General features: G+C 48.6%; 5 protein-coding genes across 6 annotated transcripts; 1 reads left to right on the forward strand and 4 right to left on the reverse strand.

Moving 5' to 3' along the window:
* Positions 1-7,052: 7,052 nt before the first annotated feature.
* Positions 7,053-24,118, reverse strand: HOXB13 (homeobox B13; the record flags this gene model as incomplete). Its single annotated transcript, XM_062508045.1, has 3 exons — positions 7,053-7,303; positions 15,621-16,013; positions 24,103-24,118. Coding segments are annotated over 3 exons (660 nt in total), but the record flags the coding sequence as incomplete, so codon positions are not given.
* A 9,007-nt stretch (positions 24,119-33,125) lies between these two features.
* SNF8 (SNF8 subunit of ESCRT-II) lies at positions 33,126-37,739 on the forward strand. 2 transcript variants are annotated; one of them, XM_062508356.1, is made up of 8 exons: positions 33,126-33,179; positions 33,434-33,484; positions 33,964-34,102; positions 34,591-34,695; positions 35,791-35,863; positions 36,509-36,650; positions 36,898-36,972; positions 37,599-37,739. In XM_062508356.1, exons 1-8 carry the CDS (start codon positions 33,126-33,128, stop codon positions 37,737-37,739), a joined length of 780 nt encoding a protein of 259 aa, XP_062364340.1. The 2 variants fall into 2 exon arrangements, with proteins under 2 accessions (XP_062364340.1, XP_062364341.1); XM_062508357.1 differs by lacking the exon at positions 33,434-33,484.
* Positions 37,740-40,230: 2,491 nt separating this feature from the next.
* UBE2Z (ubiquitin conjugating enzyme E2 Z) lies at positions 40,231-46,341 on the reverse strand. The gene is made up of 7 exons (XM_062508320.1): positions 46,007-46,341; positions 44,179-44,251; positions 43,299-43,486; positions 42,416-42,527; positions 41,735-41,847; positions 41,198-41,288; positions 40,231-40,419 (listed from the first exon to the last, which is right to left on the reverse strand). Exons 1-7 carry the CDS (start codon positions 46,339-46,341, stop codon positions 40,249-40,251), a joined length of 1,083 nt encoding a protein of 360 aa, XP_062364304.1. The 3' UTR covers positions 40,231-40,248.
* A 2,382-nt stretch (positions 46,342-48,723) lies between these two features.
* On the reverse strand, positions 48,724-51,953 carry ATP5MC1 (ATP synthase membrane subunit c locus 1). The gene is made up of 5 exons (XM_062508378.1): positions 51,871-51,953; positions 51,251-51,299; positions 50,581-50,658; positions 50,227-50,405; positions 48,724-48,907 (listed from the first exon to the last, which is right to left on the reverse strand). Exons 2-5 carry the CDS (start codon positions 51,287-51,289, stop codon positions 48,793-48,795), a joined length of 411 nt encoding a protein of 136 aa, XP_062364362.1. The 5' UTR covers positions 51,290-51,299; positions 51,871-51,953; the 3' UTR covers positions 48,724-48,792.
* Positions 51,954-52,974: 1,021 nt separating this feature from the next.
* GIP (gastric inhibitory polypeptide) lies at positions 52,975-60,274 on the reverse strand. The gene is made up of 4 exons (XM_062508046.1): positions 60,183-60,274; positions 57,716-57,862; positions 56,353-56,484; positions 52,975-53,833 (listed from the first exon to the last, which is right to left on the reverse strand). Exons 1-4 carry the CDS (start codon positions 60,269-60,271, stop codon positions 53,737-53,739), a joined length of 465 nt encoding a protein of 154 aa, XP_062364030.1. The 5' UTR covers positions 60,272-60,274; the 3' UTR covers positions 52,975-53,736.
* Between the last annotated feature and the right edge of the window lie 4,615 nt (positions 60,275-64,889).

Genomic DNA, 64,889 nt, shown 5'->3' on the forward strand with positions numbered 1-64,889 from the left:
ACAGCCAGGCCTTGGCCGAGGAGGAAGGATTTGTGTCCCAACCTCCTCTTCCTCCCAGAAATGGGGAAAACGGGGTTTGTCCCTTTTCACCGAAACCCCACAGAACCGGGATTTGTGGGTTTTATGGGATTGAGTTCTGTCCCATTTTCCGTTTCACCGAAACCCCACAGAGCTGGGATTTGTGGGTTTTATGGGATTGAGTTCTGTCCCCTTTTCCCATTTCCCAGAACCCCACAGGACCGGGATTTCTGGGTTTATAGGACTGAGTTTTGCCCCATTTCATGGAAACCCCACAGGACCAGGATTTCTGGGTTTATAGGACAGAGTTTTGCCCCTTTTCCCATTTCCCAGAACCCCACAGGACCGGGATTTGTGGGTTTTGTAAGATTGAGTTCTGTCCCCATTTCCCAGAACCCCACAGAACCGGGATTTGCAGATTTATGGGATTGAGTTTTGCCCCATTTCCCGGAAACCCCACAGGACCGGGATTTCTGGGTTTTATAGGATTGAGTTTTGCCCCATTTCCCGGAAACCCCACAGGACCGGGATTTCTGGGTTTATAGGATTGAGTTTTGCCCCATTTCCCGGAACCCCACAGAACCGGGATTTCTGGGTTTTATAGGATTGAGTTTTGCCCCATTTCACAGAAACCCCACAGGACCGGGATTTATGGATTTTATAAGATTGAGTTCTATCCACTTTTCCCATTTCCCAGAACCCCACAGAACCGGGATTTGCAGATTTATGGGATTGAGTTTTGCCCCATTTCCCAGAACCCCACAGAGCTGGGATTTGTGGGTTTTATGGGATTGAGTTTTGTCCCTTTTCCCGTTTCACCGAAACCCCACAGAGCTGGGATTTGTGGGTTTTATGGGATTGAGTTCTATCCCCTTTTCACATTTCCCAGAACCCCACAGAACCGGGATTTGCAGATTTATGGGATTGAGTTTTGCCCCATTTCCCGGAAACCCCACAGGACCGGGATTTCTGGGTTTTATAGGATTGAGTTTTGCCCCATTTCCCGGAAACCCCACAGGACCGGGATTTCTGGGTTTATAGGATTGAGTTTTGCCCCATTTCCCGGAACCCCACAGAACCGGGATTTCTGGGTTTTATAGGATTGAGTTTTGCCCCATTTCACAGAAACCCCACAGGACCGGGATTTATGGATTTTATAAGATTGAGTTCTATCCACTTTTCCCATTTCCCAGAACCCCACAGAACCGGGATTTGCAGATTTATGGGATTGAGTTTTGCCCCATTTCCCAGAACCCCACAGAGCTGGGATTTGTGGGTTTTATGGGATTGAGTTTTGTCCCTTTTCCCGTTTCACCGAAACCCCACAGAGCTGGGATTTGTGGGTTTTATGGGATTGAGTTCTATCCCCTTTTCACATTTCCCAGAACCCCACAGAACCGGGATTTGCAGATTTATGGGATTGAGTTTTGCCCCATTTCCCGGAAACCCCACAGGACCGGGATTTCTGGGTTTATAGGATTGAGTTTTGCCCCATTTCACGGAAACCCCACAGAACCGGGATTTCTGGGTTTTATAGGATTGAGTTTTGCCCCATTTCACGGAAACCCCACAGGACCGGGATTTCTGGGTTTATAGGGCTGATCTTTGCCCCATTTCCCAGAACCGGCCCTTCTCCGGTTTATGGGGCTGATCTTTGTCCCTTTTTCCATTTGCTCTGAGTCACAAATCCCATTTGTTAATGGGGACAAAGTGACAGGGCGGGGACAGACCCGCTCTGATCTCTCATTTCCCGGAGCTCGCTCAGCTGAAATTCCCCGATTTCCCAGAAATTCCAAACCGGGGGACGTTTGATTTTCCCTTTTTTTTTTTTTTTTTTTTTCCCACAGACAGGGAAGAGGAAAATCCTCTCCCCCTCCCCGCTCTGCTCCAACCATTTTGGGGCCAAAAAATCAGAATTTTTGGGGCTCCCCAAAAGCGAGCCCGCGATCGTAAAGATGAAGGTGTGGGATTGAAATGTAAATATTGATTTAAATGTCGGCTCTTGGCTTTGCGTGCGGACCTCAAGGGATTCCTTAAAACCGCTCCTAAGTTATGGGGTGAGGGAGTTCATGGAGAAGGGAGGAAAAAATTAAAAATAAAAAATAAATAATAAAAATAAAAATGAAAATAAATTGCTTTTTTTTGGTTTTGTTTTGTTTTTCTTGGGAGTTTTTTGTTTCTTTTTTTATTATTTTTTATTTATTTTTCTGTATTTGTGTGTGTGTGGTTTTTCCCCGTTTTTTTTTTTTATATATTTTTTTTTCCTCTCTTGTCGTTTAGTTTTGAGGTTTTTTCGGTTTGTTTTGGGTTTTCTTCTGTTTTTCTGTAATGTGAATGTTGGATCCATAATGCAGATTTTTTGGGTCCGGAATGTGAATTTTGGGTCCATAATGTGAATTTTGGATCCATAATGCAGATTTTTGGGTCCAGAATGTGAATTTTGAGTCCATAACGCTGATTTTTCCTGAATTAATATTCAACGCACACAGCCCTGCGGCAGGGAGCGAGTCGGGAATAAACCAAAGCCCACCAGAAAATCGAAATATTCCTCATTTGGGTGATTATTTCTGAGGAACAGGAGGGAAAAAAAACCCAAGGAAAAGGAGATTTGTGTTGTTTCGGGTTTTTTTTTTTTTTCCATCCTGCTGCCATCAGCGCTGCGAACAATAAAATAAATTTATTCTGTGTTTGGGGCTTTTCTAGGCCAGGCTTTGGGGCTGTTCTAGGCCTGGTTTGGGGCTGTTCTAGGCCAGGCTTTGGGGCTGTTCTAGGTCAGGTTTTGGGGCTGTTCTAGGCCAGGTTTGGGGCCTTTCTAGGCCACGTTTTTGGGGCTGTTCTAGGCCAGGTTTGGGGCTGTTCTAGGCCAGGTTTGGGGCTTTTTCAAGGTCGGGTTTTGGGGCTGTTCTGGGCCAGGCTTTGGGGCCTTTCTAGGCCAGGTTTTGGGGCTGTTCTAGGCCAGGTTTGGGGCCTTTCTAGGTCAGGTTTTGGGGCTGTTCTGGGCCAGGCTTTGGGGCCTTTCTAGGCCAGGTTTTGGGGCTGTTCTAGGCCAGGTTTGGGGCCTTTCTAGGCCAGGTTTTGGGGCTGTTCTAGGTCAGGCTTTGGGGCTGTTCTAGGCCAGGTTTTGGGGCTGTTCTGGGCCAGGTTTGGGGCCTTTCTAGGTCAGGTTTTGGGGCCTTTCTAGGCCAGGTTTGGGGCTGTTCTAGGCCAGGTTTGGGGCCTTTCTAGGCCAGGTTTGGGGCTGTTCTAAGCCAGGCTTTGGGGCCTTTCTAGGTCAGGTTTTGGGGCCTTTCTAGGTCAGGTTTTGGGGCCTTTCTAGGCCAGGTTTGGGGCTGTTCTAGGCCTGGTTTGGGGCTGTTCTAGGCCAGGTTTGGGGCTGTTCTAGGCCTGGTTTGGGGCTGTTCTAGGCCAGGTTTTGGGGCTTTTTTAGCCCAGTTTTTTCACTTTCCCCCCCCCCAGTTTTGTGGCTGCTCTGGCCCAGATTTTGGAGCTGTTTTGCCCCACTATTTATCCCTATTTCCCACTATTTATCCTTATTTTCCCCCGTATTTATCCCCATTTTTTCCCAGATTTTTGGAGCTATTCCCCCCCACGTTTTCCCCATTTTTTCCCCAGATTTTTGGAGCTATTTCCCCCCCCAATTTTTCCCCATTTTCCCCCCAGATTTTTGCAGCTATTCCCCCCCCCAATTTTCCCCCATTTATTTCCCATATTTTTGGAGCTCTTCCCCCCCACTTTTCCCCCATTTTTTTCCCAGTTTTCAGCCTTGCTCTGGCCCGGGTTTTACAAGTCTCAAGTTCAACGGCAAAGGGAGGGGGTTGAGCTTTTCCCTGGCTCCTTCCCCGCAGTTTTACGAGGATGTCGGCCCCGCTCCGGCTTTGCTGAGGTTTTACAGCTCCCCGCGAGACTTCCTCCTCCTCCTCCTCCTCCTCCACCTTCTCCTCCTCCTCCTTCTCCTGCTCTATTTTATAAAATAAAATAAAATAAAATAATAAAAAAGAAAAAAAGAAAATAGAAATAGAAATAGAAATAGAAATAGAAATAGAAATAGAAATAGAAATAGAAATAGAAATAGAAATTATAAAAGAAAATAAAATTTAAAAAATAAAATAACAATGAAAAATGAAAGATAAAATAAAATAAAAAATAAATTAAAATAAAATAAAATAAAAATTAAATTAAATAAAAATAAAAAATAAAAATAAAAATAAAAATAAAATAAAAATAAAAATAAAAATAAAAATAAAAATAAAAATAAAAATAAAAATAAAAATAAAAAACAAAATGAAATAAAAATAAAATAAAATAAAATAATATAATAATAAAAATAAAAATAAAAATAATAAAAGAAAATAAAATGAAAAATAAAATAAAATAAAAAATAAAATAAATAAAATAAAAATTAAATTAAAATAAAGTAAAAATAAGATAAAACTAAAAAAAATAAAACAAAATAAATAAAATTAAAATTAAATAATAAAATAAAATTAAAATACAATTTAAAAAATAAAATAAAATAAAACAAAAATTTAAAGATGAAAAATACAATAAAACAAAATAAAAATACCGCCTCTACCCAATTTCAATATTTAATTTCACCCCGTTTATCCCAACCCCAACCCAAACAATTTCGTGTTCCCGCCGCGATTTCTCTCACCACACGCGGCCAAAACTCTGCTGCTAAAAATAAAAACAACAAAGATTTTCCGGGTACAAACCCCGAGATTTCAGCACAACCCAAGGCGGGGTTTTTGGGGGGTGGATTTTAACCTTAAACACAAACGCAATTCTTGGGGGTTACAAAAGTTTCCACGCTTTTCTCCGAGTTTATTTCGATATATATTTCGATATTTTTTTTCTATTTCCACACTGGGCTACGACGCCTTTACTCGTGCATTCGTACGCCGCTGGATACAGAAAACAATACAGGATACAAAAACGCAGACAGCGCTAAATGGGGGATTGTTATGGAGACCCGCCAGCAAGAAAAAAGAAAAAAAAAACAATTAAAAATAAGAATAAGAATATTAATAATCAAAAGTAGCACGTGCCTTTATAAATGGGTGCCTACACAGCTCAGAGCGTGGCCTGTACGTTCAATTTCCGTGGTTAATTCGGGTGCGTTCTGCTGCAACACGCGCGGGGCTTTTATTCTTCCTTTATTCTCTCTATTTTTCCTTTATTCTTTCTTTATTTTTCCTTTGTTCTTTCTTTACTCCTTTTATTTTGTCTTTATTCTCCCTTTATTCTCTCTATTTTTCCTTTATTCTTTCTTTATTTTTCCTTTGTTCTTTCTTTATTCCTTTTATTTTGTCTTTATTCTTTCTTTATTCTCTCTATTTTTCCTTTATTCTTTCTTTATTTTTCCTTTGTTCTTTCTTTATTCCCTTTATTTTGTCTTTATTCTTTCTTTATTATCTTTATTTTTCCTTTATTCTTTCTTCATTTTGTCTTTGTTCTTTCTTTATTCCCATTATTTTTCCTTTATTTTTCTTTATTCCCTTTATTTTTCCTTTATTCTTCCTTTGTTCCCTTTATTTTTCCTTTATTTTTCTTTATTCCCTTTATTTTTTCTTTATTCCCTTAATTTTGTCTTTATTTTTTCTTTATTCCCTTTATTTTTCCTTTATTTTTCTTTATTCTCTTTATTTTTCCTTTATTTTTTCTTTATTCCCTTTATTTTTCCTTTATTTTTCTTTATTCTTTTTTTCCTCATTCTTTCTTTTTTTTTCTTTATTTATTTTCTTTATTCTTTCTTTACTTTCTTTATTCTTTCTTTTCTTTATTCTTTATCCTTTTATTTTTTATTCTCCCTTAAACGCTCGTTTCGATCGCTCTGCCTGAACTCGGGAGATTTTTTTTTATTATTATTAATTAATTCATTAATTAATTTGTTGTTGTCGTTATTTCAAAACCCCCAGATTGTCCCGCGGAGTTTTGGGGTTTAATTGGTTCATTTTGGGGAGGTTTTAATTAGGATTGGGAATCTTTGGAGCGCTCGGTGAGGGGGGCGGGGCTTGGGGGGGGGGGGGTCCCGGCCTTTTGGGGGGTCCCAGTCACAAACTGGGAGGATCCCGGTGACAAACTGGGGGTCCCGGTGATAAACTGGGAAGATCCAGGTGCCCCCCCACTGCTCAGGTGACAAACTGGGGGGGTCCCAGTGACAAACTGGGGGGTCCTGGAGACAAACTGGGGGGGTCCCGGGGACAAACTGGGGGGGTCCCGGTGATAGAGGGGGGATCCCGGTGTCACCCCCATTGCTCAGGTGACAAACTGGGAGTGTCCCGGTGACAAACTGGGGGGATCCCAGGGACAAACTGGGGGAGTCCCGGTGACAAACTGGGAGGATCCCGGTGACAAACTGGGGGGGTCCCAGGGACAAACTGGGGGAGTCCCGGTGACAAACTGGGGGGTCCCGGTGATAAACTGGGGGGGTCCCGGTGATAAAGGGGGGTCCCAGGGACAAACTGGGAAGATCCAGGTGCCCCCTCACTGCTCAGGTGACAAACTGGGGGGGTCCCGGTGACAAACTGGGGGGATCCCAGGGACAAACTGGGGGAGTCCCGGTGACAAACAGGGGGGATCCCGGTGACAAACTGGGGGGGTCCCAGGGACAAACTGGGGGGGTCCCGGTGATAAAGGGGGATCCCAGTGACAAACTGGGGGGGATCCTGGTGACAAACTGGGAAGATCCAGGTGCCCCCTCACTGCTCAGGTGACAAACTGGGAGGGGCCCGGTGACAAACTGGGGGGGTTCCGGTGACAAACTGGGGGGGTCCGGGTGACAAAGGGGGGTCCCGGTGACAAACTCCGGAGATCCGGGTGACAAACTGGGAGGATCCCGGTGACAAAGTGGGAGGATGCCAGTGACAAACTGGGGGAGTCCCGGTGACAAACAGGGGGGGTCCCGGTGACAAACAGGGGGGGTCCCGGTGACAAACCGGGAGGATCCCAGTAACAAACCGGGAGGATCCCAGTAACAAACCGGGAGGATCCCGGTTCCCCCCGCAGCTCCGGGGGTGACAAACTGGGACCCCTCAGGACTCGCCGCTGGCGCTGGTTTTGATTTTGGCCCCCACTTTTTTGTCCTTGACGCGGCGGTTCTGGAACCAGATCGTGATCTGCCGCTCGCTCAGCTCGGTGGCGGCCGCGATTTTCCTCCTCCTGTCGCGAGTGATGAATTTGCTGCTGGCGAATTCCTTCTCCAGCTCCTTCAGCTGCCCCTTGCTGTAGGGAACGCGCTTCTTGCGGCCCCTGCGCAGCGCCGAGCACTCCTGGGAACACGGATCTGGGGGGACACGGCGGGCAGGGTGTCCCCAAAAATCCCAAAAATCCCAAAAATTCCAAATATCCCCAATACCCAGCCCAGCGCTCCTGGGAACACGGATCTGGGGGGACACGGCGGGCAGGGTGTCCCCAAAAATCCCAAAAATCCCAAATATCCCCAAAACCCAGCTCAGCGCTCCTGGGAACACGGATCTGGGGGGACACGGCGGGCAGGGTGTCCCCAAAAATCCCAAAAATCCCAAATATCCCCAATACCCAGCCCAGCACTCCTGGGAACACGGATCTGGGGGGACACGGCGGGCAGGGTGTCCCCAAAAATCCCAAAAATCCCAAAAATTCCAAATATCCCCAATACCCAGCCCAGCACTCCTGGGAACACGGATCTGGGGGGACACGGCGGGCAGGGTGTCCCCAAAAATCCCAAATATCCCAAAAATTCCAAATATCCCCAATACCCAGCCCAGCACTCCTGGGAACACGGATCTGGGGGGACTCGGGGGGTCCTGGGTGTCCCCAAAAATCCCAAATATCCCAAAAATCCCAAATATCCCCAATACCCAGCCCAGCGCTCCTGGGAACACGGATCTGGGGGGACACGGCGGGCAGGGTGTCCCCAAAAATCCCAAAAATCCCAAATATCCCCAATACCCAGCCCAGCACTCCTGGGAACACGGATCTGGGGGGACACGGCGGGCAGGGTGTCCCCAAAAATCCCAAATATCCCAAAAATCCCAAATATCCCCAATACCCAGCCCAGCACTCCTGGGAACACGGATCTGGGGGGACACGGCGGGCAGGGTGTCCCCAAAAATCCCAAAAATCCCAAAAATTCCAAATATCCCCAATACCCAGCCCAGCACTCCTGGGAACACGGATCTGGGGGGACTCGGGGGGTCCTGGGTGTCCCCAAAAATCCCAAATATCCCAAAAATCCCAAATATCCCCAATACCCAGCCCAGCGCTCCTGGGGACACGGATCTGGGGGGACACGGCGGGCAGGGTGTCCCCAAAAATCCCAAAAATCCCAAATATCCCCAAAACCCAGCCCAGCGCTCCTGGGAACACGGATCTGGGGGGACACGGCGGGCAGGGTGTCCCCAAAAATCCCAAATATCCCAAAAATTCCAAATATCCCCAATACCCAGCCCAGCGCTCCTGGGAACACGGATCTGGGGGGACACGGCGGGCAGGGTGTCCCCAAAAATCCCAAAAATCCCAAAAAATTCCAAATATCCCCAATACCCAGCCCAGCGCTCCTGGGAACACGGATCTGGGGGGACACGGCGGGCAGGGTGTCTCCAAAAATCCCAAATATCCCAAATATCCCCAAAACCCAGCCCAGCGCTCCTGGGAACACGGATCTGGGGGGACACGGCGGGCAGGGTGTCCCCAAAAATCCCAAAAATCCCAAAAATCCCAAAAATCGCAAAAATCCCAAATATCCCCAAAACCCAGCCCAGCGCTCCTGGGAACACGGATCTGGGGGGACACGGCGGGCAGGGTGTCCCCAAAAATCCCAAAAATCCCAAATATCCCCAAAACCCAGCCCAGCGCTCCTGGGAACACGGATCTGGGGGGACACGGCGGGCAGGGTGTCCCCAAAAATCCCAAAAATCCCAAAAATCCCAAAAATCCCAAATATCCCCAAAACCCAGCCCAGCGCTCCTGGGAACACGGATCTGGGGGGACACGGCGGGCAGGGTGTCCCCAAAAATCCCAAAAATCCCAAATATCCCCAAAACCCAGCTCAGCGCTCCTGGGAACACGGATCTGGGGGGACACGGCGGGCAGGGTGTCCCCAAAAATCCCAAAAATCCCAAATATCCCCAATACCCAGCCCAGCACTCCTGGGAACACGGATCTGGGGGGACACGGCGGGCAGGGTGTCCCCAAAAATCCCAAATATCCCAAAAATCCCAAATATCCCCAATACCCAGCCCAGCACTCCTGGGAACACGGATCTGGGGGGACACGGCGGGCAGGGTGTCCCCAAAAATCCCAAAAATCCCAAAAATTCCAAATATCCCCAATACCCAGCCCAGCACTCCTGGGAACACGGATCTGGGGGGACTCGGGGGGTCCTGGGTGTCCCCAAAAATCCCAAATATCCCAAAAATCCCAAATATCCCCAATACCCAGCCCAGCGCTCCTGGGGACACGGATCTGGGGGGACACGGCGGGCAGGGTGTCCCCAAAAATCCCAAAAATCCCAAATATCCCCAAAACCCAGCCCAGCGCTCCTGGGAACACGGATCTGGGGGGACACGGCGGGCAGGGTGTCCCCAAAAATCCCAAATATCCCAAAAATTCCAAATATCCCCAATACCCAGCCCAGCGCTCCTGGGAACACGGATCTGGGGGGACACGGCGGGCAGGGTGTCTCCAAAAATCCCAAATATCCCAAATATCCCCAAAACCCAGCCCAGCGCTCCTGGGAACACGGATCTGGGGGGACACGGCGGGCAGGGTGTCCCCAAAAATCCCAAAAATCCCAAAAATCCCAAAAATCGCAAAAATCCCAAATATCCCCAAAACCCAGCCCAGCGCTCCTGGGAACACGGATCTGGGGGGACACGGCGGGCAGGGTGTCCCCAAAAATCCCAAAAATCCCAAAAATCCCAAAAATCCCAAATATCCCCAAAACCCAGCCCAGCGCTCCTGGGAACACGGATCTGGGGGGACACGGCGGGCAGGGTGTCCCCAAAAATCCCAAAAATCCCAAATATCCCCAAAACCCAGCTCAGCGCTCCTGGGAACACGGATCTGGGGGGACACGGCGGGCAGGGTGTCCCCAAAAATCCCAAAAATCCCAAAAAATCCCAAAAATTCCAAAAACCCCAAATATCCCAAAAAAATCCCAAATATCCCAAAAATCCCAAAAACCCCAAATATCCCAAAAAATCCCAAATATCCCAAAAAATCCCAAATATCCCAAACCCAGCCCAGCCGTCCTGAGGGGACACGGGGTGGTCCTGGATGTCCCCAAAAATCCCAAATATCCCAAAAAATCCCAAAGACCCCAAATATCCCAAAAAACCCCCAAAATCAAAAAAAAATCCCAAATATCCCAAATATCCCAAAACACCAAAAATCCCAAAAGAATCCCAAATATCCCAAATATCCCAAAAAATCCCAAATATCCCAAATATCCCCAAAAAATCCCAAAAGAATCCCAAATATCCCAAATATCCCAAAAAATCCCAAATATCCCAAATATCCCAAAAAAATCCCAAAAGAATCCCAAATATCCCAAATATCCCAAAAAATCCCAAATATCCCAAATATCCCCAAAAAATCCCAAAAAATCCCAAATATCCCAAAACCCCCAAATATCCCAAATATCCCAAAAATCCCAAATATCCCAAAAATCCCAAAAAACCCAAATATCCCCAAAAAAATCCCAAAAATCCCAAAAAAATCTCAAATATCCCCAAATATCCCCAAAATCCAAAAAAACCCCAAAAACCCCAAAAAAATCCCAAATATCCCCAAAAAATCCCCCCAAAAAAATCTCAAATATCCCAAAAACCCCAAATATCCCCAAAAATCCCCCCAAAAATCCCAAATATCCCCAAAAAATCCCCCCCAAAAAAATCCCAAATATCCCAAAAACCCCAAATATCCCCCAAAAAATCCCAAATATCCCAAATTGAGAAATTTCTGCTTTTCTTTCATTTTCCCTGGCGTTTTTCAGGTTCTGCGTTCCCAATATTTTATTTTTATTTAAAAAAAAAAAAAAGATGAAATTTTATATTTTTAATGTTTTAAAGTAAAATTTGTGTTCTGTATTTTCAGTATTCAAAACAAAAAGAAATTGAGTTTTATGTTCTCATTTTTTTAAAAATTTGAGTTCGGTATTGTCCGTATTTCAAAAAAATTGAATATTAAAAAATTATTTAAAAATTATATATAAAAAATTAAATTCGATATTGTCAATATTTTGAAAAATTTGAGTTCTGTATTGTCAATATTTTTTAAAAAATGAGTTTTATATTCTCAATATTTAAAAAATTATTCAGTTCTGTGTTGTCAATATTAAAAAAATTGAGTTCTATATTATCAATATTTTAAAAATTATTAAATTCTATATTGTCAATATTTTTAAAAATTGAGTTCTGTATTCTCAATATTTTAAGAAATAATTTCTATATTCTCAATATTTAAAAAAATAATAATTTCTGTATTCTCAATATTTTAAAAAATATTAAATTTTACATTGTCAATATTTTAAAAAATAAGTTCTGTATTCTCAATATATTAAGAAATAATTTCTATATTCTCAATATTTTTTAAAAATAATTTCTATATTATCAATATTTTTAAAAATAATAATTTCTGTATTATCAATATTTTAAAAAATATTAAATTCTATATTCTCAATATTTTAAAAAATTGAGTTCTGTATTCTCAATATTTTAAGAAATAATAATTTCTATATTCGCAATATTTTTAAAAATTGAGTTCTGTATTCTCAATATTTAAAAAAATAACTTTTATATTATCAATATTTTAAAAAATATTAAATTCTATATTCTCAATATTTAAAAAAATATTAAATTCTATATTGTCAATATTTAAAAAAATAAGTTCTATATTCTCAATATTTAAAAAATTGAGTTCTGTATTCTCAATACATTAAGAAATAATTTCTATATTCTCAATATTTTTAATAAATAAGTTCTATATTCTCAATATTTAAAAAAATAAGTTCTATATTATCAATATTTTTAAAAATATTAAATTCTATATTCTCAATATTTTTAAAAATAAGTTCGATATTCTCAATATTTAAAAAATAATAATTTCTGTATTATCAATATTTTTTAAAATATTAAATTCTATATTCTCAATATTTTAAAAAATTGAGTTCTGTATTCTCAATATATTAAGAAATAATTTCTATAGTCTCAATATTTTAAGAAATAATAATTTCTATATTCTCAATATTTTTAAAAAATAAGTTCTATATTCTCAATATTTAAAAAAATAATAATTTCTGTATTCTCAATATTTTAAAAAATAATAATTTCTTTATTATCGATATTTTAAAAAATATTAAATTCTATATTCTCAATATTTTAAAAAAATTAATTTTTATGTTCTTCCTCTTGGCGTTGAAACTTTTTAAATTTCTACGTCCTCCCTCTCGGCAATGAAATCGAATTTTAATTTCTGCATTTTCTCCCTCATTATTTCAAGATTTTTAATTTCTTTATTCCCCCTCTTGGCATTGAAAGATTTTTTGAAGTTTTGGATTCTCGATATTTTAATTTTTTATTTATTTTTTTTTTTTAACTCAATGTTCTCCCCGTAAACGTTGGGGGAAAAAGAAGAAAATTGAATTCTGCGTTCTTCCTCTCGATGTTTAAAGGTTCGGTTTTCACGCTCGGAGTTTTTGAACTTTTTGGGTTTTTTTTTAATTTTTTATTTTTGGGGGGGGGTTTGGTGAAATTCTCAACGTGTTCACCCCCCCCACCCCCTTTAAGTACATTAATTAGTTAATTAATTAATTTAATTAATTAATCTCCCGTGCCCTTCAGAGCTCCCCAAATCCCCAAATTCTGATCATTGATCACCTGAATTCCGATCAGTGATCACCTGAATTGTGGTCATTGATCACCTGAATTCTGATCATTGATCACCTGAATTGTGGTCATTGATCACCTGAATTCCGATCAGTGATCACCTGAATTGTGGTCATTGATCACCTGAATTCTGATCAGTGATCACCTGAATTCTGGTCATTGATCACCTGAATTCTGATCAGTGATCACCTGAATTCTGGTCATTGATCACCTGAATTGTGGTCATTGATCACCTGAATTCTGGTCATTGATCACCTGAATTGTGGTCATTGATCACCTGAATTCTGATCATTGATCATCTGAATTGTGGTCATTGATCACCTGAATTCTGATCATTGATCACCTGAATTCTGGTCATTGATCACCTGAATTCTGATCAGTGATCACCTGAATTCTGGTCATTGATCACCTGAATTGTGGTCATTGATCACCTGAATTCGGATCAATGATCACCTGAATTCTGGTCATTGATCACCTGAATTCTGATCAGTGATCACCTGAATTGTGGTCATTGATCACCTGAATTCTGATCAGTGATCACCTGAATTGTGGTCATTGATCACCTGAATTCTGATCAGTGATCACCTGAATTGTGGTCATTGATCACCTGAATTGTGGTCATTGATCACCTGAATTGTGATAATTGATCACCTGAATTCTGATCAGTGATCACCTGAATTCTGATCATTGATCACCTGAATTGTGGTCATTGATCACCTGAATTCTGATCATTGATCACCTGAATTCTGATCATTGATCACCTGAATTTGGATCATTGATCACCTGAATTCTGATCATTGATCACCTGAATTCTGGTCATTGATCACCTGAATTCTGATCAGTGATCACCTGAATTCTGGTCATTGATCACCTGAATTCTGATCATTGATCACCTGAATTGTGGTCATTGATCACCTGAATTCTGATCATTGATCACCTGAATTGTGGTCATTGATCACCTGAATTCTGATCAGTGATCACCTGAATTCTGGTCATTGATCACCTGAATTCTGGTCATTGATCACCTGAATTCTGATCAATGATCACCTGAATTCTGATCAGTGATCACCTGAATTCGGATCATTGATCACCTGAATTGTGGTCATTGATCACCTGAATTCGGATCATTGATCACCTGAATTCGGATCAGTGATCACCTGAATTTGGATCATTGATCACCTGAATTGTGGTCATTGATCACCTGAATTCTGATCATTGATCACCTGAATTCTGGTCATTGATCACCTGAATTCTGATCATTGATCACCTGAATTCTGGTCATTGATCACCTGAATTCTGATCAATGATCACCTGAATTCGGATCAATGATCACCTGAATTTGGATCATTGATCACCTGAATTCTGATCACTGATCACCTGAATTCTGATAATTACTCACCTGAATTCGGATCAGTGATCACCTGAATTCGGATCATTGATCACCTGAATTCTGGTCATTGATCACCTGAATTCTGATAATTACTCACCTGAATTCGGATCATTGATCACCTGAATTGTGGTCATTGATCACCTGAATTCGGATCAGTGATCACCTGAATTCTGGTCATTGATCACCTGAATTCCGATCAGTGATCACCTGAATTCAGATCAGTGATCACCTGAATTCTGATAAATGATCCTTTGAATTCTGATAATCGATCCCCAAACCCCGATAATCGATCCCCGAATCCCGATAATCGATCCCCGAATCCCGATAATCGATCCCCGAATCCCGATAATCGATCTCCACCCCCGATAATCGATCCCCGAATCCCGATAATCGATCCCTTGAGCCCCGATAATCGATCCCCGAACCCCGATAATCGATCCCCAAACCCCGATAATCGATCCCCAAACCCCGATAATCGATCTCCACCCCCGATAATCGATCCCCGAATCCCGATAATCGATCCCCGAATCCCGATAATCGATCCCTTGAGCCCCGATAATCGATCCCCTAACCCCGATAATCGATCCCCGAATCCCGATAATCGATCCCCTAACCCCGATAATCGATCCCCAAACCCCGATAATCGATCCCCGAACTCCGATAATCGATCCCCGAACCCCGATAATCGATCCCTTGAGCCTTGATAATCGATCCCCGAACCCCGATAATCGATCCCCGAATCCCGATAGTCGATCCCCGAACTCCGATAGTCGATCCCCAAACACCGATAATCGATCCCCGAATCCTGATAATCGATCCCCGAACTCCGATAATCGATCCCCGAATCCCGATAATCGATTCCCGAACCCCGATAATCGATCCCCGAACTCCGATAATCGATCCCCGAATCCCGATAATCGATCCCTTGAGCCCCGATAACCGATTCCCGAACCCCGATAATCGATCCCCGAACTCCGATAATCGATCCCCGAATCCCGATAATCGATCCCTTGAGCCCCGATAACCGATCCCCGAACCCCGATAATCGATCCCCGAATCCCGATAATCAATCCCCGAACCCTCATCCATCACCTTCATCCTCCCTGCTCGGAGTGACCGCCATCCACCCAATTAATTAATTCAATCAATTAATCCAACTCAATCAAACGAAATTAATATTTCATGAACCCCGACCCTCTCCACCTCACCAACACCCCGCACCTCACCGCGAACACAAAAACCCCCCCCCAAAAAAAACCCCCAAAAAAAGCTCAAACCCCCCCCGCCCCCAAAGCCTCTCTGCGTTTAACCCTTTGCGCTCCGCCCGGGCTCTGTTTCTTTACCTGCGAACGCGGATTTCAGGAGCAGCCCGGCCTGGCCCTGCTCCTTGGGGTAGCACATTTGGCCGCTCCAGCCCCCGGCCAGCGCCCAGGGCTGCTGGTAGCCACCCCCGTCCACGGGCAACAAAGGCTCGTGGCGCGGCTCGGCCAGGCCGGGCACCACGGACACGTCCAGGTAACCCGGCACGGGCTGGAACGGAGCTCCGTAACCCGGGTAGAAGGCGAACTCCGCGGGCCGGCTCTGGAAATCCTCTCCGCTTCCTCCGGTTCCTTCCAGGAATTTTTCAGGCTGGAAAGGTCCCTGAGTAGCCGGGTTGGGTTTGAGAGAACCGCGAGCCACGCGGCACGAGTAGAAACCAGCGCCGAAATAACCGCAGGGTAAAGGAGCGGAACCCGCAGGGCCTTTGGGGGGCTCGGGGGGAACCTCCGGGGGGAAGCCGGGGTTCATGGCGGGGGGAGGCGGAGGAGGAGGAGGAGGAGGATGAGGATGAGGATGAGGATGAGGATGAAGCAGCCCCCTGGGCTGGGAGCTGGAGAAGCCGCCCGGAGCCAGGAGCCCCTCGAGGGCCGGGGGCTGCATGGGGGGAGGGCATGGGGGAGAGGAGCGGCCCGAGGGGGTCCCCGGATCTTTGGGAAAAGGCTCCGAGCAGCCCCCGAGAGTTGGTTTTGCTTCGTCGGGGCCGGCCTGACGCGGAGGGTGGAGGTTTGTTCATTGGTTGGTGTTAGAGGGGAAGGGGGGTGGGGGGAAATAAAAAAAAAAAAATAAAATAAATAAATATAAAAGGAAGGGAAGGGAGGGTACGGGGGGGAGGAAGGGGAAAGGAAAAATCCAACCCCGCACGCTAAAAAAAAAAAATAATTAAAAAAATAAAAAATAAAAAATTCTTCAGGCGCAATAAAGCGCTGGAGAAATTGCGAAAATGGATTTATTGGGAGGGGAGAGGAGGAGGAGGAGGAGGAGGAGGAAGAGCAGGGGGAGCCCCCCAGCCCCGCACGTCACAGGAGCCGCATCTGGGAAATAAAAACTAAAAATTGAGGGGGGAAGGCAGAGATGGGAAAATGGGGAGAAAGAAGAGAGGGAGGGAGAGGAGAGCCGGGAATGGCAGCGCCAGGGTGGAAAAAAAAAAACCCGGGTTCCATTGGAAGCACTTTCATTTCTTTTTTTCTTTCTTTTTTCTTTTTTCTTTTTTAATTTTTATTCTATTTATATATTTTATTTTTTTAATTTTTAATTTTTTCATGGTTTGCTCTCGCGCAAATCCAGGGTTTGTTTTTTTTTTTTTTTTTGGGTTTTTTTTTTTTGCTGCCGAACTCCCCCCCCCCCCCCCCCTCCCAGACCCCTCTGGGGATTGACCCCTGGGGTCTCCCCTCCATTTCCAGCCTCATTCTCCCCTTCCTCAGGGATTTCATCCTCCTCAAAATTCCCAATTCCGTCACCTGCGGACAGCCCTGAAAAATCAGGAGAGAGCGGGAGGGGGGGGGGGGGGGGGGGGGGGAGAAAAAAATCCACCTCTGATATCCCAAAAATCAAAAAAAAAAAAAAAATCCTAAAAAAAATCCCTTCAGAGGTGCTGGAATAATCCAGAAGGACGCAGGGTTGGGGAAATATCCCGAAAGGAAAAGGTTTGGAAAAGGGAGGTGGGAAAAAGGAGGGGGGAAAAAAAAGAAATAAATAAATTTAAAAAGCAGAAAATTCCTTTGGGAGCAGCGGGCAGGTGGAGAGAAGGGAAAGGACGTGAGGATGAAGGATCGCTGAATATAATAATTATTTAATTTAATAACAGCAGCTCCCGCTGTTCAATCATCCGGGTATTTTTAATTTTCCCCGCAATGCTGAAAACAAATTTTTAATTTTCCTTTTTTTTTTGGTTTTTTGTTTTGTTTTGTTTTGTTTTGTTTTGTTTTGTTTTTTAACTTTTTCCCCTCTGTTTTCTTCCTGAAAGTCGCGCCTGGGATAAAACTTTGTGGAAATTCCCCCGAAGGAGATTTCAACTTTTCTTTGGTGCGGATGAACCCAGAGATTTCTGGGGGGTTTTTTTGGTTTGTTTTTTTTTTTTTTTTTTTTTTACCAAAAATCCTCAATAAAAATTCCGCTTTCTGCGGTTCCTTGGGTCACCAAACGCGGAGGAGCCGCAGGGGCAGAAATCCGGTGGAAATGGGGATTAGGAACGATGATGGAAAGAGGGGAAATTCCCAATTAAAATCCCAAAATCCACCCTTTAAAAAAAAACCCTCGGGATCGTCGCACCCGTGGGGGTGAAAAAAAAAAAAATAAAATCAGGCAGAAATTAAAAATTATTAAAAAAAAAATTAACTTCCGCAAGGGGAAAAAGAAAAAAAGTCAAGTATGGATCAACAATAATAATTAAAAAAAAATCAATTCCCGCAGGGGAAAAATAAAAAAAATCAAGAAAAATTAAAAATAAGTTTAAAAAAATTCAATTCCTGCAGGGGAAAAATAAAAAAATCAAGGAAAATCAAAAATAAGTAAAAAAAAATCGATTCCCGCAGGGGAAAAATAAAAAAAAAATCAAGAAAAATCAAAAATAAGTTTAAAAATTCAATTCCCGCAGGGGAAAAAGAAATCAAGAAAAATCAAAAATAAGTAAAATAATTTAATTCCCGCAGGGGAAAAAGAAATCAAGAAAGATCAAAAATAAGTTAAAAAATTCAATTCCCGCAGGGAAAAAAAGCAAGAAAAATAATTTAAAAAAAAAAAATAAAAATCAATTCGCCCAGGGGGAGGAAAAAAAAAAAATAAATTTTTTTTTAAAGGAGGAGAGAGAAAAAAAAAAAAACCAAAAAAATAAAAAATCCTCCCCTCAATCCCGACTTTCCAACGCTGTTTTTTTTTATTTTTTCTCTGTTCCCCAGCCCATTTCCAACTTTATTTATTTTTTTTTATTTTTTATTTTTTATTTTTTTTTTCCCTTTTTCCCCCCTCCCCAGCCCCCGGGCCGGTGTTTGCCGAGGGTCTCGCCCCTTTCCCGGCACGAAAAGGTCGCGCCGGAGCCGCGAGGTCAAGGCCAAGTTGAAAGTTAAAAGCTTTGAGAAGTTCCGAGTTCCCGGAGCCGGTTTTTTTTTTTTTTTGTTGTTGTTGATTTTGTTGGGGTTTTTTTGTTGTTTTGTTTTTTTTTTTTTTAGGGGGAAAAAAAAAAATTAAAAAATAAAAATTCCGGATTTGTCCCAATTTTTGCGGTCGGGTTTAGAATTTCTCTGCGATTTTCCAGCTTTTTAAATTTTAATTTGATTTTTTTGCTTTTGGAGGGGGGGTTTTAGGGGAAAAAAAAATAATTAAAAAAAATTCCGGATTTGTCCCAATTTTTGCGGTCGGGTTTAGAATTTCTCTGCGATTTTCCAGCTTTTTAAATTTTAATTTGATTTTTTTGTTTTTGGAGGGGGGGTTTTAGGGGAAAAAAAAATAATTAAAAAAAAATTCCGGATTTGTCTCAATTTTTGCGGTCGGGTTTAGAATTTCTCTGCGATTTTCCAGCTTTTTAAATTTTAATTTGATTTTTTTGTTTTTGGAGGGGGGGGTTTTAGGGGAAAAAAAAATAATTAAAAAAAATTCCGGATTTGTCCCAATTTTTGCGGTTGGGTTTGAATTTCCCTGCGATTTTCCAGCTTTTTAAATTTTAATTTGATTTGGGGTTTGGGTTTTTTTGGTTTTTTGGGGTTTGTTTTTTTTTTTTTGTTTTTTGTTGGGTTTTTTTTTAAGCGCTGAGGAATTTCCTGCGAGTTTTCAGCGTTTTATTTCCCTTTGATTTATTTGGTTTTAACGCGGAGAGGAAAAAAAGGTGAAGAAGGGATCGGCCCGAAAAAAAAAAAATAAAACAAACCCAAAAAAAAAACCAAAAAAACCCCCACAAAAACAACAAAAAACGGGGACGGAACCGAAATTCGATTTTTTTTCCGTCATCTGGATTTTTGTCATTTGGAATTTTGTTCATTGGAATTTTGTTCATTGGAATTTTGTTCATCGGATTTTTTTTTCCCTTTCCCGAGCGCGGCTTTGTCCCGGCCCCGCCGATGCCGCCCCGGGGAGATTTTCTCTTTTTTCACACCCCCCATCCCCCCAAAAATAAAATAAAATAAAAATAAAATAAAATAAATAAATTCCCCTTCGGTTCATTTATTCCAATTTTTTTTTTGCCCCCCCCCAAATTGCTTTTAAGACCGCGGCAAATTTCGAGCAGGTTTTGCCGCCGGGAGCTGTTTTAAAAGGAGATTTCCAAACCGATAATAAAATTTTCTTTCTCCTGGCGATTTTACGGAGAAAATTTCGGTGTTTAAAGCAAGAGCAAAGGGTTTATCTTAAAAAAGAAAAATAAAAACGGAATTTTTTACCAGTTCCCCTCTCAATGACCGACATGAAAATTATCAAACGTTCTTATCAGTTTGCAGACACTTTTTTTATTCTATTCTCCAAAGCATCCATTTAATATTTATCCCATCTGGAGGCTGGAAAATCGCTGGAACGGCTTTTTAAAAGTCTGTGATTTTAATTTGGGTTTTTTTTTTTTGTTGTTGTTGTTTTTTTTTAAAGCGATTGAATCCGAACCGCCGTTACAAAACACGGAAGGGAAAAAAAAAGAAAAAAAAAAAATAATAAAATCAAACCTAACCCAAACCCCAAAGCAGTTTGAAGAGGAGGAAAAAATATTTAAAAGAAAAAAAAAAAAAATTGGAAGTACTTAAAGACTTCACGTTTGGAAATAATCAATGGGTGGAAAATTGGATTTTGGGTCTGGAAGGGAGCCCGGCTCTTTGGTCGCCGATTCTGGCAATATTTCGGAGAGAAAAAAAAAAAGAAAAAGAAAAAAAGAAAAATCAAATAAATGCAAGGAGTTTTTAATCGTTTTGATCTTTTATTTCTTTTTTATTTTATTTATTTATTTATTTTTTTTTTAATCTCCTCTTCTCTTCTCCTTCCCCACCCCGCGGGCAGCTCGGGGGTTGTAGGTGCGGGTTTTCCTCTCCCGAATTTGGAGTTTACAGCGGATTTTTGGGGGATCCTTTGAAGGAATCGCTGGCAGGGGAACAGAGATCCGGGCCCGGCTGCTCCTGGCTCCGCTCGGAGCCGCTTTTGGGGAGAAATTTCGGGCTTTTGTTGCATCTGGGGTTTTTGGTTTTGGGTTTTTTTTTTTGGGGGGGGGGGGGGGCGGGAGAGATTTCAGGTCCTGGGGGTTTTGTGGGATCGGTTTTTGGAGAGAGATTTTTGGGGTGATTCCAGCCTCGGGGGATTTTGCTGGATCAGTTTTTTGGGGTGGGTGCGGGGGGATTTCAGACTCACGGAATTTGCTGGGACTTGCTCAGATTTTGGGGACATTCCAGATCCGGAGAGTTTTGTTGGATCCTTTTTCGAGGAGAGATTTTGGGGTGATTAAAAACCCGGGGAGAGGGGGGCTGAGATTTTGATGGATCAGTTTTTGGGGTGTTTCCAGATCCTGGGGATTATGTTGGATCTGTTTTTGGGGTGGATGTGGGGTGATTCCAGTCCTGAGGGGTTTTGTAGGATCAGTTTTTAGAGAGAGATTTTGGGGTGATTCCAGGCTCGGGGGTTTTGTAGGATCAGTTTTTGGGGTGATTCCAGGCTCGGGGGTTTTGTAGGATCAGTTTTTGGGGTGATTCCAGGCTCAGGGTTTTGTAGGATCAGTTTTTGGGGTGATTCCAGACTCGGGGTTTTGTAGGATCAGTTTTTGGGGTGATTCCAGGCTCGGGGGTTTTGTAGGATCAGTTTTTGGGGTGATTCCAGGCTCGGGGGTTTTGTAGGATCAGTTTTTGGGGTGATTCCAGGCTCAGGGTTTTGTTGGATCAGTTTTTGGGGTGATTCCAGGCTCGGGGGTTTTGTAGGATCAGTTTTTGGGGTGATTCCAGGCTCAGGGTTTTGTAGGATCAGTTTTTGGGGTGATTCCAGACTCGGGGTTTTGTAGGATCAGTTTTTGGGGTGATTCCAGACTCGGGGGTTTTGTAGGATCAGTTTTTGGGGTGATTCCAGGCTCAGGGTTTTGTAGGATCAGTTTTTGGGGTGATTCCAGGCTCAGGGTTTTGTTGGATCAGTTTTTGGGGTGATTCCAGACTCGGGGGTTTTGTAGGATCAGTTTTTGGGGTGATTCCAGGCTCAGGGTTTTGTAGGATCAGTTTTTGGGGTGATTCCAGGCTCAGGGTTTTGTTGGATCAGTTTTTGGGGTGATTCCAGACTCGGAGGTTTTGTAGGATCAGTTTTTGGGGTGATTCCAGGCTCGGGGGTTTTGTAGGATCAGTTTTTGCCATTCCTGCCCCTCCCAGGTTTTTCTCCACTCCCCATCCTTGTCTCCACTCCTTTTTCCCCTTTTTGGTTCCTTTTGAGCACTCCGGGGGGCTCTGGGGTTTTTGGATCTGTCCCTGTCCCCCAAACAGAGCCTGAGCCCCTCAGGGGTCCCCAAAGGGACCTTCCTGTCCCAAATCCAAGCCCCCAAAACCTGAGGGCCTTCCCGTCCCATCGGAGCCCCCTCCCCACCTCCCGCCTCCCCTCACAGGAGGCTGAAACCACAAAGAGAAACCCGGAGCCCTCATCCATCCAACGTCCATGGATCCAACATCCATGAATCCATAATCCATGGATCCAACACCCAACGTCCATGGATCCAACACCCATCATCCATGGATCCAACATCCATCGTCCATGGATCCAACACCCATCATCCATGGATCCAACACCCAACGTCCATGGATCCAACATCCATCATCCATGGATCCAACATCCATGAATCCATCATCCATGGATCCAACATCCATGAATCCATCATCCATGGATCCAACACCCAACGTCCATGGATCCAACATCCATCATCCATGGATCCATCATCCATGAATCCATCATCCATGGATCCAACACCCATCATCCATGGATCCAACATCCATGAATCCAACACCCATCATCCATGGATCCAACATCCATGAATCCATCATCCATGGATCCAACACCCAACGTCCATGGATCCAACACCCAACATCCATGGATCCAACATCCATGAATCCATCATCCATGGATCCAACACCCAACATCCATGGATCCAACATCCATGAATCCATCATCCATGGATCCAACACCCAACATCCATGGATCCAACACCCATCATCCATGGATCCAACATCCATGAATCCATCATCCATCCGTCCATCCATCCCTACCTCCATCCATCCATCCATCCATCCATCATCCATCCATCATCCATCCATCCATCATCCATCATCCATCATCCATCATCATCCACCCATCCGTCCATCCACCCATCCTCAGGGCAGCCCCACGAGGTGTCTGAAGTGCAGCTTTGCTGCTTTCCCAGCTGGAATTTTGTGGTTTTATCTTCAGGGACAGCTCTGTGCATCCAAAAAAAAAAAAAAAAAAAAAAAAAAAATTCCAAGTGTCCAAGTGCTTTTTTAGTCCAATAAAATAAAATAAAATAAAATAAAATAAAATAAAATAAAATAAAATGAAGGGTCCAAGTGCTTTTTTTGAGTTTTTCCTGCCTTCCTCAGCCTGGTGAAGGATCCAGCCGGGATAATCCCAGCAGGAATGGGGATTCCAGATTCCTGCCGGGGCTTTGTGATTCACCGATTGCCGGGACGGACGTTTCTGCAATTCCAGGAATGGATCCGCGTGGCACTGGCACTGTTCTCCCAGTTCCTCCCCAGTTCCTCCCCAGTTCCTCCCCAGTTCCTCCCCAGTTCCTCCCTTCGCCTCCATGAATCCGGTCTGAGATCCCAGAGCAGCAGCCAAGGACGGGGAGCACACCCTGAAATGGGAACACTGGGAATGCTCTGGGGCCAAACTGGGACTGCAGAGCTCCTGGGGTCCCTCTCCTCCTTCTTCCCAGGGAGTTGGGAATTACACGGGAAAGGCAACGAAACCTCCCCGGAGCACCCGGAGCCTCGCAGGGCCCCCGGGATGTCCCCTCTAGGGCCGTCTGTCCCCTCCAGGGCTGTCTGTCCCCTCCAGGGCTGTCTGTCCCCTCCAGGGGTGACCCTGAGTGCCACACCCGCCCTGTCCTGTCCCGTCCCCGGGAGGGACACACGGAGGGTGTGTGGGAGGGTGGAGGTGTCAAAGTCCGCCCTTCCCCAGCCTTTGTGCCTTTCCTTATTGAGGAGGACGAGGAGGAGGACGAGGAGGAGGAGGAGGAGGAGGACGAGGAGGAGGAGGAGGAGGAGGACGAGGAGGACGAGGAGGAGGACGAGGAGGAGGACGAGGAGGAGGACGAGGAGGACGAGGAGGAGGAGGAGGACGAGGACGAGGAGGACGAGGAGGAGGAGGAGGAGGACGAGGAGGAGGACGAGGAGGACGAGGAGGAGGACGAGGAGGACGAGGAGGAGGAGGAGGAGGACGAGGAGGAGGAGGAGGAGGACGAGGAGGAGGAGGAGGAGGACGAGGAGGAGGAGGAGGAGGACGAGGAGGAGGAGGAGGACGAGGAGGAGGAGGACGAGGAGGAGGAGGAGGAGGAGGAGGACGAGGAGGAGGAGGAGGAGGACGAGGAGGAGGAGGAGGAGGACGAGGAGGAGGAGGAGGAGGACGAGGAGGAGGAGGAGGAGGAGGAGGACGAGGAGGAGGAGGAGGAGGAGGAGGAGGAGGACGAGGACGAGGACGAGGAGGAGGACGAGGAGGAGGACGAGGAGGAGGACGAGGAGGAGGACGAGGACGAGGAGGAGGAGGACGAGGACGAGGAGGACGAGGAGGACGAGGACGAGGACGAGGAGGAGGAGGAGGAGGAGGAGGAGGAGGAGGAGGAGGAGGAGGAGGAGGAGGAGGAGGAGGAGGAGGAGGAGGAGGAGGAGGAGGAGGAGGAGGAGGAGGAGGAGGAGGAGGAGGAGGAGGAGGAGGAGGAGGAGGAGGAGGAGGAGGAGGAGGAGGAGGAGGAGGAGGAGGAGGAGGAGGAGTCGGTGCTGGGGGGCTCCAGGAATTCCAGGAGGTTCCGGGGCTTTGGGGGCTCTGGGGATCCCGGGGGCTTCAGGAGTTCCTGACCCTGCAGTGACACCCGAACCCCAAATCCAGGGATTTACCCCCCCCAGCATTCCCGGCCCTTCAGACCGCTGGGTTCGGAGATCGGGGCCGGGATCCGCGCAGGAACAGGGATGAAGGATCCCCGCAGGATCCCCGCAGGATTCCCGGGATCCCCGCAGGATCCCCGCAGGATTCCCGGGATCCCCGCAGGAGCGGGAATGAAGGATCCCCGCAGGATCCCCGCAGGATCCCCGCAGGATCCCGGGATCCCCGCAGGATCCCCGCAGGATTCCCGGGATCTCCGCAGGATCCCCGCAGGATCCCCGGGATCCCCGCAGGAGCGGGAATGAAGGATCCCCGCAGGATTCCCGGGATCCCCGCAGGATCCCCGCAGGATTCCCGGGATCCCCGCAGGATCCCCGCAGGATTCCCGGGATCCCCGCGGGACCCCCTCAGTCACGGAGCTGTTCAGCAAACGCCGCAGGAGCGGGGCCGATGTCGCGATTGTCGCCTCGCCAGCAGCAGCGGCGCCATCCTGACCTTGTCCTTCCTTTCCTTACCCTCCTCCCTTCTTGCTTTTCCTTTTCCTCTTCTTTTTCCTTTGTCCTTTTCCTTTCCTCTTTTGTTCCTTCTCTTTCGTCCTCCATGCTTTTCTCTTCCCCTTTCCCCTTTTCCCCTTTTCCTTTTCCCTTTCCCCTTTTCCCCTTTTCCTTTCCCCCTTTCCCCTTTTCCCCTTTTCCTTTTCCCTTTCCCTTTCCCCTTTTCCCTTTCCCTTTCCCCCTTTCCCTTTTCCCTTTCCCCCTTTCCCTTTCCCCCTTTCCCCCTTTCCCTTTCCCCCTTTCCCTTTCCCTTTCCCTTTCCCTTTCCCCCTTTCCCTTTCCCCCTTTCTCTTTCCCCCTTTTCCCTTTTCCCTTTTCCCTTTTCCCTTTTCCCTTTCCCTTTCCCCCTTTCCCTTTCCCTTTCCCTTTCCCTTTCCCTTTCCCCCTTTCCCTTTCCCCCTTTTCCCTTTTCCCTTTCCCTTTTTCCCTTTTCCCTTTTCCCTTTCCCCCGATCCCCCCATTCCCATTTCCCTGCCCTCATTCCCACCCTAAAAAAGGAGAATTTGGGTTCCTGTCCCGGCGAGCTTGGAGGGTTCCGGGACCTTTTTGGGGTCAAAACCCCGCAGGTTTCACACCTGGAATACCCGTGGGCACAGAAAAATGGGATTTATCGCTGGAGAAATAATTCCTGAATAATTCCTGCAGGTGGATTAAAATGTGCCAAAGGAATAAAAAAAATAAATCCAGGCAGTCAGAGGCGCTGGAATTCCATTTAAAGAATTAATAAAGGATTGAATATTCCCAGTTTTTAACAGCTCTGGAATTCCATTTAAAGAATTAATAAAGGATTGAATATTCCCAGTTTTTAACAGCTCTGGAATTCCATTTAAAGAATTAAATAAAGGATTGAATATTCCCAGTTTTTAACAGCTCTGGAATTCCATTTAAAGAATTAATAAAGGATTGAATATTCCCAGTTTTTAACAGCTCTGGAATTCCATTTAAAGAATTAAATAAAGGATTGAATATTCCCAGTTTTTTACAGCTCTGGAATTCCATTTAAAGAATTAAATAAAGGATTGAATATTCCCAGTTTTTAACAGCGCTGGAATTCCATTTAAAGAATTAATAAAGGATTGAATAATTTTAAATCAATATATTCGATTAAATGTAGGGATAAATATCAATATAATCATTAACAGAAATTGTTAATATTGCCAGGGTAATAATGGCATTAATTAATGTAATATTAACGTATTTATTATAATGGTAACCATTTATAAAATGTCATCCCGATAATTTCTTTTTATTTATTTAATGTTTCTTTAGGAGTAGATCCCAAAAAAGTTGTGGAAAGGCGTCAAGAATTGGGAATAAAATCACAAATTTATCTTTTCTGTCTCGCAGAGATGGGAAGGGTTTGGTCCCAACCTCACCCTCGGATTTGTCCGTGCCAAACCACAAAAAAACCCTCAAAATCCCATAAAAAAACCTCAAAACCACATCAAAAAAACCCTCAAAACCTCAAATATAAAACCTCAAAACAAAAAAAAAAAAACCCTCACAAATAAAACCCCGAAACGCCACCAAAAAACCCTGAAAAATCCCAAAAATAAAAACCCCAGAACCCCAAAAATAAAACCCCAAAACCCCAAAAATAAAAACCCTAAAACCCCAAAAATCCCCAAACCCCCAAAAATAAAAACCCCACAACCCCAAGAATAAAACCCCCACAACCCCAAAAATAAAAACCCCAAAACCCCAAAAATAAAAACCCAAAACCCCAAAAATAAAACCCCAAAACCCCAAAAATTAAAACCCCAAAACCCCAAAAATAAAACCCCAAAACCCCAAAAATAAAAACCCCAAAAGCCCAAAAATAAAACCCCCACAACCCCAAAAATAAAAACCCCAAAACCCCAAAAATAAAACCCCAAAACCCCAAAAATAAAAACCCCAAACCCCAAAAATAAAACCCCACAACCCTAAAAAAACCCCACAACCCCAAAAATAAAAACCCCAAAAGCCCAAAAATAAAACCCCCACAACCCCAAAAATAAAAACCCCAAAACCCCAAAAATAAAAACCCCAAACCCCAAAAATAAAAACCCCAAAACCCCAAAAATAAAAACCCAAAACCCCAAAAATAAAAACCCCACAACCCCAAAAATAAAAACCCCAAAATCCCAAAAATAAAAACCCCAAACCCCAAAAATAAAACCCCACAACCCTAAAAATAAAAACCCCAAAACCCCAAAAATAAAAACCCCAAACCCCAAAAATAAAACCCCAAAACCCCAAAAATAAAAAACCCACAACCCCAAGAATAAAAACCCCAAAATCCCAAAAATAAAAACCCCAAAACCCCAAAAATTAAAACCCCAAAACCCCAAAAATAAAAACCCAAAACCCCAAAAATAAAACCCCACAACCCCAAAAATAAAATCCCAAAAACCAAAACATAAAACATAAATTAATGAATAGGTGAATAAATAGATGAATAAATGAACACAACGATTAATAAATTAATCAACATATTAATAAATTAATGAATAAACACATTAATAAATGCATGGGATAATAAATAGATGAATAAATTAATGAATAGATTAATAGGTGAATAAATTAATATATTAATAAATATATGGGCAAATTAATAAAATGATGAATTAATCAATATATTAATAAATACATTATTAGATTAATATATGAATAAATTAATTAATAGATCAATAAATAAAAATATTAATTGATATACAGATGAATAAATTGATAAATAGACATAAATAGATGAATAAATGAATGAAATGATGAATTAATGAATAAACGTATTAATAAATTAATTGGAAATTAAATGATAAATCAGATTTTGGGATGGAAATTAAATGGAAAATCAGATTTTGGGGATGGAAATTAAATGGAAAATCAGATTTTTGGGATGGAATTCCAGTGGAAAATCAGATTTTGGGATGGAAATTAAATGGAAAATCAGATTTTTGGGATGGAATTCCAGGGGAAAATCAGATTTGGGGATGGAATTCCAGTGGAAAATGAGATTTTTGGGATGGAATTCCAGGGGAAAATGAGATTTTTTTTTGGTAGTTGTTGGGATGGAATCCCGATGGGAAATCAGCTCTGAGGTGGAGCTGGCCAAAAACTGGGAGGAAATGGGAACAAAATGGAAAAAATGGCCAAAAATGGGAAGGAATTGGGGAAAAAATGAAGGAATTAAAAAAAAAATGGAATTAATGGCCAAGAAATAGAAGGAATTGGCAGAATTTGGCAGGAATTCCCAGAACTCGGAAGGAATTCCCAGAATTTTCCCGGTAACTCCCAGAATTTTTCCCAGCAATTCCCGGAATTTTTCCCAGTAATTCCTGGAATTTTTCCCCGGCAATTCCCGGAATTTCTCCCGGTAACTCCCAGAATTTTTCCCGGTAACTCCCAGAATTTTCCCGGTAACTCCCAGAATTTTCCCGGTAATTCCGGAATTTCTCCCGGTAATTCCCGGAATTTTATCCCGTAATCCCCAGAATTTTTCCCGTAATCCCCAGAATTTCTCCCATTAATTCCCGGAATTTTTCACGGTAACTCCCAGAATTTTTCCTGGTAACTCCCAGAATTTCTCCCGGTAACTCCCGGAATTTTTCCCGGTAACTCCCAGAATTTTTCCCGGTAATTCCCGGAATTTTTCGCGGTAATTCCCAGAATTTTTCCCATTAATTCCCGGAATTTTTCCCGGTAACTCCCAGAATTTCTCCCGGTAATTCCCGGAATTTTTCCCCGATAATTCCCGGAATTTCTCCCGGTAACTCCCAGAATTTCTCCCGGTAATTCCCGGAATTTTTCCCCAATAATTCCCGGAATTTTTCCCGGTAATTCCCGGTATTTTCCCCGTAATTCCCAGAATTTCTCCCGGTAATTCCCAGCTGGATCCCGAGATTCCAGGATGTGATCCGAGCCCGCCCAGGCCCTGGAATTCGGGATGGTTCAGGTGCAGACGCTCATGGATCGCCAACGTCCAGGGAGAAAGACACTGCAAATATTCCCATTTAATTCACTCTTCCTTCATTTTCCAGCCATTTCCTCTTTCATTTTTCCTTCATTTTTCCTCCATTTTCCTTTTTTCCTCAATTTTTCATTATTTTTCTTCCATTTCCCCTTCATTTTCCATTAATTTCCTTCATTTCTCCTTCATTTTCTTTTGTTTTTTTCCTTCACTTTCCTTTGTTTTCCTCCATTCCTCATTAAATTTTCTCCATCTCCCCTTAAATTTCCATTAATTTCCTTCCTTTTCCTTAATTTTCCTCCATTTTCCTCCATTTTCCTCAATTTCCCCTTCATTTTCCATTAATTTCCTTCATTTTCCATTCATTTCCTTTCATTTTTCCTCCATTTCCTTCATTTTCCATTTATTTCCTTCATTTCCTTTCATTTTCCTCCATTTTCCATTAATTCCTTTCAGTTTCCTTTAATTCTCTTCATTTTCTTTCATTTTTCCTTCACTTTCCTCTTTTAATTTTCCTCCATTTTCCATTAATTTCCTTCATTTTCTTTCCTTTTTCTTCCATTTCCTTTCATTTTCCATTTATTTCATTTAATTTTCCTCCATTTTCCATTAATTTCCTTCATTTTCTTTCCTTTTTCTTCCATTTCCTTTCATTTTCCATTTATTTCATTTAATTTTCCTCCATTTTCCATTAATTTCCTTCGTTTTCTTTCCTTTTTCTTCCATTTCCTTTCATTTTCCATTTATTTCATTTAATTTTCCTCCATTTTCCATTAATTTCCTTCGTTTTCTTTCCTTTTTCTTCCATTTCCTTTCATTTTCCATTTATTTCATTTATTTTCCCTCCATTTTCCATTAATTTCCTTCATTTCTTTCCTTTTTCTTCCATTTCCTTCATTTTCCATTTATTTCCTTTCATTTAATTTTCCTTTCATTTCCATTTTCCTTTAATTCTCTTCATTTTCTTTCATTTTTCCTTCACTTTCCTGCTTTAATTTTCCTCCATTTTCCATTAATTTCCTTCGTTTCTTTCCCTTTTCCTCCATTTCCTTTCATTTTCCATTTATTTCATTTAATTTTCCTCCATTTTCCATTAATTTCCTTCATTTTCCGTTTCTTCCCTTTCATTTCCCCTCCATTTCCCATTAATTCCCTCCATTTCCCATTCATTTTTTTTCACTCCCCCCATTCCCCTCCTCCCCAATCCCAAATCTCAAATCTCAAATCCCAAATCCCATCCCCGCCCCAAACCCCGCTTTTTTCAGGAATAAATCCCAATTTCCTTCCTCCGGGTACCGAAGAAACTTGGGAAAAATCCTCCCCCCCCCCAAAAAAAAAGAAAAAATAAAATAAATAAAAATTCCCTCATTCCTGGCAGATTTTTCCTGCGTGGTCTCAGGTCGAGGGCAGCGCTCCTGGCCAAGGATTTTCCTGCTAAAATGAAATTTCCCGGAGCTCATCCGTCATTCCCGAGGCGCTTCCGTGTCCGGGATGTTCCCCATAAATCATCTCCAGCAGGAACAAATCCATGGATCCTTCACCCCTCAAGGGCTTTGCAGTGAAAATCAGCGATTTTTGTTGGTTTTTTTTTTTTATAAAAAAAATCTTGATGGATAATTTAAAGGAGGATCCGGCATTGAGTCGGGGGGGGGGGGGGGGGAAAATAAAATCGGAATTATTCACGTTTTTATCCTGTGCACAAAAACAAAAAAAAAAAAAAGGGAATAGCACAAATTGCAAGGGTTGGAATTGGGGAAGAAATGGAGGGTTTAGGGTCTGGAATTAGGGGAGGAATGGGGATTTTAAAGGGTTAGAATCAGGTGAGAAATGGAGATTTTAAAGGGCTAAAATCAGGTGAGAAATGGAGATTTTAGGGTCTGGAATTAGGGGAGAAATTGAGATTTTAAACGGTTAAAATCAGGTAAGAAATGGAGGATTTAGGGTCTGGAATTAGGGGAGAAATTGGGATTTTAAAGGGTTAAAATCAGGTGAGAAATTGAGATTTTAAACGGTTAAAATCAGGTAAGAAATGGAGATTTTAAAGGGTTAAAATCAGGTAAGAAATGGAGGATTTAGGGTCTAAATTTAGGGAAGAAATGGAGGTTTTAAGGCCTGGAATTAGGGAAGAAATCAAGGATTTAGAGTCTGGAATTAGGGAAGAAATCGAGGTTTTAGGGTCTGGAGTTAAAAGAAAATATTTTGGAGGCCTGTAATTGGGAAGGAAATAAAGATTTAAAGGCTTGGAATTAAAAATGAAATAAAGATTTAAAGGCCTGGAATTAGGAAGGAATTCGAGGTTTCAGAGCCTGGAATTGGGAAAGAAACCAAAATTTAAATTGGAAATAAAACGTCCTTTGATCCAAGAGGTGAGAGAAATTCTGGAATTTGGGGTTCAAAAAAAAGTCACAAATTATTTTTTGAACCGTTTTTATTTTATTTAAATTGGGAAATTTTAAACCACTTTTATCCCGTTTAAAATGGAGGGGAAAAAAAACCAAACTTTTTTACCCATCCAGTCCTGGGAAAAGCGATTTTTAAAGAATATTGTATTGTAATAATATGATGTTATAATACAATAATATCTATGACTTAATGTAGGAAATAAATTAATTAATATTTTGGAATTGCAGCCGATTCCAGAGGGGGCGGAATTGGGATTTTGGGAAATTTCCGAATTTTTCAATTTTTTTTTTTTTTTTTCCCCTGAAAATTCCCCCCTCCTCGTGTGAGGATGGGCAGGGATGAGCCGGGATGGGAATTCCCGAATTCCCGGAGATTCCCCGGACTCTGTCCCCCTCTGCCGGCCGGGATTCCAAAACATTCCCAGGAAAATGTGGGGAGAGAGGCTGAGGGCGAGCAGGGGAAAAGAAAATAAAGAAAAGGAAAAAAAAAGAAAATATGTAAAATAAAATATAAAATTTTAAAAAATACGGAAAATAAAATATAAAATAAAAAACATAGAAAATGAAATAAAAATTTAAGACCCCCTCAAATCCCCTTTATCCCCTCACAATTCCCATTTATCCCCTCACAATTCCCTTTATCCCCTCACAATTCCCATTTATCCTCTCACAATTCCCATTTATCTCCTCACAATTCCCTTTATCCCCTCACAATTCCCATTTATACCCTCACAATTCCCTTTATCCCCTCACAATTCCCTTTACCCCCTCACAATTCCCTTTATCCCCTCACAATTCCCATCTATCCCCTCACAATTCCCATTTACCCCCTCACAATTCCCATCTATCCCCTCACAATTCCCATTTACCCCCTCACAATTCCCATCTATCCCCTCACAATTCCCATTTACCCCCTCACAATTCCCATCTATCCCCTCACAATTCCCATTTACCCCCTCACAATTCCCATCTATCCCCTCACAATTCCCATTTACCCCCTCACAATTCCCTTTACCCCCTCACAATTCCCATGTACCCCTCACAATTCGCATTTATCCCCTCACAATTCCCTTTATCCCCTCACAATTCCCATTTATCCCCTCACAATTCCCTTTATCCCCTCACAATTCCCATTTATCCCCTCACAATTCCCATTTATCCCCTCACAATTCCCTTTATCCCCTCACAATTCCCATTTACCCCTCACAATTCCCTTTATCCCCTCACAATTCCCATCTATCCCCTCACAATTCCCATTTACCCCTCACAATTCCCATTTACCCCCTCACAATTCCCTTTATCCCCTCACAATTCCCATTTATCCCCTCACAATTCCCATTTACCCCTCACAATTCCCACTTATCCCCTCACAATTCCCATCTATCCCCTCACAATTCCCTTTCCCCTTTCCCCTTTCCCCTTCTCCCTCACTGAGGGGTCAGGGGAGGGGGAGAGGAGAGGGGTCCCATTCCCACCCTTTTCCCGCCCTTTCCCGCGCGGGACTCGTCGCGTGTTGATGACGCAAACGCGTCCGCCGCCGCTCGATTACGTCACAGCGGGCGCGCCGGCGGCGGGGCCGGGATGCACCGGCGGGGGGTGGGGGCGGGGGCGATCGCCAGGAAAAAACTGACGGAGGTGAGCGGGAATAAACCGGCACGGGACACACGGAACGGCGGGACACGAGCGGGAGTGGCCCGGGACCCCGGCGCTGCCAGCGGCCGGGGACACCCGCGTCCCCGGCGTTGGGTGGGGAAGGGCCGGGGGCTCTCGGTGCTGTGGGAGGCGGGGGGAAGGGGTCAGAGCCCCGGTTTTGGGGTGAGGGGTCGGGATTGTTCCGGGTCGGGATTGTCCCTCCCTTCACGTGCCCCCATCCCGTTGTTCCCCCGCAGGCCAAGTACAAGGAGCGAGGGACGGTCCTGGCTGAGGATCAGCTGGCACAGGTGGGGATTCCCTGTTCCCGTCCCATTCCCTGTTCCTGTTCCATTCCCTGTTCCTGTTCCTGTTCCCGTCCCATTCCCTGTTCCTGTTCCATTCCCTGTTCCTGTTCCTGTTCCCGTCCCATTCCCTGTTCCTGTTCCATTCCCTGTTCCTGTCCCATTCCCCGTTCCCATTCCCCGTCCCTGTCCCCATTCCCCGTCCCTGTCCCCATTCCCCGTCCCTGTCCCCATTCCCCGTTCCCATCCCATTCCCTGTCCCCATTCCCCGTTCCCATCCCATTTCCTGTCCCCATTCCCTGTTCCTGTCCCCATTCCCCGTTCCCATCCCATTCCCTGTCCCCATTCCCCGTCCCTGTCCCCATTCCCCGTCCCTGTCCCCATTCCCCGTTCCCATCCCATTCCCTGTTCCCGTCCCCGTTCCCATTCCCCATTCCCACCCCATTTCCCGTGCCCTGATCCCGTCATTCCCGCTTTCCCCACAGATGTCCAAGCAGCTGGAGATGTTCCGGACTCACCTGGAGGCGTTTGCCAGCAAGCACAAGCAGGAGATCCGGAAGAGCCCGGAATTCCGGGTGCAGTTCCAGGACATGTGTGCCACCATCGGCGTGGACCCGCTGGCCTGTGAGGGGCAGGGGCTCGTCCCGCTCCTGCAGCCCGGAATTTCTGCTGGGGGAATTGCAGCTGCTCGGATCCCCTGGGAATGGCTGCGGGGCACCTCGGGGTGCTCCTTGCCTGGGGGCTGGGAATTCCCACGGGATGGGGCTGGAGCTCGGCAGTGCTTGGGGTGTCCTCCTTGTCCCCGTCCCCTTCCTGTCCCTGTCTCATCCCTATTCCCATCCCTGTCCCCATTCCCATCCCCGTTCCCCTTCCCATCCCATTCCTGTTCCCATCCTTGTCCCCGTCCCCTTCCTGTCCCTGTCCCTCCCCATCCATTCCCATCTCCCATCCCTCATTCCCATCCCCCAGTCCCCATTCCATTTCCCATTTCCCGTTCCCATCAGGGACAGATCCCCCAGATCCGTGTCCCACAGTGGGTGGGAGCTGCTCCAGGAGGGATTTCCCGGTGATCCCTCTTCCCTGATTTCCCTTTTTTCCCTGTCCTTTCCCAGCTGGAAAAGGGTTCTGGGCGGAGATGTTGGGAGTTGGAGATTTCTACTACGAGCTGGGGGTGCAGATCATCGAGGTGTGCCTGGCACTGAAACACCGCAACGGAGGTGGGGATCCACCCAAATCCCTGATCCCGGGGATCCGCCCAAATCCCCGATCCCGGGGATCCACCCAAATCCCCGATCCCGGGGATCCGCCCAAATCCCCGATCCCGGGGATCCACCCAAATCCCCGATCCCGGGGATCCGCCCCAATCCCCGATCCCGGGGATCCACCCAAATCCCCGATCCCGGGGATCCGCCCCAATCCCCGATCCCGGGGATCCACCCCAGTCCCCGATCCCGGGGATCCGCCCCAATCCCCGATCCCGGGGATCCGCCCAAATCCCCGATCCCGGGGATCCACCCCGATCCCGGGGATCCGCCCCAATCCCCGATCCCGGGGATCCGCCCCAATCCCCGATCCCGGGGATCCGCCCCAATCTCCGATCCCGGGGATCCGCCCCAATCCCCGATCCCGGGGATCCGCCCCAATCCCCGATCCCGGGGATCCGCCCAAATCCCCGATCCCGGGGATCCGCCCCAATCCCCGATCCAGGGGATCCGCCCAAATCCCTGATCCCGGGGATCCGCCCCAATCCCCGATCCAGGGGATCCGCCCAAATCCCCGATCCCGGGGATCCGCCCCAGTCCCCGATCCCGGGGATCCTCCCCGATCCCGGGGATCCACCCCAGTCCCTGATCCCGGGATCCATCATCCCTGAGCACAGTGATCCACCATCCCTGATCCCAGAGATTGATCATCCCTGATCCAGGGAATCTACCCCAGATCCTGGGGATCCATCATCCCCAGTCCACATGATCCCAGCGATCCAGGTGATCCACCCCTTTTCTCTGTGATCCTGGGGGATCCATCACTGATCCTGGGGATCCATCCCCTGATCCCATAAATCCATGGGGAAAGGGAACAATCTGAGGGATTCCCAGAGTGTTGGAATTCCCAGAGTGGATGCTCCTCATCCCAAAAAAGGCAACCTCACACTGGGAACAGGCTCCAGCAGAGCCAGGGAAACCTGGATCGATCCCATCAGTCAATCAACCCCATAAATCCCACAAAACCACGGGATCGATCTGCCGGGGCTGGGATTTGTCAGGGCAGGGAAATCCCGGGAACAATCCCGGGAACAATTCCCTCATTCCCAGGCCTGATCACCCTGGAGGAGCTGCAGCAGCAGGTGCTGAAGGGAAGGGGGAAATTCGCCCAGGACGTCAGCCAGTGAGTGCTGGGATTTGGGAATCCTCGGGATTTGGGAATCCTTGGGATTTGGGGTGGGAAAAGGGCACGGATCCATCAGCCAGTGAGTGCTGGGATTTGGGAATCCTCGGGATTTGGGAATCCTTGGGATTTGGGGTGGGAAAAGGGCACGGATCCATCAGCCAGTGAGTGCTGGGATTTGGGAATCCTTGGGATTTGGGAATCCTTGGGATTTGGGGTGGGAAAAGGGCACGGATCCATCAGTCAGTGAGTGCTGGGATTTGGGAATCCTCGGGATTTGGGAATCCTCGGGATTTGGGGTGGGAAAAGGGCACGGATCCATCAGCCAGTGAGTGCTGGGATTTGGGAATCCTCGGGATTTGGGAATCCTTGGGACTTGGGGTGGGAAAAGGGCACAGATCTGGAGATTCCAGGGATTTAGTGCTGGATCCACAATTCCTGCTGGATCCACAATTCCTGCTGCATGCTCCCTGGTTTCTCTGGGATCCTCAGGGATTTTTAGGACAAAACTCCCATTTTTTGGGGCTGACCCTTCAAGTTCAGCACGTACCCAGATGCAAAAACCCCCAGTCCCGAATTCCTTGATAAAACCAAATTCCTGGGATTGCAGCTGGGGAAGCTCAGGGTGCCTCTGCTCCTCCCCAGGGATGATTTGCTCCGGGCCATCAAGAAGCTGAAGGTTTTGGGGAGTGGATTTGGGATCATCCCGGTGGGAGGAACGTTCCTGGTGCAGTCAGTGCCAGCGGAGCTGAACATGGATCACACCGTGGTGCTGCAGCTGGCAGAGGTGGGAATGGGCTGGGAATGAGGAATTGGTGCTTCCAGGACTGGGAATTGGATCAGGCTTGAGGGCGAAGCTGCTGAAGTGTGGGTTTAAATCTGGATTTAAATCCGGGTGAAAAGCAGCCAGGAAAATCTCCTTGTTCCCATAAAATCCTGGGATTGGGCTGGCCTGGGATGAGCCCGAGCTGTCCCCGCTCTGCTGGGCCATGCATGGAATTCCAGGGGGGATTTTTCCTGGTTTTTATTCCCAGAAAAAGGGGTTTGTGACAGTCAGTGAGATCCGGGCCAGCCTCAAGTGGGAGACGGAGCGAGCGAAGCAGGTGCTGGTAGGTGGGGAAAAAAATGGGGGGAAATGGGGAAAAAAATGGGAAAATGGGGTTGGGAATGGCTCCCTAGTCCATCCCAATCCATTTCCAGTCGGTCCCCAGTCCATTCCCAATCCATTCCCAGTCTATTCCAACCCATTCCCAGGAACACCTGCTGAAGGAGGGCATGGCCTGGCTGGGTTCCCATTCCCATTCCCAGTCATTCCCAGTCCATTCCCAGTCATTCCCATTCCCAGGAACACCTGCTGAAGGAGGGCATGGCCTGGCTGGGTTCCCGTTCCCATTCCCAGTCATTCCCAGTCATTCCCAGTCATTCCCAGTCATTCCCAGTCATTCCCAGTCATTCCCAGTCATTCCCAGTCATTCCCATTCCCAGGAACACCTGCTGAAGGAGGGCATGGCCTGGCTGGGTTCCAGTTCCCATTCCCAGTCATTCCCAGTCATTCCCAGTCATTCCCATTCCCAGGAACACCTGCTGAAGGAGGGCATGGCCTGGCTGGGTTCCAGTTCCCATTCCCAGTCATTCCCATTCCCAGGAACACCTGCTGAAGGAGGGCATGGCCTGGCTGGGTTCCCGTTCCCATTCCCAGTCATTCCCAGTCATTCCCAGTCATTCCCATTCCCAGGAACACCTGCTGAAGGAGGGCATGGCCTGGCTGGACTCCCAGGCTCCGGCCGAGCCCCAGTTTTGGTTGCCCGCGCTCTTCTCGGAGCTCCACGGCCAGGACGGAGCCCCCGAGCCGGCCCCGGGGAGTGCTGAGCCCTGAGTGCACCTGGAACCCCGGGAATGGTGGCTGGAACCCTCCCGGAGTCCTGCAGAATCCCTGGGAATCCCAGCTGGAATCCTAAGGAATCCCTCCTGCAATCCCCCTGAGAATCCCCCCAGGAATCTTTGGGAATTCCAGCTGGAATCCCGAGGAATCCCCCCAGGAATCCCTCCTGGAATCCTTGGAAATCCCTGCTGGAGTCCTCTGGAATCCCCAGGAATCCCAGCTGGGATCCTTCCCGGGATTGTTTGGGATCCTGGCTGGAATCCTTCCCCGATTCCCTCCCGGAATACTCGGGGTCCGTCCCGTCCCCACGATCCCAGGGATATCAGGACTGGCAATAAAGGTTTTGTAAAAAGTTCCTGAGCTTGGGAATTTCCGTGGGATGAATCCCTGCTGGATTCACTGCCTGCTTTTGGGTGGAAATGCCAGAGATTGTGGAAAATGAGGATGCAAGTGGGATTTGCAGCAGGAAATGGGATTTTGGCTCCCAGCTGTGGGAAAACTGGGGGAAAAAACCAAACCTGTCCTGTAGTGCCCCAGGAAATCCTCACTCCATAAATATTCCCACTAAGGAATACCACGGGATCCGTTCTGCCAAAAACAGAAACTTTATTGCACAAAAGGAGGAAAAAAAAAAGGAAAAAAATAAACGGGGAAAAAAACAAAAAAAACCAAACAAACCAAAAAAGAAGAAAGCAAAAAGAATCGGAACTCTCGTGTACAACAGAACAACAACCAGAGATCTCCGAGTGACTCTTGTGCATTTATTTCCTTTTCAACTCCATTTAAATCTAAAAAAAAAAATCCGTTTGCTAAAACGTCTCTGCCTACCGCAGTGGCTCGAGGATTGTCACTTGGAATTGGGGACAGGGGGACAGAATTCCCTCCGTCCCTCAGGGGGAGCAGAGCCGGGATAAGGCAATTCCCAGCCCCGCCCCGAGGCTGCTCCGGGGACAAAAGGTGACAAAAGGTGACACCTCGGGATCCCTGCACTCAAGGGTTAAATCCCAACCAGCCCCAGGGGCATCTGGATCAAGAGGGAAAACAATTCCCAAGTTGTTTTTCCCAAGTTGTTCCACCGAAATTCCCGAATTTTCCACCTTCCCCACCCAGAGCAATCCCAAATCCCCAATCCTTCCTGGGGTTTCTTTGGGATTTTTTTTTTTTTTTTTTTTTTTTTTGGCTCCTCCTGGTCCCTCAGGATGAGGAGCCCGGGCTGGGAAGTTCTCTCAGCACCAGCAGGGATCCAAACTGGTGAGGAGTGAACTGGGAGAGGGACAAAATGTGCAATTTTGTGCTGGGTTTTGTCAATAAAAATAACCGGGGTTGAGGGGGTGGAAAAAAAAAACAACAAAAAAAATATCGAGTGTTGAAGCTCTTGGATCACCCAAACTCTGCTCCAGTGGATCCTTCCCCGGGCTCGGCTCCCTGGAAAATGTGGAATTTTTTGGGGTGGCACCGCTCCCGTGTCACTGCCAGGACAAATCCTGCTCTGAGCAGTCTCAAAATGCAGAATTTTTACAACGTTTGGCAAAGGAATTTGTCCGAGAATCCGCCCGGAATTGTTCTTTTTTTTTCCCCAAGGTGGGGGGATGGCAGCAGGGAGGGAGGGGACAGGAGAGGAATTCGAGGTGACACCGACCCAAGGTGGGAAGCAGAAGAATTCCAGGTGAGGAAAAAACAGCTCCACCAGGAGAGAAAAAATAAGAAATAAAATAAAACCCTCCGAAAAAACCGCTGAATCCAAACCAAAATTTGGAGAAATCGACACCGAACTGGGATCTCCGAGTGCTCCCCCTCCTCCCTTTCCTTCCCAAACTTCCAGGATGAAGAAATCCATGGATTTCCTGCAGTTCCCACTTGCCACATGAAGTCTCCAAAGTGCCCCAGGGCTCCAGTAAAGCTTTGGGGAAGGAGCCCCAGTTCCAGCAGTGAGAATTTCCTTTTATTTTATTTGTTTTTTTTTTTTTTTAAATCTTTGGTCTGCCTAGAAGAAAAGACACCAGGGAGGCCCCAAATTCCACCTGGACACACCCTGGATTATCCAAGCACTCCCGCAGCTCCAGGGAAGAGCTCCCTCCCTGCCCAGGGGCAGAAAAGCTCTCAAGGATTTGCAGTCTAGAGCTCATTCTTTAATGAACGGAGAAACAAAAAAAAAAAAAAAAAAAAACAGAAAAAAAAAGGATAAAAACAAACAAAAAAAAAAAACAACAAAAAAGAAATCCCAACCAGTGTGTAGGCGTTCTCCAAAAATAAACAACCCCCCAAAAAACCACCTGATGGCACACGCCAGGAAGTACCTTTGTCCAAGAGGAGCCTGTCCCCAGCTCGGCTTTGTCTCTGGCTTTTTTTGGGAATTCTCCTCTCAGGGAATTCTCTCGGGGAGCTCTCCCGGCGGTCGGGGGCGGTGCGGGAGGAAGGGGAGGGAGGCGAGGCGGGGATCCCGCAGCTCTCCCCATCCCCGGCCTGGCTGTGCCGCAGTTCTTAAGCCCGGCTCAGGGCGTAGCTAAACCTTGGGGCAGGTCTGAGTGTCCGGCTCGGGCTCCGAGGAGCTGCTCTCCGAGTCCATGTCGGCGCTGTCCTGCTGCTGCCGCTCCTGCAGCCGCGCCCGCAGCCCCTGCAGCCGCCCCAGCAGCGCCTGGTAATCGAAGTGCCCGCGCTTCTCCCCGAACGGGTCCTGGAAAAGCAAAATAAAATCAATCTTCGCTGGTACCGACAGGGGGGAGCCGTGTGGGAGAGGGGCTGGGGGGAGAATGGGGAGAGTTCTGCGGGGTGCAGAGGGTCCTGGGATTCCTGCTGCAATGGATCTCAAATTCCCCCTGGACGGGAGCCTTGAATTCCCCCTGGACGGGATCCTTGAATTCCCCCTGGACGGGATCCTGAGATTTCTCCTGGAGAGGATCCTGAAATCCCCCTGGACAGGATCCTGAGATTTCTCCTGGACAAGATCTCAAATTCCCCCTGGACAGGAGCCTTGAATTCCCCCTGGACAGGATCCTTGAATTCCCCCTGGACAGGATCTCAAATTCCCCCTGGACAGGATCCTGAAATTCCTCCTGGACAGGAGCCTTGAATTCCCCCTGGACGGGAGCCTTGAATTCCCCCTGGACGGGATCCTTGAATTCCCCCTGGACAGGATCTCAAATTCCCCCTGGACGGGATCCTGAGATTTCTCCTGGAGAGGATCCTTGAATTCCCCCTGGACAGGATCCTTGAATTCCCCCAGTCTCCCTAAATTCCCTCCAGAGCTGCTTCCTGAATTCCCCCTGGAGAGGATCCCGAGATTCCTCCTGGAGACGATCTGAAATTCCCCTTGGTCAGGATCCTGGAATTCCCCATCTCCTCTAATTCCCTCCAGAGAGGGTCCTGAGATTCCCACTGGAGAGGATCCTGAGATGTGTCCCAGCTGTGTCCCAGCTGTGTCCCCAGGCCGTGCCTGTCCCCTCCCCACTCACCTGCATGGTCTGGCCCTGCAGGTAGAGTCTCTCCTTGCACACACCCTCGTAGAAATCCAAATATTCCATGAAGGATTTCTCCATGACACCCCTGGGGACAGGGACACGACGGTCACCGCCCCGTGTGGCAGCACCCACGGCACCCGCTGGGCCACCCAGGGCACCCTCTGGGCCATCCAGGGCTCCTGCTGGGCCACCCAGGGCTCCCGCTGGGCCACCCAGGGCTCCCGCTGGGCCACCCAGGGCACCCTCTGGGCCACCCAGGCCACCCTCTGGGCCATCCAGGGCTCCTGCTGGGCCACCCAGGCCACCCTCTGGGCCACCCAGGGCTCCCTCTGGGCCACCCAGGGCTCCCTCTGGGCCACCCAGGGCACCCTCTGGGCCACCCAGGGCTCCCTCTGGGCCACCCAGGGCACCCTCTGGGCCACCCAGGGCTCCTGCTGGGCCATCCAGGCCGTCCCCAGGGGCTGAGGGGAGGGGACAGAGCCCCCCAGCCCCTCCCAGTGCTCCCCCAGTCCCTCCCAGTGTCCCCAGTACCGGAGGGGCTCGGGGCAGGGACATTTCCCCTCCAGCATGTCACACACGGCCACCCGGATGGTCTCGTGCCGGATGCACTCGTTGTAGTTCTTGCTGTCCCCGGGGTGCCGCTCCTGGGAAACATCGGGATGGGGAGAGCAGAGCTGGCTCTGACCGGTCCTGACCGGTCCAGGGCTGGTTCTGACCGGTCCTGACCGGTCCAGGGCTGGCTCTGACCGGTCCTGACTGGTCCTGACCGGTCCAGGGCTGGCTCTGACCGGTCCTGACCAGTCCAGAGCCCAGTCCCTGACCACTGCGGACCAGTCCAGACCAGAACCAGCCAGGGCTCCCAGTGCCAGGTGTGCTCTCCCCAGGTGTGCCCTCCCCAGGTGTGCTCTCCCCAGGTGTGCTCCTCTCCAGGTGTGCTCCTCCCCAGGTGTGCCCTCCCCAGGTGTGCTCTCCCCAGGTGTGCTCCTCCCCAGGTGTGCTCTCCCCAGGTGTGCTCCTCCCCAGGTGTGCTCTCCCCAGGTGTGCCCTCCCCAGGTGTGCTCCTCTCCAGGTGTGCTCCTCCCCAGGTGTGCCCTCCCCAGGTGTGCTCTCCCCAGGTGTGCTCCTCTCCAGGTGTGCTCCTCCCCAGGTGTGCTCCTCCCCAGGTGTGCTCCTCCCCAGGTGTGCTCCTCCCCAGGTGTGCAGGGCTCTCACCTGCTCGAAGCCGGGCTCGTTGTGGTACGGGTTCTCAGTCATCAGGGACTGGATGGAGATCAGCACTGAGGAGATGCTCTGGGCTGGGCTCCAGGCCGGGCCTGTCCACGTGCTGGGACACAAACGGCAATTCAGCAATTAATTAATTAATTAATTAATAGAGCAGAGCTGGACCTGACCTGTGGGACCTCACCCGGATCTGAACTTCCCCAGGCACGGCCTAAACTGCGCCCTGTCCTCGTGCTACTGCTCACCTGGGCCCAGCTTACCCCAGGATGCTCAGGCAGACCCCTTAGGCCCGGCTCGCCCCTTAGGCCCACCTCGCCCCTTAGGCCCGGCTCGCCCCTTAGGCCCGGCTCACCCCTTAGGCCCGGCTCACCCCTTAGGCCCGGCTCGCCCCTTAGGCCCGGCTCGCCCCTTAGGCCCACCTCACCCCTTAGGCCCGGCTCACCCCTTAGGCCCGGTTCACCCCTTAGGCCTGGTTTACCCCTTAGGCCCAGCTCACCCCTTAGGCCTGGTTTACCCCTTAGGCCCACCTCACCCCTTAGGCCTGGTTTACCCCTTAGGCCCGGCTCACCCCTTAGGCCCACCTCGCCCCTTAGGCCCAGCTCACCCCTTAGGCCCAGCTCACCCCTTAGGCCTGGTTTACCCCTTAGGCCCGGCTCACCCCTTAGGCCCACCTCACCCCTTAGGCCTGGTTTACCCCTTAGGCCCGGCTCGCCCCTTAGGCCCACCTCGCCCCTTAGGCCCGGCTCACCCCTTAGGCCCACCTCGCCCCTTAGGCCCGGCTCGCCCCTTAGGCCCAGCTCACCCCTTAGGCCCGACTCACCCCTTAGGCCCGGTTTACCCCTTAGGCCCGGCTCACCCCGTAGACCCGGCTTACCCCAGGATGCTGAGGCAGACCTTGCCGTTGCGGTAGAAGTTGGGGTTGAACCTGACGGTGTTGTTGCCCGTGGTCATGAGCTTGACGCGGGGCGGGTGGATGGGGTAGTCCGGGGGGCAGCGGAACAGGAACAGGAAGAAGCCGCCCTCGTAGGGGGTGTCAAAGGGACCCGTGATCAGCGCGTGGATCTGCGGGGACACACGGCACCCGTGTTCCCAAAAAACCTCCTGGCGCTCCCAGAAAACCTCCTGGCATTCCCAAACACTCCGGTGTTCCCAAAGCCTCCATGGCTACAGCGGTCCCAAAGCATCCAGCATTCCCAAAAATTCCAGTGTTCCCAAACCCTCCCACCATTCCCAAGCCCTTCCCAACCCATTCCCAACCCCTTCCCAAACCATTCCCAACCCATTCCCAAACCCTCCCACCATTCCCAACCCATTCCCAAAACTTTCCCTACCATTCCCAACCCCTTCCCAACCCATTCCCAAACCCTTCCCAACCCATTCCCAAACCCTCCCACCATTCCCAAACCCTCCCACCATTCCCAACCCCTTCCCAACCCATTCCCAACCCCTTCCCAAACCCTCCCACCATTCCCAACCCCTTCCCAACCCATTCCCAATCCATTCCCAACCCCTTCCCAAACCCTCCCACCATTCCCAACCCCTTCCCAACCCCTTCCCAACCCATTCCCAAACCCTTCCCAACCCATTCCCAAACCCTCCCACCATTCCCAACCCCTTCCCAACCCATTCCCAAACCCATTCCCAACCCCTTCCCAAACCCTCCCACCATTCCCAACCCCTTCCCAAGCCCTTCCCAACCCCGCAGCAGCCCCGGAGGAGCCGAGGGAACCCCGAGAACCCCAAGCCCCGCTGACCTTGGTCATGTCGTGGGGATCAGGCACCACGAACATTCCCGGGGGAGGCTCCTTGTAGATGGACATGATATCCCTGGAAAAGGGAACGGCAGTCAGCCGGGGTCGGGATTTTAACTTTTCATTTCAATTTGGGGATTGGGAAAGAGAGTTTTGGTTTTTTTGTTTCACATTTTTAAAAATCGGGGTTTAAATTTAAAATGTAAGGTTATTTTTGGGAGGTTTTGTCCTGGCTCTGGAGGGTTTTTGGGTGAGCTCCTGGAATTTATCCTGAAAAGAGGTTGAGGTGTCCTGGAGAACACCTGGAGGAACTCGGCCCTGGAGTTTCACCACTTCCAGCACCAGGAATTGAAAAAATAAAGATAAAAAAAATAAAAAAAAAAATAAAAATGAAAATAAAAATGAATTAATAAATAAAATTAAAAGTTAAAATTAAAATTAAAAATGCATAAATAAAAAAATTAAAATAGGAAATAAAAATTAAAGCAAAAATGAAAATAAAATGAAAATTAAAACAGAAATGAAAAATGAAAATAAATTAAATTCCTGCTGTGAATTTCCCCTCAGGAGCTCATCCCCAGGTTGTCCCAGCTGAGTTTTGGGTTCCACCTCTTTTCCCAGCCCAGGTTTTCCCTCCCCACTCCCAGTTATTTCCAGGACTCCTTTCCCCCCAGTCACTCATTCTGCCCTGGCTGTGACTCAGCCCCTCCCGGGAATGTTTGCCTGGGATGAATTTGGGGTTAAAGGATCAGGGCAGGGATTCCAGAGCTCCCAAACCTCATCCCCAAGAACTGCGAGCACCAAACCCCAACAAATCCCCCCCAGATATGCACAGATCACGGAAAAAATGCACAATTCCATCCTCCCAAACCTTTTCCCAAAACCAGAGCTTCCCATCCCGCCTCAGCGAGATTCCCAGCTGAGAGCAGCAGAAATTCTCCCCTCCCTGCCTGCCCTGGGCTGGAAACTTCCCAAAAATCCCCAAAAAAATCCCCCAAAAGTCCCCAGAAATGCAGATCCGTCTCTGGGATTCGGGATCTAAGCTCCAGGGGTGAGCAGGAGCCTGGGAAGGGCTTGGGCTGATCCCTCATCCCAACGGGATCCACAGGGATCCCAGGAAAAGTCGGGAATGGGGAAGGTTGGGTGGGAATGTTTGGATTTGATCATTTGGGAATTCTGACCAGATTTAGGGCACATCCCAGCGGTGCCCAGGGAATTCTGGCACCAGTGAATTCTGCTGGGAGGAGTGGGAACAACTGGGCAGGGGGTGCCAGCAGCAATTCCAGGGGGGTCCCGGCAGGAATTCCAGGGGGGTTCCGGCAGGAATTCCAGGGGGATCCCGGCAGGAATTCCAGGGGGATCCCGGGCGGGTTGGAGAGGGCTGGGAACAGCTGGGACAGAGGGAAGTGTCCCTGCCCAAGGCGCCTTCCCAGCCAAACCTGTCCGGGATCCTGGGACGCCAGGGCACGGTGGGGACGGGGGGCTGTGCCCGGGAGAGCCCCGGGACACCGGGAGAGACCAGGACGTGTCCCACGACTGTCCCGGGACACCGGGAGAGACCAGGACCTGCTCCCACGATTGTCCCGGGACCACGACCTGTCCCCACGATTGTCCCGGCGCTGTGGCCGGGCCCGTGTCCCGGGGCCCATTCCCGGCCGCGGGGCCGAGCCGAACCGAACCGCTCCGTGCCCGGGCCCCGCTCCGTGCCCGGGCCCCGCTCCGTGCCCCGGGCCCCGCTCCGTGTCCCGGGCCCCGCTCCGTGCCCGGGCCCCGCTCCGTGCCCCGGGCCCCGCTCCGTGCCCGGGCCCCGCTCCGCCGCTGTCCCGCTCACCGTTTGATCCGCAGCAGGCAGGCCGGGCTGGGCCGCTCGCTGTCCCAGTCGCCGCTCACCGTGGGGTCCCAGAAGGCGGAGTGCGTGAGGAGCGCGGCCCCCGCCGCCGCCGCCGCCGCCATGGGAGCGCCGCCGCCGCCGCCGCCGCCGGGAGCCGCGCCGCTGCCGGGCGCCGCGGCCGCGCCGAACCCCGCCGCCGCCCAGAGCTCGGCGGGGATGAAGACGCCGGGGGTCCCCGCGGCGCCGGCGGCGCTGGGGGAGGCGCTGCCGCCGCCCGCCGCCAGCACCGCGGCCGGAGCCGGGGCCGCGTCCTCGGCCGCCGGGCTCTCCGCCATTGCGGCCTCGGCCCGCGCCGCTTCCGGGACTCCGCACCAGCGAGGCGCGCGGCCAGAGCGGCCCCGCGCCGCCCACGCCGCCCGCCCCGGTACCATAGAGCGGCGGGCGGAGCGGCTCTTCCGCAGAGGCGCCTCGGGGGAATTGGGGAGGGGAGGAGCCGCCACAGCGCCCCCTGCTGGGCGGGAGGTCTGGCGGGAGGGAGACGGGAATTCGGGGGGTTTTTGGGAGAGTTTGAGGAAAGGCGGGATTATGGATGCAAAAAGGGTGGGAAAGACCTCCGGGATTGTTACTCGCCAAGGAATGGACACGGCCCTGAGGCTGTCAGAGCTCCAGGAGTGTTTGGACAGCGCTCTGAGGGATGCACGGGGCTGGATTTTGGGGTGTCCCAGTAATGGACGGGATGATCCCGATGGATCCTTTCCCACCAGGGACACTCGCTGGTTCCAAGATCACCAAACCCCACCCTGCTCACCCGCGTCTCCAAGCGCCATCCCCTCGGTTTTTAAACCCTTCCAGGGCCTGGATCCACCTGGGCCCCCTTCCAGCAGGGATCTTTTTTTTTTTTTTTTTTTTTTCCCCAAAAAATTCCAACCTAATTCTTTCCTGGCACAACTCGAGGCTGTTTCCTCTCGTGCTGTTTGTTGGGAAGTGCCAGATGGGGTCGGGGTGCTGGGGACACGGGGATGGGGTCGGTCCCGGTTTGGATCCAGCAGTGGGATCAGGCAGCACCCAGGGGCTCCCAGCACCCTCAGGATGGAAAACAGCTGGATCAGAGAGGTGGGAAAGGGAAAAGGAACATTCCTGGAGCGTCCCAGGCGAGCTCGGCCATTCCAGCTCCAAGGACACCGCTGCTTCCCGGGGATGCAGGGAATTCCGACCCGGATTCCCAGAGAGGATAAACGTAACTCAGCTCCCAGGTAACGCTGTCCTGTTCTCCAGGAGGATTCCCCAAGACCTGGCCCTGCTTTAGGTTCACCAATTCCTGCCCAGAATCCTGGGAATTTCCCTCTCCAGCTCAGCGAGAACACTGAGCTTCTCTTTCCACAGCCATGTTTTTCCAAATCTTGGAACTTTTAAAGCCGAGCTCCCCTCAGCACCTTCCCCTCCCAGGAATTCCATCCATTCCCTGTGTCCCTTTCCCAGGAATGCCCCCAAACCCAGCCTTGTGTCCCATTCCTATTCCCAGGAATGTCCCCAAACAGAGCCACCCATCCCAGTGTCCCATGTCCCATTCCCAATCCCTGTGTCCCATTCCCAGTGTCCCATGTCCCATGTCCCATTCCCATTCCCTGTGTCCCAATCCCATTCCCCTGTATCCCAATCCCATTCCCCTGTATCCCAATCCCATTCCCCTGTATCCCATTCCCATTCCCAGTGTCCCATTCCCATTCCCCATGTCCCAATCCCATTCCCCTGTATCCCATTCCCAGTGTCCCAATCCCATTCCCCCGTATCCCATTCCCAATCCCCGTATCCCATTCCCATTCCCCTGTATCCCAATCCCAATCCCAGGAAGGTCTCAGCCAGTGCCTGAGGCTCTGGGCACAAGGAGTGGCTGCACTCATTAATTTAATTACTTCAAGAGGATAATGAGCCAAGCTCCCTCCGGGCTCCCTTTCCTTAAAGGAGTGGCTGCCTCACCCAAAATCCCAGGATTTGGGTGGGACTTGGGAATTCTTCTTCCAAGTTTTTAAAAGGATGAGGCACAGGAGTAAAAATGCCCTCAGCTCCGGGGTTTTTGTGGGAACTTTGCTTTGAGGAGGGACTTGACAGCTCCATGGTGAGAATTCCCAGAATGGGGACAATTCCTGGGAATTCCCTTCCGCCCAACCCCTGTCCTGGGATTCTGGAATGGTTTGTGTGTGGAAGGACCTTAAATCCCATCCAAGGACATCCCAGGGACAGGGCAGCCACAGATTCCCAGGAATTCCAACTTCAACCTCCTCTCCCGGAGCTCTGTTTTCCCAGGACCCAATTTTGGGGAGATTTCTGCAGATTTGAGTCAACTCCACCTTTGTTTTCCATCCCAGAGCTGGGATTTTCCACCCAGGCCAAAATCTTCCCCAGAAGGTGAAAAATAAAGAGGAAAAAAAAAAAAATCCCCAAAGCAGCAATTTCTTTTTTCCTCAGGGAATTCCATCCCAGCCCCCAAAAAGAAGGAATTCTCCCCAATAACCAACCCCAACCCCTGCTTTCCCAGGACCCAATTCTGGAGGGGATTTTGGCAGATTTGAACTGACTCCACCTTAAAGTTTTCCACCCCATTCCTCATCCCACAGCTGGGATTTTCCACGCAGGTCAAAAGGAAAAAAAAAAAAAAAAAAAAAAAAATCTCCCCCGGGAAGTGAAAAATAAAAGGAAGAAACATCGGCAAGGAGGGATTTGAGTAGAGAAATCCTTGTTTTACTGGTGAGGCTGGAGGAGGAGAGGCCGGGCAGCCCCTGGAGCTGTCACATGGCAAAGAGGATCAGGAATGCCACCATCAAACAGAAGAGCCCCATGGCCTCGGACAGAGCGAAGCCCAGGATGGCGTAGGAGAAGAGCTGCTGCTTCAGGGAGGGGTTCCTGGCACGGGGAAACGGGAGAGAAAACAGGGAATGAGGCCCCAAACGTGGGAATAGAAACAGGGAATGAGGCCCCAAACGTGGGAATAGAAACAGGGAATGAGGCCCCAAACGTGGGAATAGAAACAGGGAATGAGGCCCCAAACGTGGGAATAGAAACAGGGAATGAGGCCCCAAACGTGGGAATAGAAACAGGGAATGAGGCCCCAAACGTGGGAATAGAAACAGGGAATGAGGCCCTAAAGCAGGGAATAAAAACAGGGAATGAGGCCCCAAACGTGGGAATAGAAACAGGGAATGAGGCCCTAAAGCAGGGAATAGAAACAGGGAATGAGGCCCCAAACGTGGGAATAGAAACAGGGAATGAGGCCCCAAACGTGGGAATAGAAACAGGGAATGAGGCCCCAAACGTGGGAATAGAAACAGGGAATGAGGCCCCAAACGTGGGAATAGAAACAGGGAATGAGGCCCCAAACGTGGGAATAGAAACAGGGAATCAGGCCCCAAACCAGGGAATAAAAACAGGGAATGAGGCCCCAAACCAGGGAATAGAAACAGGGAATGAGGCCCTAAAGCAGGGAATAAACCCAGGTATTCCCAGGATTGGAAGCCCAGAGCAGTGGCAGTGCAGGGAGCAGCTGGGATGGGATGGGACCCACGGGATGGGATCCATGGGATATCCAGGGCTTTACCCTGTTTTTAGGGATGTTAAACCCTGGATCCAGTTTTAGAGGAATGGGGGACCAGTTTAAAGGATCATTTTTAGGGAAGAGGGGACCATTTTTAATGGAACAGGGGACCTTTTTAAAGGATCATTTTTAGGGGAAGAGGGGACCTTTTTAGGGGAGGAGGGGACGTTTTTAGAGTCTCATTTTACAGGGAAGAAGGGACCATTTCCAAGGACCATCTTTAGGGGATGAAGGGACCATTTTCAAGGACCATCTTTAGGGGAAGAAGGGACAATTTTTAGGGGAAGGAAGGACCATTTCCAAGGACCATCTTTAGGGGAAGAAGGGACCATTTCCAAGGACCATTTTTAGGGGATGAAGGGACCATTGCCAAGAACCATCTTTAGGGGAAGAAAGGACAATTTTCAAGAACCATCTTCAGGGGATGAAGGGACCATTTCCAAGGACCATTTTTAAGGGAAGAAGGGACCATTTTTAGGGGAAGAAGGGACCATTTTTAGGGGAAGAAGGGACCATTTCCAAGGGAATGCTGGATCACCACGCTCATTCTATCCCCGGAATGTTGCTCCCTGACAGCACCTCCCCTTTCCCCCGACCCCCGGGGAACAGCCCCGAGCCCCCAGCCCCTGACCTGGCGTAGCCGATGATGAGGCTCCCGAACACGGTGCCGATCCCCGCCCCCGAACCCGCCACGCCCACGGTGGCGGCGCCGGCCCCGATGAATTTGGCGGCGGTGTCGATGTCCCGGGACACAGCGGTGCTGTGGAACGGCCTCGGGGACGGCACGGGACAGGGCACAGCCGGGGACACCTGCGGGGACAGACGGGGACAGCTCAGGGGACGGCTCAGGGCTGGCGCTCAGCGTGGCAGGGTAGGGGTTGGTCCTGAATCAACGGGATGAGGATAGGGGTGAAGGATCAGGATGAGGATGGAAGGTGAAGGATGAAGGATGGGGATCAGCCCAAAGCCTCATCGCCAGTCTCACCTGTGCAGTCTGAGCCTCAGGCCTGCTGAACACAGCCACGGACACGGGCCTGGCCAGGGCCCGGGAGCAGCAGCGGAACTGCAGGGACAGGGACAGGGACAGCTCAGGAACCTCCAGCCCATCCCCAGAGCCCCAGCCCCCTCTGCAGGGAGAGCTTCTCCCCAAAATCCATCCCAAACCCCTGCAGCCACTCCCTGGGAGCAGAGAGCCGTGTTCCCTCAGGAAAACCCAGCATGGAAATCCCCCCAAAACATCCCAACAGTGCCACAAGACTGGAAAATAAAGGGTTGTTAATGGAGGCTGTTTCTATTTCAGCCACTTGGATCAAGCCCACCAGTAATTCCACACACCCCAGGCTGAGCTCAGCGAGCTGTCAGCCCCAGAAATTCCAACATTCCCACATTTCTTCCTGGAAAGAAAGGGATTCCTGAGTGGAAATCCAGGAGTTCCAGCTGGGAGCAGCCCTGGGCCTTGCAGCTCAGTGCCAGCCACTCACATGGTGTCACCAGAGGTCACCTTGTTCCCCTCCTCCTTTAACCCGGGTTAAAACAACCCCCGGGTCCCAGCTGAGCCTGGGGTGTGCAGGAAGGGCTTCGGCACCAAAGGCCAGGGAAGGAATCCCAAATTCCCCGCGGGAATGAGCCCAGCCCTGCCAGGGAAGGGCACCTACCAGCACCGGGGAGCCGAGGAGCGCCACGGGAGCCTGCATTTTGCTGGATCTACAACAAATCAAGAGCAAAATAAACCAAAAGCCAGAGGGATTCCCGGTGTTACTGTCCCCAGGCCGCCCCCTCCGGGGTCACACATCTCAGCTGTCCCCAAGGCTTTGTCCCATTGACCCCGCGGTGTCCCCAAGGCTTTGTCCCATTGACCCCGCGGTGTCCCCGAGGTTTTAACCTCGCCGTGTCCCCAGCTCTCCCCAAGGCTTTGCCCCCCTCGGATCCCCAAGGTTTTAACCTCATCGTGTCCCCGGCTGTCCCCAAGGCGTTATCCCCATCGCGTTCCCAAGACCTTGCCCCCCCCCCCCTCGTGTCCCCGGCTGTCCTCAGGGCTCTGCCGTCCGTGTCCCCCGCTGTCCCCTCGGCCCTGCCCGTTAATCCCCGCTCGGTGCCTTCCCCGGGCTCAGCCCCAGCTCAGCTCCTCCCGCCCTCCTTCCCACACCGGCGCCCTCACGACCCCCTGAGGGCAGCACAGGCCCCAGCGCCCGTCTGGCAGGGAAGGGCACGACCCCAGCGGGGAGCGGCCGGAGGCGGCGAGCACCGGCCCGGCCCGGCCCGGCCCGGCTCCCACCTGCGCGGGGTCCGCTCGGGCCGGCGGCGGCGGCGGCTCTGCGGGGAGCGTCACCTTGGCCGTGTCCCCGCCGGCGTCCTCCGCGCCCATTGGCTGCCGCCGCGCCCGCGCGCCCGCGTCCGCCCTTCCCATTGGCCGAGCTACGAGCAAGCCCCTCCCTCCCGCATCCGGGGACGGCGGGAAGGAGGGGGAGGGAGGGGCAGGAAGGCGGGCGGTGATTGGTGGGTTGCGGACGCTGGGCGCTCGCCGATTGGATGAAGCGGCTGTCAATCAGGAGGTGGGCGGGAAAAGGGCGGGCTCCGTCCTGAGGGAGGGTTGGAGACGGTGGAAAATACGGGGGGAGAAGGGAAGGAATGTGGGAGCAGGGGAGGATTTGTGGGGTCAGGGGTGGTACTGTGCAGTCAAGGAAGGATTTGTGGGGTCAGGGGATGTTCTGTGGGAGCAGGGGAGGATTTGTGGGGTCAAGGAAGGATTTGTGGGGTCAGGGGATGTTCTGTGGGAGCAGGGGAGGATTTGTGGGGTCAGGGGATGTTCTGTGGGAGCAGGGGAGGATTTGTGGGGTCAGGGGTGGTACTGTGGGATCAGGGGAAGATTTTTGGGACCAGAGAAGGTTTTTGGGACAAGAGAAGGATTTGTAGGGCCAGAGAAGATCCTGTGGGACCAGGTGAGGTTTTTTTTTGACCAGGGAAGGTTCTGTGGGACAAGGGAAGGATTTGTGAGACCAGGGAATGATTTTTGGGATCAATGAAGGGTTTTTGGAACCAGACAGTGTTCTGTGGGACCAAGGAAGGATTTATGGGACCAGAGAAGGATTTGTAAGACCAGAGAAATTTTTTTTTTGACCAGGGGAGATTCTGTGGAACCAAGAAAGGTTTTATGGGACCAAGGAAGGTTTTTGGGAGCAGAGAAGGATTTGTGGAGATGTCCCAACCTGGAAGGGAGCAGAGAGGGATCCTTCACCAGGAGATTTGGGGACAGGACACGGAGCAGTAGGTACAGATTGAAACAGGGGAAATTTATTTGGGACATCAAATATTTATTTGGGATATCAGGATGGAATTCCCAGAGGAATGTCCAAATCCAGCTTGGTGTCCCTGGATGGGTTTTAGGACCCCTTCCAAACCATTCCAGCATTCCCAGGATGTTTATTTGGGATTTCCATGATGTTTTAAACCCCAGATCTTATTGATGGAATTAATAACAGTTATTAATTTGAATTAAATTCCTTTATTTCATGAGGAAAACGCTCCCAGGGGAAAAATCCTGCTGGCCGTGGGATGAGGTGGGAATTCCATGGAAAGTTCTGGAGCTACGCAGTCCTGGCAGGGGGAAAAAAAGCACAAAAAATTCCTAAAAATTCCTGTGGAAACACCCTTAAAAAAAAAAAAAAAAAGTAATTTTATTGATCCAATTTCCCCCCATGGAACCTGTGGATCCCTGGGCATCCAAAGGGATTCCCAGTGGGAAAACCCTGGAATTTTGGGGGGAAACAGATTTGAAAAAAGAGTTTTCCTGCAAGGACAGGGAGCTTTCTCTTATTCCCAATTTTGATTTGTTCAGTAAATTATTAATTCTCCTTTTTTTTTTTTTTTTTTTTGACTTCCCCATTGCAAAATTTCGCCAGCACCTCTTTCCAGAGATTTTTGGGGATTTTTGTCTCTGTTTTATTGCAGGAATTACATTTTTCCATTAAAAATAAGGGAATGTGGCAGGAATGGCTGGAAATTTTTTTTTTTTTTTTTTTTTTTTGTGGGAGTTGCCTGAAATAATTTTAGAAAATCGGTCATTATGTGGGAATGTGATTCCCCCTCCCCACCCCCAAAAAAAGACACTAAAATTTTTGGGGATAAAGGGATTTTCAGGAGCTCACGTGGTCCTGCAGAGCTCGCCAGACATCAGCCACGTCAGGAATTCCTGCTCCAAAAATTCCCTCAGGCCCTCGGAGCCTTCCAGAGCTGGAAAACTGCAAAAAAAATATATATAAAAAAATATATATATAAAATAAAAATAATTCCATTTTCTGTGGAAATAGTTCAAGGGGAAAAAAAAAAAAATCCCCATTTTTAACATCCCCTTCTCCCAGTCCTAAATTCACAGGGAATTTTGCAAATCCTCCCAAATTCTGTAAAAAAGAACAAACAAATCCCCCCAAATTCCATTAAAAAAAAAAAAAAAAAACAACCCCACAACCAAAAAATACCTGGAAATTCTGTACAAAACACAACACAACCCTTGTTTCAATTAAAAAAAAAACCAAAAAGCAAAGAAATATTCCCAGGTTTGATAAACAAAAACAAATTCCCCAATTCTGTAAAAAACACCAAAAAAAAATCCCCCCAAATTCTGTACCAAACCCAAAGAAATCCCCCCCAAATTCCATTAAAAAAAAATCTCCAAAAATACCCAGAAATTCTGTACGAAACAAATCCCCACGAATTCCATAAAAAAAACCCCTCAAAATACACCAGATTTTGTAGAAAAGCCAAAAAATCCCTAAATTTCAGTTGAAAAAACAAACAAAAAAAAAAATCCCTGCAGATTCTGTACAAAACCCAACAAATCACCAGAAATTCCATAAAAAAACCTACAAAAATGCCCAGAAAATCTGTACGAAACACATCAAATTCCCCCGAATTCCATTTAAAAAACCCCCAAAAATCACGAAAAACTCCATTAAAAAACCTCAAAAAAATCCCCAAAAATTCCATGAAAAAACCCCAAAAAATCCCCCAAAATTCCATTTAAAAAAAACCAAAAAAATCCCCAAAAAATCCATGAAAAAACTCCAATAAATCCCCAAAAATTCCATTAAATAAAACAAGAAATCCCCAAATATTCCATTAAAACACAAAAACATCCCGAAAAATTCCATTAGAAAACCCCCAAAGAATCCCCAAAAATGCCATTTAAAAAAACCAAAAATCCCGAATAATTCCATTAAAAAACCCCAAAAACTCCCCAAAAATTTAATTTAAAAATCTCAAAAAATCCAAAAAAATCCAAAAAACCCCCCAAAAATATCCCAAAAATGCCATTTAAAAAAACCAAAAAATCCCAAAAAATTCCATTAAAAACCTTCAAAAAAATCCCAAAAAAATACATTAAAAAACCCCAAAAAATCCCCAAAAATTCAATTGAAAAACCCCCAAAAAATCCCAATAAATTCCATTAAAAAACCTCAAAAAATCCCCAAAAATTCCATGAAAAAACCCCAAAAAATCCCCAAAAATTCCATGAAAAAAACCCCAAAAAATCCCCAAAAATTCCATTAAAAACCTCAAAAAATCCCCAAAAATTCAATTTAAAAAACCCCAAAATCCCCAAAAATTCAATTTAAAAACCTCAAAAAAATCCCAAAAAATTCCGTGAAAAAAAAACCTCAAAAAATCCCCAAAAATTCAATTAAAAAAAAAGTCCCAAAATCCCCAAAAAATTCCATTTAAAAAACCCCAAAAAATCCCAAAAAATTCCATTAAAAAACCCAAAAATCCCCAAAAATTCAATTAAAAAAAACCCAAAAATCCCGAAAAATTCAATTTAAAAACCCCAAAAAATCCCCAAAAATTCCATTAAAAAACCTCAAAAAATCCCCAAAAATTCCATTAAAAAACCTCAAAAAAATCCCCAAAAATTCAATTTCAAAACCCCAAAAAATCCCCAAAAATTCCATTAAAAAACCCCAAAAAATCCCCAAAAATTCCATTAAAAGACCCCAAGAAATCCCAAAAATTAAATTTAAAAACGTCAAAAAATCCCCATAAATTCCATTAAAAAACTTCAAAAAATCTCCAAAAATTCCATTAAAAACCTCAAATAATCCCCAAAAATTCCATGAAAAAAACCCAAAAAAATCCCAAAAATTCCATTTAAAAACCCAAAAAAATCCCCAAAAATTAAATTTAAAAACCCCAAAAAATACCCAAAAATTCAATTTAAAAACCCCAAAAAATCCCCAAAAATTATATTTAAAAACCCCAAAAAATCCCCAAAAATTCCATGAAAAAAACCCCAAAAAAATCCCAAAAATTCAATTTAAAAACCCCAAAAAATCCCCAAAAATTCCATTAAAAAACCTCAAAAAAATCCCAAAAATTCAATTTAAAAACCCCAATAAATCCCCAAAAATTCCATTAAAAAACCTCAAAAAATCCCCAAAAATTCAATTAAAAACCCCAAAAAATCCCCAAAAATTCCATGAAAAAAAACCCAAAAAAATCCCAAAAATTAAATTTAAAAACCCCAAAAAATCCCCAAAAATTCCATTAAAAAACCTCAAAAAATCCCCAAAAATTCAATTAAAAACCCAAAAAAATCCCCAAAAATTCCATGAAAAAAACCCCAAAAAATCCCCAAAAATTCCATTTAAAAAACCCAAAAATCCCCAAAAATTCCATTAAAAAACCCCCAAAAATCCCCCAAAACCCCCCACATCCCCCAAATTCCCAGGCAATCGCTGCATCCCGGTTTTTCCTCCCTCCCCACCTTTGTTTTTCCTTGTTTTTCCAAAGCCACTCCAGGAAATCCGGAGCTCCTCGAGCTCCCAAATCCAATTTTTGTCCCTCCGGGGTCGCTTTTTGGGGCTCGGCCTCTCTCTTGAACGGCTCCACGGCGTCACTGGGAAAGGAAAAACCGGGAAAAATCCCAGCTCGTCCCAAAAATCCACGAGAGGGTGCCAGAATTCCACATTTCCACCCTGCCATCCATTCCCTCCTTTCCAGCGGTTTGGGGGGAAAAGTGGGAAAATCCCGATGTTCTGCCAGGAGAGAACGGCTGGGCTGCTGGGAATTCGGGAATTCGGGAATTCGGGAGTTTGGGAATTCGGGAGTTCGGTAGTTTGGGAATCTGGGAATTCGGGAATTCAGGAATTCGGGAGATTAGGAATTCGGGAGTTTGGGAATCTGGGAATTCAGGAATTTGGGAGTTCGGGAGTTTGGGAATTCGGGAATTCGGGAATTTGGGAGTTCGGGAATTCAGGAGTTCGGGAGTTCGGGAATTCGGGAATTCGGGAGATTAGGAATTCAGGAATTCGGGAGTTTGGGAAGCTGGGAATTCAGGAATTTGGGAGTTTGGGAATTTGGGAATTCGGGAGTTTGGGAATCTGGGAATTCAGGAATTCGGGAGTTCGGGAGTTTGGGAATTCAGGAATTCGGGAGTTCGGGAATTCAGGAGTTCGGGAATCTGGGAGTTCAGGAATTCGGGAGTTCAGGAATTCGGGAGTTCGGGAATTCAGGAGTTCGGGAATCTGGGAGTTCAGGAATTTGGGAATTCAGGAGTTCGGTAGTTTGGGAATCTGGGAATTCAGGAATTCAGGAATTCGGGAATTCAGGAATTCAGGAGTTTGGAAATTCAGGAGTTCGGGAATCTGGGAATTCAGGAATTCAGGAATTTGGGAATTCAGGAGTTCGGGAATTCAGGAAATTGGGAATTTGGGATTGATGAATTCGGGAAATTGGGAATTTGGGAATTCAGGGGTTTGGGAATCTGGGAATTCAGGAATTTGGGAATTTGGGATTGATGAATTGAGGAATTTGTGAAATTGGGAATTCGAGAATTCAGGAAATTGGGAATTTGGGAATCTTTGGGAATTTCTGAATTCATGAATTCAGGAATTTGGGAATCTTTGGGAATTTGGGGATTCATTAATTCATCAAGTCAGGAATTTGGGGAATTTGGGGATTCATGAATTCAGGAATTCGGGGAATTGGGAATTCAGGAATTTGGGGAATTTGGGAATCTTTGGGAATTTGGGCATTCATTAATTGATGAATTGAGGAATTTGGGGAATTTGGGAATTCTGGGATTTGGGAGCTCGGGAACTTGGGAATTGAGGAATTGGAGAACTCACTGGCTTTTCTTCTCCCTCCTGGCCAGCAGCCACTCCACAAAGTTCTTCTTGAGCACGTGGTCCATGGTCCGGCTGTAGTCACTGGCCAGGGTGGCCTCGGAATAACGGCGCAGCAGCGGCCGGGAACCGGGAACGGCCAGGCCGGAGCTGGGAACGGGGCACGGCATGGGGACAGGGAGGGAGAGGGGATCCCGTTGGGATGGGATCCTGGGATCCCGGGATCATGGGATCGTGGGATCCCGGGATGGTGGGATGGTGGGATCCTGGGATCATGGGATCATGGGATTGTGGGATCCTGGGAATGTGGGATGGTGGGATCGTGGGATCCTGGGATTGTGGGATCCTGGGAATGTGGGATCCTGGGAATGTGGGATCGTGGGATTGTGGGATCGTGGGATCGTGGGATTGTGGGATTGTGGGATCGTGGGATCGTGGGATCCTGGGAATGTGGGATCCTGGGAATGTGGGATCCTGGGATTGTGGGATTGTGGGATGGTGGGGTCATGGGATTGTGGGATCCTGGGAATGTGGGATCGTGGGATCGTGGGATTGTGGGATCGTGGGATCGTGGGATTGTGGGATTGTGGGATCGTGGGATCGTGGGATTGTGGGATTGTGGGATCGTGGGATTGTGGGATTGTGGGATTGTGGGATCGTGGGATCGTGGGATTGTGGGATTGTGGGATCGTGGGATTGTGGGATTGTGGGATCGTGGGATCCTGGGATCGTGGGATCCTGGGAATGTGGGATCGTGGGATCATGGGATCGTGGGATCCTGGGAATGTGGGATCGTGGGATCCTGGGATTGTGGGATCGTGGGATTGTGGGATCGTGGGATCGTGGGATTGTGGGATCGTGGGATTGTGGGATCGTGGGATCAAGGGATCATGGGATTGTGGGATCGTGGGATGGGATCATGGGATGGCATGGGATAATGGGGTGGGATGGGATGGGATAATGGGGTGGGATGGGATAATGGGGTGGGGTCCCATTGGGATTTGGTCACTCCTGAATCCATGGGATCAACCCTCCAGTGCAGGGAATCCATCCTGAATCCATGGAATCCTCCCCCAGTCCACAGGATACATGCTGGAGGGACTGGGAAAGGCTCCCAGATCCCAAATCCCACCTCCCAGATCCCAAATCCCACCTCCCAAATCCCAGATCCCAAATCCCACCTCCCAAATCCCAGACCCCTGCTCCCGGCTGCCCGGGACGTTCCCATTCCCCTTCCTGTTCTGTTCCCGTTCCCTCTCCCGTTCCCTCTCCTGCTCCATTCCCGTTCCCTCTCCCGTTCCCTCTCCCGTTCCCTCTCCCGTTCCCTCTCCCGTTCCCTCTCCCGTTCCCGTTCCCTCTCCCGTTCCCATTCCCGTTCCCATTCCCTCTCCCGTTCCCGCTCCCTCTCCCGTTCCCTCTCCCGTTCCCGCTCCCTCTCCCGTTCCCTCTCCCGTTCCCGTTCCCGTTCCCGTTCCCTCTCCCGTTCCCTCTCCCGTTCCCATTCCCGTTCCCATTCCCTCTCCCGTTCCCGTTCCCGTTCCCGTTCCCTCTCCCGCTCCCTCTCCCGTTCCCATTCCCGTTCCCTCTCCCGTTCCGTTCCCGTTCCCTCTCCCGTTCCCATTCCCGTTCCCTCTCCCGTTCCATTCCCGTTCCCTCTCCCGTTCCCATTCCCGTTCCCGTTCCCTCTCCCGTTCCCTCTCCCGTTCCCTCTCCCGTTCCCTCTCCCGTTCCCTCTCCCGTTCCCGTTCCCGTTCCCGTTCCCGTTCCCTCTCCCGCTCCCTCTCCCGTTCCCATTCCCGTTCCCTCTCCCGTTCCGTTCCCGTTCCCTCTCCCGTTCCCTCTCCCGTTCCCTCTCCCGTTCCCGTTCCCATTCCCGTTCCCATTCCGTCTCCCGTTCCCGTTCCCTCTCCCGTTCCCTCTCCCGTTCCCGTTCCCATTCCCGTTCCCATTCCGTCTCCCGTTCCCATTCCCTCTCCCGTTCCCTCTCCCGTTCCCGTTCCCATTCCCGTTCCCTCTCCCGTTCCCTCTCCCGTTCCCGTTCCCATTCCCGTTCCCATTCCGTCTCCCGTTCCCGTTCCCTCTCCCGTTCCCTCTCCCATTCCCGTTCCCATTCCCGTTCCCATTCCCGTTCCCATTCCGTCTCCCGTTCCCGTTCCCGTTCCCGCTCCCGCTCCCTCTCCCGTTCCCTCTCCCGTTCCCATTCCCGTTCCCGTTCCCTCTCCCGTTCCCATTCCCGTTCCCATTCCCGTTCCCGTTCCCGTTCCCGTTCCCTCTCCCGTTCCCTCTCCCGTTCCCGTTCCCTCTCCCGTTCCCGTTCCCGTTCCCATTCCCGTTCCCATTCCGTCTCCCGTTCCCGTTCCCTCTCCCGTTCCATTCCCGTTCCCTCTCCCGTTCCCGTTCCCATTCCCGTTCCCATTCCCGTTCCCATTCCATCTCCCGTTCCCGTTCCCGTTCCCGCTCCCTCTCTCACCCCGGGCCGTTCTCCTCCATGCACACCACGCCCAGCCCGGCCAGCAGCAGCGGCAGCGCCCGCAGGGACCTCAGGGACATCTTCCCCATGGGATCTCCCTCGGGAAAACCGGGATAAAACCGGGATAACGTCGGGATAAGAGCGGGACCCGCAGCGCCTGCGACGCGCGGGACAGTCGGGATGTGATTCCAGAGGGATGGGGCTGGGAATGTTCCCTCCATCCCAAACAAATCCTTCCCTCCATCCCGAAGTTTCTTCCCAACTTTCCCTGCTCTGCTCCCAAAACTTTGATGGGGATCGTGGAATTCCCGGTGGGAATTGTTTTCCCCTTTTCCCTTTTTGGGCTTTCCCTTTTCCCTTTTCCCTTTTCCCTTTTCTCTTTTCCCTTTTCCCTTTTCTGGGTTTTCCCTGTCCCAGCCTGGGCATGGAAATGTTCTGCTGGAGCAGGGAATTCTCCAGGGAATCCCAAATGTCCCGTCCTGATTTGGGAGCCTGGTCTGATTCCTGGCAGATTTTTTGGGATAGGTAAAGTTTGGGATGGGGAGTATCAGTTATGGAAAACATCCCATGGGAAGCCACGGGATGGGATCCTAAGATTTCCAAGGTTGTTTTTTTTTTAAAAATAATAATTTCCAATAATCCATAGAATTATTGGAATATGTCCCTCCCTTCCAAGGAAATCCTGCACAAAGGGATTCCCTAAAATCCAGGTTCATTCCCAGCTCCATCCCTCCCAAAAATTCCTGCACAATTCCAGCATTCCCAGCTCCATCCCACCCATGATTCCATCCCTGATCCATGATATAAAAGAAAATAGGAAGGGGAACCTCAGGAATTTAATCCTGATTTTTTCCTCCCCTGTTTTGGTTTGGGGTTTTTTTTTGTTTTTTTTTTTTTAATATTCCCAAATTTTTGGTGTGTCAGGATTTAATTCTGCAGCTAAACACTCAGGAATTGTTTTTATCTGGAAGAATTCCAGGATTTTCCTGGAATTTTGGGGGTATCACACCTTGGATTTCCAGATGAATTGGAGGTTTCTGTGATCATGGAATTAATTTATTGTTTTTATCTCTAATTAAAAAAAAAAAATCGGGAAAAAAGCATCACAATTTCCCAGAGATTAAAAACTCCCAAAATTCCAACAACCTCCAAAATTCCAAGTCCTCCCTTTCCCTAAAACTCTCATTTGGTAGGGAACAGCTAAAGGAATAAATTCCTGAAGGAATTGCAGCTCTTCCCTGGATTTTCCAGGAAAATTTTCCCTGTGCTGAGCTCTCCTTGCCCTGCAATTCCTGCACGCTTTTGATCCAATTATTTGGAATTCTCAAAAAAAAAAAAAACAAAAAAAAAAAAAAACCCCAAAAAATAAAAACCCACCAAAAAAAAAAAAACCCCAAACAAAACAAAGCCCGTGAGCGTCTGGCAGGATTTGGGAATTTTCCAATCCCCTGTAACCCAGGAACATTACCCCAAAATTTTTAGAGATTCCCCAAAATCACCAAAATCCCCAAAATCCCCATTTCATTCATTTTCCCTGCGCGGGGATTTCCCCAATCCCGAATTCCCTGATTTCCAAACCCCTGCTTCCCCAAAGAGAGGCGGAATTCCCGTTTTCCCAAGAATTCCTTACCTCCCTCCTGGTGGATTCCCGGTGTTTCTGGAGCCCTGGAGCAGCTCGGGGCTCTTTTTATCCCGATCCCAGAGGGGGTAACCAGGAAATCCAGCTGGGAATTGGGGTAATTCCGAGCAGGAAATCACCTCGGAAAATATTGACATTAATGGTAATTAAACATTTCTGCATCAGGGGATTAATTCCAGTCCTAATTCCGTGGACAAACCGCCCGGAATTCCCGGTTTTTGCCATGGACAAACCCCCAGGGGGCTCCTTCTTGGGGCGAAATCCTTGGATTTTGGGGCTGTTGGTTTGATCACTGTCAAATCCAGGGATGTGCCAGCCCCAAATCCCCCCCAAAAAATGGGATCTCCGAGAGAAAATATGGGATGGGGAGAGGTAGATGCGGTTTGGGATTCCCGGGAGGGTTTGGGATTGCCAGAGCCTGGTCCGGGGTTCCCAAATCCTGGTCTTTGATTCCCAAATCCTGGTCCGGAGTTCCCAAATCCTGGTCCGGGGTTCCCAAATCCTGGTCCGGAGTTCCCAAATCCTGGTCCGGGGTTCCCAAATCCTGGTCTGGAGTTCCCAAATCCTGGTCCGGGGTTCCCAAATCCTGGTCCGGGGTTCCCAAATCCTGGTCTGGGGTTCCCAAATCCTGGTCCGGGGTTCCCAAATCCTGGTCTGGAGTTCCCAAATCCTGGTCTGGGGTTCCCAAATCCTGGTCCGGGGTTCCCAAATCCTGGTCTGGAGTTCCCAAATCCTGGTCTGGGGTTCCCAAATCCTGGTCTGGAGTTCCCAAATCCTGGTCTGGGGTTCCCAAATCCTGGTCTGGAGTTCCCAAATCCTGGTCTGGGGCTCCCAAATCCTGGTCTGGAGTTCCCAAATCCTGCTCTGGGGTTCCCAAATCCTGCTCTGGGGTTCCCAAATCCTCTTACTTCATTCCAAAATCTCCCTTTGGGCTTGTCAGATCCTGGTCTGGGATTGCCAGATCCTGCTTTGGGATTACCCTGTTCCATGGATACCCCAATCCCTTTCCCTTGGATCTCCCATTCCCACAAACCCCAATCCCTTTCCCATGGATCTCCCATTCCCACAAACCCCAATCCCTTTCCCTTGGATCCCCCATTCCCACAAACCCCAATCCCTTTTCCTTGGATCCCCCATTCCCACAAACCCCAATCCCTTTTCCTTGGATCCCCATTCCCACAAACCCCAATCCCTTTCCCATGGATCCCCCATTCCCACAAACCCCAATCCCTTTTCCTTGGATACCCCATTCCCACAAACCCCAATCCCTTTCCCATGGATCTCCCATTCCCACAAACCCCAATCCCTTTTCCTTGGATCCCCCATTCCCACAAACCCCAATCCCTTTCCCTTGGATCCCCCATTCCCACAAACCCCAATCCCTTTTCCTTGGATCCCCCATTCCCACAAACCCCAATCCCTTTCCCTTGGATCCCCCATTCCCACAAACCCCAATCCCTTTTCCTTGGATCCCCCATTCCCACAAACCCCAATCCCTTTTCCTTGGATCCCCCATTCCCACAAACCCCAATCCCTTTCCCATGGATCCCCCATTCCCACAAACCCCAATCCCTTTTCCTTGGATCCCCCATTCCCACAAACCCCAATCCCTTTCCCATGGATCCCCCATTCCCACAAACCCCAATCCCTTTCCCTTGGATCCCCCATTCCCACAAACCCCAATCCCTTTTCCTTGGATCCCCCATTCCCACAAACCCCAATCCCTTTCCCATGGATCTCCCATTCCCACAAACCCCAATCCCTTTTCCTTGGATCCCCCATTCCCACAAACCCCAATCCCTTTTCCTTGGATCCCCCATTCCCACAAACCCCAATCCCTTTTCCTTGGATCCCCCATTCCCACAAACCCCAATCCCTTTTCCTTGGATCCCCCATTCCCACAAACCCCAATCCCTTTCCCATGGATCTCCCATTCCCACAAACCCCAATCCCTTTTCCTTGGATCCCCATTCCCACAAACCCCAATCCCTTTTCCTTGGATCCCCCATTCCGACAAACCCCAATCCCTTTTCCTTGGATCCCCCATTCCCACAAACCCCAATCCCTTTTCCTTGGATCCCCCATTCCCACAAACCCCAATCCCTTTTCCTTGGATCTCCCATTCCCACAAACCCCAATCCCTTTCCCTTGGATCCCCCATTCCCACAAACCCCAATCCCTTTCCCATGGATCCCCCTTTCCCACAAACCCCAATCCCTTTTCCTTGGATCCCCCATTCCCACAAACCCCAATCCCTTTTCCTTGGATACCCCATTCCCACAAACCCCAATCCCTTTTCCTTGGATCCCCCATTCCGACAAACCCCAATCCCTTTTCCTTGGATCCCCCATTCCCACAAACCCCAATCCCTTTTCCTTGGATCCCCCATTCCCACAAACCCCAATCCCTTTTCCTTGGATCTCCCATTCCCACAAACCCCAATCCCTTTCCCTTGGATCCCCCATTCCCACAAACCCCAATCCCTTTCCCATGGATCCCCCTTTCCCACAAACCCCAATCCCTTTTCCTTGGATCCCCCATTCCCACAAACCCCAATCCCTTTTCCTTGGATACCCCATTCCCACAAACCCCAATCCCTTTTCCTTGGATCCCCCATTCCCACAAACCCCAATCCCTTTTCCTTGGATCCCCCATTCCCACAAACCCCAATCCCTTTTCCTTGGATACCCCATTCCCTACAAAGCCCTGGATCCCGGCTAAGCCATTATGGGGTGATTAAAGCTATTAGGGACTAATTTCCCTCCCTGGGAGCCAATTAATGCCATTCCCTTATCCAGGAGCTCCCAAAGCTGGAATATTGTCCCTGCCATAAACGCGAGCCCGGAGCGGCCCCGGGAGCCGTTCCCGATGGAAAAGGGGGAATTTGGATCCCGATATCTTTATGATGTGTGCTCTGGGCACTTCCCCGGCTCCAGCTGCAATAATCCCCGGGGTTTTCCTCTCATTAAGGTGGGAATTAACAGGGGGAGAGGAATTTCCACCTGGATTCGCTCCCGGTTATCCCCGGGTGGCTGCTCCCTGGGAAGGGCAGCAGCATTCCCGGTTTT

This window comes from Cinclus cinclus, chromosome 24 (genome assembly GCF_963662255.1).
Source record: "Cinclus cinclus chromosome 24, bCinCin1.1, whole genome shotgun sequence".
NCBI lineage: Eukaryota > Metazoa > Chordata > Aves > Passeriformes > Cinclidae > Cinclus > Cinclus cinclus.

What these genes read in the sequence shown, in the direction of transcription:
- SNF8 (XM_062508356.1), top strand. Translation starts at nt 33,126, where the DNA reads ATGCACCGGCGGGGGGTGGGGGCGGGGGCGATCGCCAGGAAAAAACTG. An exon ending in CCAGGAAAAAACTGACGGAG is followed by an intron (nt 33,180 to 33,433) that starts GTGAGCGGGAAT and finishes GTTCCCCCGCAG; the next exon opens with GCCAAGTACAAGGAGCGAGG. An exon ending in CGGCGTGGACCCGCTGGCCT is followed by an intron (nt 34,103 to 34,590) that starts GTGAGGGGCAGG and finishes GTCCTTTCCCAG; the next exon opens with CTGGAAAAGGGTTCTGGGCG.
- GIP (XM_062508046.1), bottom strand. Translation starts at nt 60,271, where the DNA reads ATGGGGAAGATGTCCCTGAGGTCCCTGCGGGCGCTGCCGCTGCTGCTG. An exon ending in ATGGAGGAGAACGGCCCGGG is followed by an intron (nt 57,863 to 60,182) that starts GTGAGAGAGGGA and finishes CCCCGTTCCCAG; the next exon opens with CTCCGGCCTGGCCGTTCCCG. An exon ending in AAAAACAAGGAAAAACAAAG is followed by an intron (nt 53,834 to 56,352) that starts GTGGGGAGGGAG and finishes TTTTTTTTGCAG; the next exon opens with TTTTCCAGCTCTGGAAGGCT.
- UBE2Z (XM_062508320.1), bottom strand. Translation starts at nt 46,341, where the DNA reads ATGGCGGAGAGCCCGGCGGCCGAGGACGCGGCCCCGGCTCCGGCCGCG. An exon ending in TGCCTGCTGCGGATCAAACG is followed by an intron (nt 44,252 to 46,006) that starts GTGAGCGGGACA and finishes TCCCTTTTCCAG; the next exon opens with GGATATCATGTCCATCTACA. An exon ending in ATCCCCACGACATGACCAAG is followed by an intron (nt 43,487 to 44,178) that starts GTCAGCGGGGCT and finishes GTGTCCCCGCAG; the next exon opens with ATCCACGCGCTGATCACGGG.
- ATP5MC1 (XM_062508378.1), bottom strand. Translation starts at nt 51,289, where the DNA reads ATGCAGGCTCCCGTGGCGCTCCTCGGCTCCCCGGTGCTG. An exon ending in CTGAGGCTCAGACTGCACAG is followed by an intron (nt 50,406 to 50,580) that starts GTGAGACTGGCG and finishes CTGTCCCCGCAG; the next exon opens with GTGTCCCCGGCTGTGCCCTG. An exon ending in CTCATCATCGGCTACGCCAG is followed by an intron (nt 48,908 to 50,226) that starts GTCAGGGGCTGG and finishes TCCCCGTGCCAG; the next exon opens with GAACCCCTCCCTGAAGCAGC.